At 36.8% G+C, this 72,089-nt stretch overlaps 1 long non-coding RNA gene across 1 annotated transcript; it reads left to right on the forward strand.

The window, feature by feature from the left end:
• Positions 1 to 24,114: 24,114 nt before the first annotated feature.
• Positions 24,115 to 49,806, forward strand: LOC143693322 (uncharacterized). Its single transcript, XR_013180865.1, has 3 exons — positions 24,115 to 24,276; positions 41,437 to 41,538; positions 43,364 to 49,806. It is a non-coding gene; the product is annotated as an uncharacterized LOC143693322 (long non-coding RNA).
• Positions 49,807 to 72,089: the final 22,283 nt, after the last annotated feature.

A 72,089-nucleotide genomic window follows, 5' to 3' on the forward strand; every position in this document is an offset into this window, starting at 1 on the left:
TTTTCAGTATATTGTACATAAGAATCAAAATAATTTATAAAAATTTCAGAAGTCATTTTAGAATATAGGCATGCGGTATCTAAGAAATCTTGTTCAGGTAAATTAAAGAATTTTCCTTTGGAGACCAAATCAAGGATACTCCAGTTTAAGTTTGTTGTTCATCACTTCCTTGCTTTTCAACATCAAACAATTATGTCAAAACATTTCACTGTGATTTTAAGGAAGAATCAGATCAAAAAGATGCTGCCATAACACAATTCCCTCCATCTCTAACAAATGTATTTATGACAGGGTTTTCTGGGTTTCAGATCATCAGATTCCTTGGTAAACACTGTGATATTCACTAATGTAAAATGAAGCAAACACTGGATACTGATGTGATCTATCATTCACCAGCATAGTATCTATGTACTAAAATCATACCTTTATATGTGCTATTTATCTTGTGCTTCATGGTTATAAATGAAAAGAGACACAATTCCAAAGAAAAAGGTTTCTAAAGTCAGTTATACTGTGAAGAGTATACAGTATTAAAAAAAAAAAATTTCTTCCTGACACATAGAAGTGACAGGAAAAGGGTGAGGCTCTGAAGGCATCAGCTTCATTCTGGAGTAACCCACTCTGAATGAGAAGCAATTAGTCATGAAAACTTTTCTTAAGCTGTGTATTTGGAAAATATTAACAATATTATTATTCAAAAATTACCTACAAACTTACAATTTTGAATATATTCATTGTAACAGAAATTTTTTTACAATTAACAATTAAGTGAAGGAAATAATATGATAATAGATAAAAATTATTCTTGGTATATCTTAAAATTTAAAAAGTTTTCTTCATAAAAGTAAGGATTCTATAGGATGCTCCTTCAAACTACAAAGAATATATGCTGGCACACCATGTAATCCAAATGGTAACATGTTTGTTTACTATTTCCTTTAGTAGAAAACCCCCAAATGCAAGCAAATTTCTGACACTATCCAGTTCATGTAAATGCAAAATCTTCCTAGAGTATCATTTTCCAAAGTGTTCTGGTATTTAATTCACTCTGCCAGTTTAGTCTTTTTTATAGAAATGTGTTGTAACTGGTTTTCACAGCATCCCTAAACTGTATTTTACTTTGAGTCTTAAATATCATTGAGTAAATATATTAAAAGGAATGTCTTGTACTTGATAATAGAGCAATCAAAAATTGAATAAATGGTGTGTCCAGTATTTCTTTGTTTTCTAATCCTTTTGTTTTGCTTCATTCTGTAAGTCCTCTGTGCAGCTGAATAGAAAATGTTATCAATAAAGGCAAGCCATTAATCCACCCATGACAAAAATTAAGATATATTTGTCCTTTAAGGCTGACTGCCTCTGTTCTGTTCAACTATGGAGGTCAATAACCTGTAAGTGTTTAATGAATATTGCTATAATGTTACTTTCATTATTGAATTAGAGATGGTTTTGAAGAAGACATAATGATTTGATCTGTTTTGTTTAATATTTATTAAACTTTCAAAATCTCTGGGTTATATTTCTTCAGTTAGCATTTTGAAAGAGAATGAATATTTACATGAGTTTTGCATAAGAAAAAACATTTAAAATTTTATAACAAATAAAATGAATGAATGAATACATTTATACTTTTGTGAATCCTAGCAAATCTGAAATAGATTTATTACTGTAGACTATTTCACAGTCCTGGGGTTAAATTATTACCATGTAATTTTATATAAATATTTTATATATTCATTATTTCATGTTAGTTAGTCTTTATTATCAGCAGATTAAGAAAATGGAAGGGCCAATTAAAATCACAAAGTTGTCACTGTTAGCAGAATAAAAAAGTTCAGATTCAAGGTCCATTCAGAAAAGGAACTTAAACACAGATGTAGCTGATCTGTTCTTTCTTAATGAAAGCTCATAAAGGCATAAAAAAGATTGTTTCACTTCTAGTAAATGTGCAGTGAACATGTCTGAGAACAGGTTTACCTCTAGCCATAACACTTTTACAGTGATCTACAGAAACTACCCTCATTAACACTTTTCTAAACATACCAGACAACATATTGAAGAATGTTTCTGGCCCTCAGCCACTCAAATTGTATGAAGAGACCAAACGCTGGTCTCTGAAATTGTCCTAGATATTTAGACTGCTACATATTTTGCAAGTTCCAGCAAGGAATGAAAAGGAGGAGTCTCCCTTTCTCCTGCCTCCAGTGGTATTTTGGTTTTGTTAAGTTACATAGTTGTATAGATGACAATTCCTTACAGGAAGTTTGATTACATAGGACTTTTCTACAGAAAGTCTGACATTCCAGTTTTCCAAAGAAAGCAGACTGGAACCTAAATTTTTTAGACACACCATCTCTACTGTTCAACTCTTTTCAAAAACCTTCCCATATATTGAAAATGAATAATCCTTAAACAAGCCATTAAATAGCAAACTGCACAATGAGGGCATTACAGAAATCTAAATTACATTTTAAGTCTTCCTCTACTGTCTTAAATTCATGTCCAAGACTGCTTAAAGCAGCCAACATCACAATACAGGACATTGAACATATATATAATAGAAGACTCTTTTTTGATTACATGTATTCCTAAAGTATGTACAACCTTCAATTCTTTTGTGTGTCACAAAATCTTGACATTCTCCTTTATCTCCTCTTTTTCCTCTATTCTACAACAATATATCAGATACAGGTTAACCCAACTCATGGAACAACACAGATGTATTGGAACTATTATTGTGTTAGGCTGCTCAGCAGTCCTGTTACTTTGCTTATATGACAATTTCATGGTTATGTTTGTGTTTAATAGCTTTTTTCCTTGACTTAAAGTTAAGCATGTGATAATGTTATTCTACTGTATGAGTCAAACTATCCTGAAATAAATATGCCTCTTATAAAACAGACATACATATTCTAATATTAGATTAGAAATATAAGTAAAGAGGAAAATTAAATCATGGGGGGGAAAAAAGAAAACACCCAACACAACGGAAGATTAAAATTAAAATTATCCTTCTAGTGTTCAGAAAGAGGTTACGTGTACTACTATTTCCTCCCTGCTCTCCAAATGATATTGCATTCACTTTGAAACGGGAAGGAATAGAAAGGACAAACGAGTGCCATGTCTTAGATGCTGTTACCAATATTCAACATTTCCATAACATTTCTTCTGTTGACCATCAGACATACGTAATTTGAATTTAAAAAATAGAGACACATAATTTTTTAAAAATTGGTCAAACTACCAATAAAATTAATGTGAAGTTCAAATTTTTGTGCATGTGTGTGAAAGGACAATAATTGCAATCCACTTCCTCAGCACAGTGACAGGTCACCAATCTACTCTTCTTGCAGAGCTGTCTTTTAGAAATTGCTGTTTTATTTAGTAGAATGTTTTCTAGCTGTTATAGTTGCAAAGAAAATATTTGTGATGTGAAAAGGGTATTAAATGGAGCAGTGTCCCATTTCCAGACATAACGCCAAGTGAGATCCATTCATCAAAGGAGGCTATTAACCTTTATACCGAGAGCCTCACTTGTCAATATCTTTACCTTTCATTCCAATGATCATTTTATCAGAAAATCTGATTCTTTTAGTCCCTCATTTCAGTCTGCCAATCACATCTGCCAAAATATCTAGCTTTCTTGATGGCCTTCTTAATGTAATATGTTGTAAACATAATGATCTTAAAAATATGAATCTGAGGAAGAATATAATTTAAACAGAACAAAATAAGATAAATAACAGTGCTTCTATTTTTGCTTGATACTGATATTACTATTTACACTGCTAGAAGCACATTCCATATGATTAGTCAAAATCTTCTGTTCTTCAGTTAATGCATTCTGTCACAGAAGTTTGAGTTTGTCATTTTATAATGCCATAAAACTCAAAATCTTCATCTTAAAAATAGATATATGTTTTATATCTAAACATGCAACTATATCTAAACATGCTACTATGTGAAAATATTGCTATTCTTTCATGTGTCTAGTCACATCTTTTACTGTCATATATTTCTTCAGTGCCTGAGCTTGTTTCCTCTTTAGATACAAGTTTCTCAGTAATTCCAATGTTCTTTCTAACACAATTTTTTTCAATCCTACAACTCCTTAACCTTCTCAATTCATGGGATGAAATCTACTTGCCCTGACTTAAGAAAAGGGATTTAGTTCCAGAATCAGATATCTAAATTTAGATGTCTAAATGCAGATATCTACAGGTAGTCATGTTTCCTTGTTAAGTCCCTGGAAAGCCGTATCTCAGTTTGACTGATCATGCATATATTTCTAAAGCCATTTAAATACCCTGTGGCAACCGAAGTATTTACATGTTAGGTATGATTAGAGACCTAGGTATATAATACAGTGATGTGAAAACTGATCCTCCTCTGGTGCTCAGCTCTAGGCCCTCACTACATGAAAAACTCTCGGAAGCATGTCCAGAGGAGGGCAACAGAGCTGGCGAAGGGTCTGGAGCACAAGTGTTATGAGGAGCAGCTAAGGGAGCTGGGCTGCTCAGCCTGGAGGAAAGGAGGCTCAGGGAGGGCTGTAGAATAGCCTTTTGGGCTGTTCTAGAGAGCAGCCTAGAATAGGCTCTCTACAGAGAGAGAGCCTATTCTAGGCTGCTCTCTAAAATAGCCCAAAAGGAGGCTGTAGCCAGGTGGGGGTCACCCTCTGTCCCAGGCAACCAGCAACAGGATGAGAGCACACAGCCTCAGGCTGTGCCAGAGGAGCTTCAGGTGGGACATTAGGAGGAATTTCTTGAAAGAAAGAATTATCAAGCACTGGAACTGGCTCCCTAGTGAAGTGGTCGAATCACCATCCCTTCAAGTTATTTGAAACACAGGTGGATGTGGCTCTTGGCGACATAATTTAGTGGTGAGCTTTGCAGTTCTGGACTCAATGATCTTTTTCAACCTTAAAAGAAATCTATGATTCTATGCCAGAAAGGATTTGCAAGAGTATCTCAAATACCATTCACATTTAGGTGACTGAGATTGGTTACTTTTGGACTTAAGCACTGGAGTCATAAAGCAGTTCAACTGAACAAAATCAGATATCTAGTATGAGGACATAAAAGCTCTTTATATCTTGCTGGCTGTATTGAACAGCTCTCCACTGCCTACAGTGGGTGCTTAAGATTCCTAGGGCACGTAATGATGACTATGGATAGACATACGCAGACAGAATCTTACCTGTGCTCTTTGTTTCTTTTTTCTTCAGATTTTTTTTTCATAACCTTTTCCATCCCTGGCATATAATCTTTTAATTCTATTTTCCCTCACATTAATTTACCATAAACCTAAACACTGATTTTCTTTGCTTTTCATCTGTTTTCATTTCCTCCTAGATTTCTGTTGTTTACATACTTCCCAAGCAAATTACCATAGTTGTGATCTTTTTGCTCAAAGTTCAATATTTTCAGTGTAGATATGAAGTCTAGAGGTCCATCTTTGTCTCACTTTATAGTCAGTGTAGGAAAGCAGACATTTTCAGAAAGGCATTCATGGATTTGCTTTAGGTAGTAACTATAAGATGATAATAATTATGACTCCAAGTGCCTATTTTATTTCACTGAAAATTTCTATTTAGGAAAATTATTTTTGAATACAACATGAGAGTGCAAGCTCAATAAATTCTGGAAAGTTAAGGATTTTCCATGTTTTGTCAATATTATTTATCACTTAAACCACAGATGAACAGTCCATTTCTAATTTAATGCAAATTATCTAATAACACATCCACTCATATTTTACTTTTTTACATACAGCCACCATGCTTGACTTACTAACCTCATATGTATTTTAAAACATTTAATAATAAAAATAAAAAAGAGAAGGACCCCTTGCATGCAGTTTATGTGTATCCGTCTGTTTGTTTTGGCATACTGAAAAATAGAAGAGCTCAGGGAAAGCTCACTCATCCTTTGCAAACTTGCCACTTAGCTGCCAATATTTGATCTCCAATCTTACATCTTGTTTATTTTGTTTGTAGTGAATTATCATTATGGCATTGTGCCTTTTGAACAGACTTCATTGATATAAAAATGTGCTCTGATCTGGCCAAATGAAAAATATGTAATGTCTTCTAGCAATGTTTCCAGTGAGAGTCCTTTTAGGACCCCTTTTAAAAATAGTTAGCTGGACATAACTCCAAACCAAAGAATATTCAGCAGCGTAGCCATTGTCAATCCAAAATAGCTTGCAAGTTAATAAGAATGAAAACCACTTCTTGATCAGCTTTTGATTGTGATACGAGCAACTCGTATACAAGACCAGACTTGTAATTTGCTTACTGGACTACAAATGGGCACACACATCTTGTGGCACATCCCACCTAATGGGACAGTGGAGAAACATATTTAACAGTGTAGAAAGCATAGAAAGTCATGAAAATTGTGTGCAGAAAAAAGAAATTATAACACCTTAAATGGACATTTTTCTATACAATTAGAAAGGTGTATCAATAATTCCACTTTACCTCCGTATAATGTATAATTATTCCACTTTACCGCTGTATAATGTATAATTGAGAATTCAACAGACAGTTTAGGAAAAAAAAACCTAAACCCACTTTAGTTTGTTTGAATGTGGATTATGAGTTTTAGTGCTGTGCTACTCTATTTCCACAATACACAGTAGGTAGATGTCAAGGAATATATTAATTTAGTTTTCAAAGGAACATAATAATTTCATTTTAAATTCAATGTAGTAATTCACTATTCTTACAGGTTCTAATGCTTCAGGAAGACTTTTCCAGAGTTTTGAGTTTGACCTAAACTGAGCACAATTGAGGTTGATCGTCATGTGCAAATACAACCACTGAACTTTGGTGCTGCATAATCTGGAAGCAGCCCTCGAGATAAGGGAAGGAAATGTCTCTATTGCTTTTCCTCTTAGTTACCTCATGATCCAGACTCTTTCATCTCCTTGGTGATGCATAATGGCAGGGAGATGTTCTGCCTGTGGTGAAAGGACTATTGCTGCAAACCCAAAAGAGGATGATGATACTGTGCACACCATATGGAAGGTGCCAATTCAGTCCAATCCTAAGTACTTTGGAGAGAGCGTGCGTCTAATTGTCACAGCTTGGTTACAGACAGCTGCAATGATTATAGAAAAAAATAAGTATATATTAAAAAAACCACAAACAAGCAACAAAGAAAAAACAACCCAAAAATAAACACAAGAAACAAAAGATTCCAATTTTTAAGGAAAAAACTCCCCACATTTATTTAGAATTAACTTTGTCTGCACCTCTGTGTAATTTGTGATTGGACATCACTGATTTACTGGTAAATTATGTGTTTATAGGATAGCAGGAAAGTCTGATTCTAGTAGCTTAATATAAAACAAATTATATGACTTTAAATTCCTGCTCTAGGATTTTGTCAAAGACTGTCAGCAATTACTTAGATACTGTAGGGGGATCAAATAATTTCATATTTACTACCTGTGAGTTGGGGGGGTTTGTATGTGTATTTTTGAACCATCTGGTGCCAAATGAACACAGAATAACCATTTCAGCCAGGTAGTAGAGGGTCTGGGCCAGGTATATGAACCCCTGGGGGTCTAAATTCTTAATTAATGACCAGGGTGATGGGCCACAGTGCATCCTCAGCAAATTTGCGGATGATATGAAGCTGAGAGGAGTGCTTCACATACCAGATGGCTGTTCTGCCATTCAGAAGGACCTCAAAAGGCTGGAGAAATGGGCTGACAGGAACTGGCTGACGTTTAGCAAAGGAAGATGACCGGCCTCCCTTCTGGGGATGAGTAACCTCGGGCATCAGTGCTTGCTGGGGTCTCACTGTCTGGAAAGCAGCTCTGCAGAAACAAAAAAGCCCAGCAATCTGTGTCCTTGTGGCAATGAAGGCCAGCTGGCTCCTGGGCTGGAGAAGTATCACCTGAGGGCTGAAAGAAGAGTCCTTTTCCCTCTTCTGAGCCCTGGTGAGGCACATCTGGATTGCTGGGTCAGAGTCTGGGCTTTGCAGTACAAGAGAGGCATAGACATGTCATAGCCTGTCCAGCAAAGTGCTGTGAAGATAATTAAGGGACTGGAGATTCTCTCCCTGAGAGCTGTGACCATTCACCCTGGAGAACAGATGGCTTAGAAGGATCTTACACATGTGTATAAATACCTGAAGGAGGAGTAAAGACAATGGAGGCAGGATTTTCTCAGTGGTGCTCAGTAGCAGGACGAGGGATGATGTGCACAAACTGAAATTCAGGAAATTCCACCTAAACATAAGGAAAAGCTTTTTTTACTATGAGAGTGATCAAAGACCAAACTGGATGCCTCAGCAAAGTTGCAGTCTTCATCCTTGGAGATATTCTAAACCAAACTGAGCATAGCCCTGAGCAACCGGCTATATCCTGAGTAGGGATCTTGGACCAGATGATCTCCAGAGGTTCCTTCCAAACTCAGATGTTTTTTGATTTTCTTATGATACTGATGGTCAATTTGAATTATAAAACTGATATATCTCATTATTATTGCTCTAACCGAAAAGAGAACCTAGTATAGAAAGCAACATGCATTGTATTTCTTTATCTGAAATACATGGGTTTTCTTCTGAAATTTTGATGCGAAAACTTCCAGTCAGTGCAAAGGATATTTTGTCTGGGAGATTTCTTAAATAATGACTGTAACAGAAATCATTGTAATGAGTCTGGTTGGGATAGATTTTTTTTTTCCTTCACAGTAACCTATATGGTTCTGGGTTTGGAGGCGGGGGGAAGGTTGTGATAAAACAATGGTGATATTACTTCAGTGTTTTAGTTTCACCGATTAGGCTGTCTTTATCACAATTCACAAGTTTTCCTTGGTTTTGCCTTTCAAGTCCCACCCCCACGCTGCTGGGGAAAGTGAAAGAGCAACTGTGTGGGAACTTATCTGCTGGCTGGGTCAACCCACCATCACAATAATTCAGGCCATTTAGATCAAATACAGATATGAGCTCACATACTAATCAAACTACAACTGAGGCTAAAAAAAACCTACTGTAAATACATTAGTATTTGAAATTCTGTTATGTTAAGCAAAGACAGAAATACCATAGAGATTTCATGACACATGGAGTTGTATTTTGTATCTGCTAGAGCAAGATTAGTGGTATAAATGACTCTCAGTCATCAAGATTATTTAGCTATCATTCACAAAATTGCAGCAACTCCAGACTTGTGCTGTTTGAATATCTTATGATACTATTCTATTTAATTGATTGTACACAGACTAAAAGTGACAGTTTTGCAATATTGCTTTTTATTTCACTTTGGCATCTGAGAGACCACAGAGACATAAGCAAAAGGGCAGTGAACAGGGCTTGAGGAAAATTGCAGGAGATAATCCTACCTCTGTTGTCATCTGAGTTTCTCCGATAGTGCCTGACACTCATGGGGGAAACAAATTCATTAAATAGGAATGGAACTTAAAATAGTATTTAGCACAAGCAATCTACTTGTAATGTAGGGCTGATTTCAGTTTTTTGATTCTTCAAGGAGTGCTTGCTCCTTGTATCCCCCCAAAATCACTTTTTCCCTAAATCAATGTGCAGCCCTGGTAGATGAACATTTGTTGTTCTTCACCTTGTGCCTAAAGTCAAAGGACTGAGTTGTGCTCTTCAATTATAGACAATTGAAAGTGAGAAGCAATGCCAATAGTCCATCAGTTTGGGAAAAAGGTGTCTTTGCAAAATGTGTTTCAGATTGAGTATCCCACTGCAGCATTTTCTCCATTTGCAACTTATATCAACATAGTAAAACAGAGTATCTCTTTGTTTTTAAAAGTCAAAATAAGAATATTTGAATATAAAAGTGTTCATTAATGTGAAGTACATTGCTGTTGTATATTGGCCAGATATGAGTGCAAAATATCCTTGTTTATTGAAAGGCTGGACCTGATGCCAGCTTTCTAGGCACTGCTAGAAATGAAGACAAAGGTCTCATTTTCAGAAATGACAGAACTTTTCTAACCAGATGCAGCTGGAGCAGCACTGATTTCCCAGAGGCTACTTTGCATCCTGTAGTTGATATTCAAGGCACACTTTTGAAAAATTTGGACTAGAGGATACTAACCCCATTTGTCCTTGTTTTTATATTTGAAAATATCAGTGAGCAACTGATGTCTCTAGCCTGTTGGGTAGGTGTAGAGCTGTTTCTTTATTCACACTGGTACTGTTTCCTAATCCAAGAGCAAGAGGCATGTGTGCATCAACTCCTGCACACCACTCCAAAAGTGCTAAGTATCCACCACCTTGAAAACTAGTTTGTGTTCTGCTCAGGATTTATGAAGCATTAGGTATGTTGCTTGGAATGAGCTTTTGGAGATTAATTTTCCCATTAAAATTAATTTAATATAAACACTTTGTAGTTTTGGGTAAATTCATTGCTTTTTCTAAATCTTCTGCCTTGATGGCTAGACTACATGAGACTATTTAAGAAAAGCTGTTGCATGGGAGAGCAAATTCACCCACAGGAATTTAATTCTTTTTAGTCACCTGTATGTTCACAAGACATTTTTAGACTTATGCAACTCTTTCTGTTAAATTTGAAAAACTCGGGACCAAAGAGCTATTTCTTGGCAAATGGTAAAGTTTTGTATTTCACCCTTATAGTCACTCCTACTGTGCTTCCCTTAGTGGTAATGCTGAAATAGTTCTGAACTAGTAAAATAAACCTTTAAAAAGTTTCAAGCAGATTTTCTTGATTTAAAAATGATGATTTATGATTATGCGAACTAGGTTTAATATGCATTAGGAATTCAAATGCTGTTGCAATAATTTTTTAGTAAAAGCTGCTTTTTAGAACTACCTTTGCACATTCTCTCCACAAGCAATAATTCTTCATCTATAGAGTAATTTATTTCTTCTGGTTTTAATATGTTACAGATGAATGGTTGTATGTCTTTCCTGTTAGAGCATTACAAGACAGGCCACTTTTGCATTAGGCTGGTACTACAACAGATACCTGTGGTGCTCTTCATGGTTCATGTGGTACTAATTTAAATGGGAAGTTGCACATATTTCATTGAAACACTTGGTAAAGCCAGCTTTCACAGAAGGGTGCAAATGATGGACTGTTCTCTGTGTGCAGCTGAACTGCTCTAAATGTGTCAGTGAGGGTTATGGATCATTTCATTCACCCATCAGCTCTGGTCCGCTGTGTGTACAAATCACAGTATAGTGTCATCCAACAGAACATTCCTGACAATACTAGAACATTTATAGTACTGCCATTTTTAATAGGAGTTCTGCAACCCTGTTTAAATAGTATTACTTCTTTAACTCTTTAAACTCTGAATTTAAAGTGATTTTTGGTTTCCTTCTCTGTTAGCTACAGTGCCCCCAGTTTGCATTTTTTCTCATTTTTCTTGACTTCATGGCTAGTGAGAAAGGAAATAAGAGACACTCAAGGTTAAGGGTAAGTTAGATCTAGGACCTACATGCATGAAGCTTTCTGTCTCCATAAATGGTATGTTATTTTCTGGGCTTTTTTCTGTTTTTTGTTTTTGGTTTTTTTTTTTTCCTTAGAAGTGATCTTTGGATAATTCAATATCCTCTGAGCATACAGTACCTTTAAATATCAAACAGTCCACCTTCATTCCCTGTCAGGAATTGATTGAATTGATGATAAACATTTCATCATTAGTGAACCTTTTGTCTTTCCATTGTAAGGATGAAAAACATTTTTGGCAGTTGCACTACTGTATTTTCCCACTACCTAAACTTTACAGCTGAGAAAAGAAAGAAATGCAAATGAAACCTTGTCAGTGGCTTCTTCTCATGGATGCAAGAAACTGCACCAAGAAATCCAGTATAATTACAACTGTCATAAAAGGAAAGGCAAGTATTATGTTTAGGGAATGGTCAAGTATTTTGGTGCTTAATTTTTTTCTCTTACTTTTCCTGTGTTAGAACTGATCCCTTCTATTCCAATAAAAGGGTTGTGAATATTCATCTTCTCCTGATGATGAACTTATCCAGGTGCAAGGGAGATTTTCACACTGGTGAAGTTAAGGTGGCTTCTTACTCTTTGTACTAAAATTTTAAACTCTTTTTAAACCAAAGCTGACCATGACTGGACATTGCCAGGCTCCTAACTCATCCTCTCAGGTTACTCTGTGGTCTATAGGAGGACTCATTTTCTATGTTAGGGACCAAAATTAGGCTTTTGAACCCACACCATATGAAAATCTCCTGGCTGGACAATTATAGATTTAGAAGCTTATATTTAAGAAATAGGGTTTGAGAAGTTTTAGTTCAAATTTTGACAATTGGTATTGTCCCAAATCAGTTTATTATACTTTAGCCTTTGAGAGTGGCTAATTTTTGGTAAATGATTCTTTGTATACCTAATTTCTGAGTCAATACATCACAATGCTCTGCATATCTCCTAGATAACACAAGAATTGCTCTGAAAGCACGACTCATCAGCAAAACAAGGCAGAAAACAGCATTATTTTTTAATTGGACAAAATAATTATTTTTCTGAGTGTGACTAAGCCTGCAAATCTGTCCTGGCTGACATTAACAATACCAGAAACATTTCTAACACCACTTACCATTTTCTTTACTTGAAAGTAAGATCCTGGCTCATCACAAGCAAACACTGTAAATGTAAGAATATTAGCCACTGAATATGGGTTACCTATTCCCTTCTAGCTGTGGTAGAAAATACTCCCCCATGAAAAATACAGCAAGTGCCAACAATGCTTTATTTTTACTGTTTCAAACAAAACCCCATGCTCATGCTGTGTACACACATTAACAATGGACCCACAAATATGACCATTATGTCTCATGTATTTTTTCATTATTAATTTAAATGTATCATGGTTAAAATTTCTCTTAGGTTCTTCACAGAAACTGATTTTTTTCAGTGCTTTTAGGTACCAGTATAGAGGCAATTTGGGAAGGTCATTCTCCAAAGCCACATAATGATATCTTCCTTTTGTCTTGTCATTCTGTGACAGTGTTCACAGGGGTTTTCAGATGAGGGAAGAGACGAGGATTTGACTCTATGTTTCAGAAGGCTTGATTTATTATTTTATGATATATATTACATTAAAACTATACTAAAAGAATAGAAGAAAAAGTTCTCATCAGAAGGCTAGCTAAGAATAGAAAAGAATGAATAACAAAGTTTGTGGCTTGGACAGAGAGCCGAGCTAGCTGAGCTGTGATTGGCCATAAATTATAAACATCTAAGATGGGCCAATCAAAGATCCACCTGATGCATTCCACAACAGCAGATAACCATTCTTTACATTTTGTTCCTGAGGCCTCTCAGCTTCTCAAGAAGAAAAAATCCTTTCCAAAAAAGTTGTCTGCGACATCATTCCTTCCTATTGACAGGATGCAATGGCAGCTCAAGAGGTTAAAGAAGTAGGAAGATTAATAGGAATATCTTACAGTGTAATTTTTCCTGTTGCAAGAACTACTTATTTTATTCTCATATTTCATGTCAGTGTAAGGGCCAAGTTCTCCAAGACTGGAACAAAATTCTTGTCATAATTTTTAATTTAGTGATAATTAACATGCACTTTATTTGACTTGGGAGTATGGCATAATTACTTTGTGCATACTCTTACTCCAGCACTAGCTTTTGCTTCTAAGCTTTTGATTTTTCTGTAATTTTCAACACATATTTGCGAACATATTTGAAAAAAAAAATCACACTGTAAAAAAAGAAAGTTATTAAGTTGACTGTGAGGATAGTTTTGAACTTAGTTTTCCTCCTATGTGTGTGATCGAAAGTTTTCTACCATTGACTTCATTGAGAGTAATGTGAATCACTATTTCTGCCTATGTAAATTAATGAAACGCCATACTGGTGTCAGTAAGCCTGTCAACATACAATAACTAGAGGATTTGGTCATATATATGTCTTTTACCCTGTGAGATTATTACCGCTTCTTTTTTTTTTAATTTATCTTTGTTGGCAACATCTCTCCTCTCAGAGCTAGAGGGCAAGGGCCCATTCTTGGCTTCTGCAGATATGCACGCTGTGTTATGGAGACACTCCAGCTTCTCCTTAAATAAACCCTAACAATACCATTTTTCCATCCTGTAAATGAAAAGAAAAGCCATTATACTTTCCAATTTCTGAAATTAAAGTTGACAGACAATGGCGATATGCTCTGAATATATGATTGAAATTATTTGCAAGATTAAAACACATAAATTACTCCATTTCACACCATGTGTAAATAATGTTTCTTTCTGCCCCTTCATACAAGACTGTTTGGGAACAGTCACTTTTTCTTTAAAAAAATCTATTTGTTAAAAGTGAGACATGATTTCCTGCCAGGGAAGCTGACAGAGGGAAAAAAATGGTGATGGAGAAGATTCTTTTCATCTGCCTCTGAATGATCACTGTGTGATGCTTCTTCCTAAATTCCCTAGCTAAAAGCCAGCCTTACTACAGAAAAATTACTCATATCCATTTCCCAAATTGAGTAATGGCAAGCAGAGACTCTTGGAATATGTCTGTGCTTCACAATGAAAGGCTGTGTTGGACGTACTCTGGCGCGCTCGGAGCAAGCTGCTGAGTCTGTATAGCGCGGATCCGAGCATGTGACGCAGGAGCCATAAAACCACATTAAAGTGGCATAGCCCTGACAGACAGGACTAATAAGCCCATATGCAGTACCTCCTGCTCCAAAGATAACCCACTCCCAAATTGCTTGGGTACTGCAGTGTGGGACTTCACACACAGACAGTCTTGTCAAATGCCACACAGGAATTCTATTCTCTTCCCTGATTTCTGCAAGGGGAGGCTTATGGCTTCATCTTTAGATCAGTGTAGCTGGGTGTTTGAAAGACTGTACAGAGATGGGGCAAATCAAGAAAAGCATAAAAGAAAATTTTGCTGAAGGGGGAAGTTGAGCATGGCTCACTGTTGCTACTGCTTCTAAATTGCAATATTTTCCATGGGGAGTTCCTATTTAGGAGGATTGAAAATTGGTGATAACTATGATTTTTTTCAAAAGTGGGGGGTTTTTTGGTTTTCTTTTTTTTTTCCTACACAATGTGTATCTATGTGCTGTGCACCAAGCAATTTTCTTACATAAACCTATAGAGAAACATGCTTGCCAGTGAAACATGGTTGTAAGAAGCTCAACATTATCTTGAATATATGGTAGTGATTGTTTGACAAAGTGTTAGTAATGCAGGTTGTGTTTGACAAAAGCAATAATGATGAAAAATGTGATTAAAACTTTAAGAAGCCACATTTCACAAATACTGATTGCGTAATCACTTACCCATTGACCAATATGACTCTAACAATGAACATTTGTTTTCAAGGAAACATAGCAAGTTAAACTGATTAACAAAACATTAAATGAGTTTTTCCTTTCCCATTCCTGTGTTCATTTCTGAGCCCCAGTACATCGTATTCCTACATCTCACACAGTTATGCAATGTGCAGGTTAGAATTAGTGGAATTCCTAACCCATGAGAGAATTGCAAACTCTTTTCCCATTGATATCCACAAAGGAAGTTAACTTGGAAACCAATGTGGTTTTGGGGGAAAACCTGAATAGAGGTCTTAGTGGTGTTCAGTTTTCAGGAGTTGGCATGTTGTTCAGTTTTGTCCAATTATCAATAAATAAGAGGGATTAGCTGCTGGTAATGGTGCAGTGGACAAAAGATGCAGGTCACATGCAGTGAATTCAGAAAAGTGAGAGTGTACTTAGGAAAAAAAGCTTTTCTAAATTAGTAATAAAAAGAGATGATTAGGTTAACTGTTTAGTTTCTAAAGTAGATAAATCCTGATGATATGAATTCACTGCTGAATTATACCCTGAGTGATATGTCAAGGTTCATCTAACTTTCATCTTCTTACTACAAAATAATCATTTAGCTCTTCATCTAACTTGCTGCAAAAAAAAAGCCAAGCCTTTGGAAACTGATGAATATGACCTTGAGAACTGAAACTAAAAAGAAGACAAACAGAAAAGAAGTGAAACTTCAACTGGTTAAAATGTAGATTAATGATTTTAGAAGTTTATATGTCACTCTATTTGCCTAAATTTGTCCTGAAAGGAAGACTAGAAATACTTAAAACTCTAAGTACAGAATGTGAGCTTTAACAGAAGGTGTTCAGTAAAGAAAGTATGTTGATTTATGTTATGAACAGCTCCCTAGCTTTTATATTCCCTCTTTCAGTATCAACTTAAGCAGTGCGGTAATCAAAGCTAATTAAGAAAAGTTTGGTATTTAGAGTTTAGAGATGCAGATGCTCTGAGACTGATATTTTACACTGTCCAGAAATCTGAGAAACAGTAGATCAGGAGTGATTCATACTTGCAAATTAGTTTGGAGGCTTGGAGCAGGGGGTAGAAAAGCACCTTCTACTGAGCACATAATCTAGGTATCCAGTAAATCTTTACCTCACTAGTCCTTCAAGTGAACAGCAGAGAAGGACACAGTAAGAAATGTAAGCATTCAGCATCAGAAATTTAAACCAGTAGAACATTATCTAAAATATGACATTACATACTATGCCATCAGCTGATAAATCCTACTGGACAGCACATTCCCCATAGAACATCATACACAAGTAGTTTCTATCCAATTCATTGTATGTATGAATGAATAATTTGTGGAAGAAGTGAAAAGAGAGCTTATAGCATTTGCAACATATTTTAATTTTAAAACCCTAATTTTTCTGAAAGCTGGAATGACGTACACTCTCAGTTTCTCTTCAGTACATGGAAATTGGTATTTCAAGTTAGTTTAAAGCCCTAGGTAACATGACAGGCACAGAAATGTCCACTTGTAGTTCTGTTGTTTAAAATAACTGTCTTAGTCAGATGCCTCTTAAACATCCTTTCATCATGCTTGTGCTGAGAGTGCCAGAAATAAAGATACCTCTGTCTGCTTTGTGTATTAGTTTTTGTCAACAAGCATCAAAAGAAGAAAAAAAGACATGGCTGGGCAGCTTGCTCCATGAAAAAATAAGCCACCAACATCTTATAGATATTCTTTACATGCCTTCTGTGTTCCCAGCACAAACATTCAAAGTTTGAGGATACAGAGGAGATGAAGGGCTGGGAGTACCAGAGCAGAGCTCCCTTGTTTTATCCCATGGAGCTGACCAGGGGCTGTGCTGATGAAATTCCAGAAGTTTACCTCTTTTTCAATCAACTACCATATGGTATTAAACCCAATGCACATAGCAAGGGATGTTGTTGCGTTTTGATTAGAGGAGGTTGGAGACACATATTCCATTTTATGAACTAAAATACCTGCTGCACTTGGCTTGTGGATTGTACTTTTCTCAGGTATATGGCCTGGAAAATGGCTGATCTGTGCCAAGTAAGTGATGTTTATCAACTTGCAGCTTTTTATGAACGCAGGGGAGAAAAACGTGTATAACAGGATTATAAAGACTTGAATCAAATCCAGACAAACTGTTCTTGTTTTCTAATCTGCAAACATAAATACTGTTATAGCTGGGAAGGTAGAAAAAAAGTGTAACTTTCAAAATAAAATGCTATTAAACTCTGCAAAGTTAATTAATGTAATAAATATGCCTGTGCTATATTAGGTGGCAAACCTAACACTATTATCTCTTTCTATTTTCTTCCTGGGTAACTCAGTACCATCAGTATTCTAAGGCCTTTAACTATATACCATGCACTCACCTAACTATCACCACCCAAAGCCAAGTATTTCAGGAACACACAGCAGCAAATTATAAACAAAAAGTGGCTATGATTATATTGAGTAAAGTTTGGAGCCAGGATTTTCTATTGCAGTTTTATTGTAGAATGTTGTATACATTCTTTATTAAGAGGCTATAACTGCTGGAATGGGATAGAATATTTGTTTTATGATACTATGATTCTATAATAAATGTGGCAGGAAAGGAGATGACTGACAGAAGTCAATGACACAAATATTTAAGAACTTCATTCTCTACAATTTGCAGACCATGTCTTGTGATGTCAACTAATCTTGTCACTTTTTATTCAGGCTCTGCTGATAACTAACTGATTCACTAACTTGGACTACCTTACAATAACGGATATTCCATGAATCAAGTTGCCCATGCAACACTTATTATATCGGTTCTGGAAGTATAAATTGCTTTTTATGTGAATTTCAAAAATTCAAAGATTGATCTCATTTCTCACCATCTCTCATATTAAGGATATTCATATTTTATGAACTGTCATGCTTGAGATTGCAGAAAGTCATAAATATGAGTAGTCCTTTTGTAGGGGGATACAGTATGGGTAAATGAAGGTGGTATAGAATGTAATCTTATCCCCCAACAAGTTGCAGCTGGACCAATTACTAAAGATTATGAGCAGGCCTGATCTTAACAGGACACGCCTGTAGCCAATAAGAACAAGTGGTATAAAAGAGTGGATTGGGGGGAACAGGAGTCAGATGCCTACTGCAAGGACCAGGAACTGTCAGTGCTTAGGGGAGCTGCCTACAAGAAACATTGATGAGGTATGAAACTCTGGTGATATGGAATCCTTGCACTATAATGATAATAGAATTCTTGATATATAAGATGACATCCTTTGTGCTCTCCTTTTGAGGAACAAAAATACACTCATCGTCTTTGCTACAATTTTCTCGTGCTTTTGTCAACAATGCCAGTAAATGGTCCATTCTAATGAATTGTCATTGTGCAGCATTTCCTTCCACCAATCCTGTAGGACTCTCTTGAGAAAGGCATTCAGAGCCAAGCTTGCTACCAAAATCTCTCTACTCGCTGGCTGATGGAGTCACTGGGAGGCTGTCTCTGTGATCAGAGAAATGAGGGAAAGGGAAGCAGTGCCAGTCTGCAAATGCCAATCTGTTAGGAGGGTTCAGGGCACAGTTTAGTGACTTACAGATACAAAAGAGAAAAGAAATCAGGGAGTATTTAAAGAAAGGTGTTTATAATTTAGTTCATGTTTGTGTTTTCTGATGGAGGATTTCTTCATATCCAAGTATGTCACAAATCTAAGTTTGTGTGTCCTTTGGCTCCTAGTCTCAATAAATTAGTAAGCTCTGAATTCAGTGCTTCCACAAAGTTTCCCAAACATTATCCACACTAATGGGATTCACTTCATGCAGTAGTTTATTCACTTTCTGATATTCCCTGTTCCAAGATGTGCTAAACCTGACCCATGCTTTTACTAGGCTTGCTGTTCCAAAAGTCACATTGTTTTTGTGAATTTCATTTCGACTGGCACCATAAGTAGCAAAAAATGTGGTTCTATATTAAATAACTAGTACACTGACAATATTTTAGTTATATTGGGATATAGTGACATCAGTAATGCAAAGCTAGATATTTACCTTGTTCTTGGCAGGGGATGCTGGATTATATGTCCAAGAGGAAGATGGTCCTTTTCTCAGCCTGAGATACTGCTAGCTATCTCTGCTGTGGGGAAAAGAAATAGAAATGGAATTTCTTCCTTTTTATTGTGGCTAATGTTGTATTTGAGAGGTTATTAGAGGCTTTTTGGGGCTCTCCTCCTTTTTTTTCTTTTTTTTTTCCCATTTACTACAGTGGTTGACACTCCAGTATCAATGCCTAGGTTTTGCCATATTAAGAAATCATACATATGCAAGTAGGGGAATAAATTTACACACTTAATTCTTCACGACAGTTTTGGCAAGGAGTACTTACATTTTATCTTTCCTGTATAGACATTGTTTTTAATACACTAAATTTCTATTTACTTCTGAAATCTCCTCTAAAAGCTGGGTTGAATGGAGGGCAAAACCAACCTCTTCTTCAAAAAGTGTTTGAAAGAAGAATGAGCAGATAAATAAATATAAAACAAAAAGAAAGGTAACAGGGACACACTTATGTTTGCTTCCATGTGCAACACTGTGATATGGATATGCTTTTCTGCTCATTTGTTTAGACAAAAAAATAGTCTTTCAGGCCAGCCTTTTTGTTTTGCACTGATGATAATGGCACCCAAGTATATGTGGGGTCTAATGGAACAGTTAATCTATCTTTGAGGTAATACATTAATTATTGTAAGTAAAAGTGCAAAATTTAGTGCTCTGGGCTTTCATTTATTGTTCATTATTCTCGTTCCCTTTTAACAGTTCTGTCTGTGCTTAGGGATATGCACATGCATTGTCTGACATTTCACTGTATATTAACTAACCACTATCTTACAGCCATGTAAGGTGTAAAGAGCCAAGCTTAGAGAGCGTGGCAGAACCAACTCAAACAAAGTTCATTCTCCAAGGGCTAAAGATAAAAGTTATTGGGTTAAAATAATAATTTTCTAAGGAGATTTTATTTTTTTAAAATATAAAACTGTTTTCAAAAATTAAAGTCAAAATTCAATTTTTTGAGTTTTCATTAAAGCTTCAGTAAAAACAATTAGGCATTGTAGGTACCTGAGCAGCAGCCTATGACTTCACTGCACTTCATGCATCACCTCACAAATCCTCTGATCCTCAAACCCTTGCATCACTCCTCACAAACACATTTCAACATGTGCATTTCATTTGTTCCCTAAAAACATCCCCTAAGCCCACCACGCTGCATCTATGTGAAAGATTTGCAAGCTGTGGATAAGCATGCTGTGATTGCTGACACTTGTGAGGCTGGAGGGGTATATGGAAGAGCAGAAATGTTCAGAAACCTTTAGGTGGGAGAACTTCCCTCGCCAGTTAATCAAGCAGAACACAGAGGACTGGTTCTGTGTGACTGTAAGACAGCTCTAAGTCCCTTCTGCAGCAATAGGGACTGAGGCATGACTGCACAAGACAAAATATAAAAATGGGGTGAAAATGTCAAAAAATATGAGAAAAGGTTCAGTCCTGAAAGTGCTCACTTCACTCTTGTATATGTACATAGGATATTTCTCAGCAACTTGATTGAAATCCATGGGTTTATATATCCAAGAAAAGTAAACCTTTCTGCACCAGAAGAGTCCTTATCCCACACTTTCTGAGCAACTGATGGTGCAAATAGGAGCTCTAGTACAAAAAGAGGCTTGGGTGTCAGACAGCTTCCTATACATTGGGCACAATTCCCTGGCAAAGTGCACATCTCCCCAGCCCCAAGAGAATTATGGAAGTCCATGAAGAGTTGGTGCTCTGTACTGAGAGAAAACCTTCAGCTCTGCGACCACACCAGCTTTTGTACCATTATCCTCAAGGACATGAGGAAAACAGTCTCTTTTTATACTTGTGGTGTCCTTCTTTCATCTACAGGGTCATGTTTCAGCTCACTGTCATGCATGGGCCCCCTTGTACCTGCCTCCTGGAGTACTGTCTCTTCCCTCCCTGCACAGATAGCTCCCAGCCTCCTTGTTGAAAAGTTCCTCCAGTCTGTGGCAAGGGTTCTTGTAAATAAGGAATGGAGGACATGGAGAACATGAGTGGTAGAACATGGATCACACTGCCTAGTGAGGCATATGCCTTTGGGGACAGGAACTTCACAGCTGTGATCTGTCCAGACTCCATGTGTATGCACCCTCCAGCACACTCACAAACTAAAGGTTTTTCCTTATTGTCCCAAATGGGACGGGCTACCTGCAGCCCAGAGGCTGTTTTAAACTGTGTGAGCAATCAGGGAATGCCCAAAAGTACATTTGTCCTGATAGTCTGTGAGATATGGGGTTTACTTGGTGTAATGCATGTACATGAAGGCCTAAGGATTCTTTGATAAAAGAGATGGAGTTATGCATGTTTCTAAGGGATGATGGAGGTTTAAATGTGCACTTTTCCCACCTCTTTCTTACTGTTTTCTGAGCTTCCCCCCCGCCCTCCGATCCACTGATATGTGAACAAGTATATGTATACTGACACATATGTGTATATTCATATATAAACATTTTTTTATGTATGTGTATAAATGAACTTCAACTTCTCTGATCTGCACATGAACAAATTGTGGGTAAGTTATACCCCTTAAAATTGCTGAACTTGTCCCAGGTAGACATGGATAAAAGGATCACTAGCTATACCAATTGATCAGAGAATCCTGTTCTTGCTAAATAGATATTAAAACAATGTCAAGATTCAGTATGCTAATCTGAATGGTTTCAACTAAAAAGATATCCTAATGTTGGAAGCATAAATAAGAAAAAACCCTTCAGAAAGGCCCATCGTGGTAAATGGATCTGCACCTGTGGGAAACATCAAAGTCAGCATGTCTTTTCCTTTGAACTGAATTCTCTTTTATCATCCATTTTTCTTCTATGTGTTTATCTATAAAAATACAATATTATTAGCACTCTGTCATCTTTTCACCAATATCATGAGTTAATACAAGTCAAAGCAATAGATAAATTGCATTTTCTTTGGAGATATTAGTGCAAGCAGAGGGAATTTATATACCCGTTCCTATCCAAGAACATGAGGGCAAAATTTTCAAGCGCTTCCTGCAGGGGTCTGCTTCCACTAAAATCAGTATTGCTTCAGAAATTCATACAAACTCTGCTGCTTCCAAAAATCACATGAATTTTCTATTAGTGGAACTTCCTTCTATGTTGTCTTAAGACTGACCAAGATATAGATACTGTAAATAGATACAATAGAAATTGAATTCAGATTTTTTTTCTGTTCTTTGACTAACTGTGGGTGGAAAAAGGTTGGGTCACATGCATGGTACAAATACATTCAGTGATACCAATTTCCTGTAGTGTTTGCCCAATAGATTGCTCATAAATATTAATGTTTTTTCAGCTGGATTTTTCTTTCCATGTTAGTGGTACCATTTTAGGGAATAGTCATAGATTAAAGGCCAGATTTTGACAATCTAGCAAGAAAATTATTCTAAAGACTTTCAAATATTAAGATCCTTAAAATGAAGCTAAATATGCATTCCTTATCCATAACCCCATTATTAATTAAACAGTATTGTTAGTGTTCCTTTTCAGAGTCTAAGAAAGTAAATTGTATCAACTTTAGGCTAAATTCTTCACGAAAGGTAGCAATGTATCATGAAGGGTTACTATTCATTTCAAGAAATCTGCTAAAACCCCTTGTACTCTTTTTTCCTCTAGGCATATATATACTGTTAAAAATAGGAACAAAATATCCAACAGAAGATAAAATTGAAGCAAGAATTGCCCATAATGAATAAAGAGAATACAACTTATGAAATCAGTAGTACTGAAAGCATCTAGGAATAGCGTTAACAATATCAAATATATGAATTTTGAAGACATTGTCGGAGTTCACCTGCTATCTTCATATACCTTAGTCTTAGCAGGAAGCTTACAGTTAAAAAAAAGCCAAAATCATAAAATTCTCTGCATAGCAGTGATAAAGATGAGAGGCACAGAAAAAGTCAGGAAAAAGAGGTTATATGGGTTTCCCCTTGTACTTTGCTCTGCAAATCTCTTTTCCCTTGAAAGGGAGTGTTTAGGACATGCCAATTTAGAATAATCTTTGTAAGTCGTTCTGTTGGGAAGTTACACTTTCATTCCATGTTTGGTTGTGAGCAATTTACCTGTCCAGATCTTGCAGGGAGTAATTAGTGGAAGCATACAGAGCATGCAGGGCAGTCTATCGCCTCAAGTGGAGATTTTGAGCCTAGAGAAAATAGTATCCATTTTTTTTCACAGTATACACTATACTGCATCCTGTAGTCACGTTATCTCTCTCAGCTAGAGAATGAGCAGGAGCTCACACACCCTGCACACTCCTCTTAGGAGTTGTAATGCACATCTTTAGGAACTCTGTGTGACAACATGATGAGAGTGGTGTCTTTGATGTTATCACAAGCCTGACCATGGTCACAAGAGAACGTATCCTTCACCATTGCCTGTAAAACTGCAGTATCTTATCCATAGTGAATACTCCCAGTGCTTGCAGGTAGGTTGGAAGTATTAAAAGATCCTTCTTACCCTTATTTGTTTCATGACTCCTTCCCTTCTGTAGTATTACACGCAAATTATCCATGGAGACACAACCTGTAAGGGCGGTTTTTCTAATGAACTCTTACTGAGACTTCCTCTGCACTCTCGTCAAAGAAAAAAAATTACGAATGTAGAAATTCCTTGCACATAGAGTTACCTGCTCTGTCTTTATTTTTGTTCCTCCAAGCTTTAAACAGCCTCAGTTTGTGATTCTGAGCTCTCTAATTACAGATACATCTCATTAGTTGACTGGCAACATTTTCTTCAGCTAAATCCAAAAAACATTGACCAGAAAAGCCTCACTCCTCTAGCAGACTGAATACTGCTCACTTATTTGCAGGCTTTCACTTGGGGCTCCTGAGGGTGTGAGCGTTGTGCCCGGTTGAGCTATTAAATGACCAGCATTTCCCAAAAGAACGTGAAAGGTATTTATGATATTTGCCTTACACACTTGCACGTGTACAACTGCATGTTTTTGTTAACTAGAGCCATGAGCTTCTCCTTTGTTGCTATCCTTCTGTAATATTTACTGCACTGTTGGCACTCCATGCTGAGCTCTTTGATATAAAGCATCTTTCTACTTTTAGTTTTACTGATGCGTATTTATTTATTTTAGATATAGTTTGTGCTAGAGCACATACACACATATGAAATAAATATGTGCACTTTAAAGGAGCTTAAAGAATCAAATCCAAATGTCAAGAATTAATCTGCATGTTGTGAAAAGAGGCAGTAATTCAGACTGAAAAGATGACCATAGAAATCTTTGTAAAATGCTTTTTTCTTTCTTATGAAGATATGAAAAAGAAGATATATATTTATGGGAATGTTTCTCAGTAAGGGTAATAATATAACAAGGAAGAAAAGAGGAGGATCAGTGATTCATTAGAAACTATTTTTCATTCTTCTGAAGTATGAAAAGAGAAAATGAAAGAAAACACAGTAAAATCTCATTTACTCCAGAGAAGCACAGACTTGTCAAGAATATTATCATCAGGATTTGAATTTTCTTCCACAGTTAACAGGATTTCTTTTTGGCTAAAAAGGAATTTCAAAGCATCATTAAAATAAAACACCATCTTATTTAAAAAAGAAAAAAAATAACCTTAATTATTCTAAAATTATTTTGACAATTAGAAAACACTTCTGGAGGGCAAGGTCAGCAGCTTCCTTGTTTATTTTGTCTGGTCTAAAGGAAGAAAAGAGTAAAATAAGTGCACATCATTATGCTTTAGTAACAATGAATTGTTATTATTTAATTTTCTTGTACTTTAAGAATTCTCACTGTAGGAATATCTTTAACTAGGAGTAAACACTCTGGAAGGTTATGAGACAGATACGTGTTTTGCATACTTTAAGCAGATTGCAAAGATTTGAAAAGTTTTGTTTAGTGTTAATTTTTGATGTTGGACTTAATTCTGAAATAAGATCATGCTTTCTCAGATCTGAGAAACTACCTAAAAATGTTGAGAAGGACAGAAGAAAAAGTTGATTTTATGAGTAATCTTCCAAAATATAAAATATGAGGGCTTTTCTAATGGAATCTTTTCTACTGGAAACTATCATGGTACAGATAGCTGAGTAGAACAGATATTACCTCAACAATACAAATTTCCAATGTCTGGTTTCTCTCAGGATTAAGGAACTTATGCAAACTGATGGACTGCAGGAAAAAATATGGTTGAGTAAAATACCATGTATAATTCCACGTATAATGTAATTTTAGGGTTTAGTTCTTTATAAGCAATTCTTAGTCAGCACATAATGGAGGATTATTTTGACCTGCAGTCAACCTTGGAAATTTTTATTTAAAATGTCAAATTGGGATATTTGACCACTTAAAAATTCTTCGTCTATAAGACTTCTGAATCAGAAAGTTATTCCAAACCACTTTTTTCCAAAACACAGCTTAATTTTAAACAAATTGACATTTTCTAATGAAAAAACTATTATCGTTAAAGAGGGGTTTTGAATGCAGAATTCCTTAAATCAAGAAATATAAGTTACTTCAGACACTCCTTTATGGTTTCCACCTTGTTTCTTGAAGAGATCTTGATGGGATATCCACTTCCAGTGTTTACAAGCCTGCACTACGACTCATTTATCTTTCACTCCTATTTAAGGGTTGTGCTGTGACCTGCAAGCAGGACTCTTCATGGACATCAACAGAGGATCCATTCTGGCACTTGTATTGACAACTGAAAGCAAGCAGTCTCTCATTTGAGCTTGGGCTCAGCACCTGGTTAGATGTTAGGGCAGCATTGCAGAATGACCGCTTTCCTCAAAAGGACAAATATTTTAAGGATGCTGAACACTGCTGTAGATGTTAGGTCACTGGAGTAAGCATTCTAGGGCCTTCAACAGCAATGTCTGAGCAGGTAGCAGTCCCAGCATCTTTAGTCTTTCCTCCCTGCAGTGTTATTGTTGTGGATATTGTATCTGTTAAACCTTTGGAGTATAGTTAAATCAAGAGTAAGACATATCCAAATGGGGAAAAAAAAAAGAGGGTTTATATGCCGTTAAATGTTGGGGTTGAATTTTCTTAATCCCTCTGAGAAGTACCTTTCTGTGGGTAACAGCTCTGTCTAGAAAATGTGTGAAGTACTGCATGATCAAGATAATCTGGGCAATGTTAGAAACATATATGAATGTGTATATAAAATTAGGTGTTTTAAATGGACATTTTATATTTTAAAGATACGATCACTGGTTAATGTCCTACCAAATTAAATTGTACCATTATTAAGGCAGAATACACTTATCCTGCCCACCAAAACACTCAGCTACTGGGACTTTATTTACTGCTTTTGCAGTGTATTCAATCAGTTCTCATATCCCCCCTCCCCTCTGCCTCACCTGTCACTTCCACCTAGCAGACACAAAGCTCTGCACACACACACAGAAAAATTCAGCATTTTCTGCAATCAACCAAATAGCCTGAAGTGAAAGACAAACACAATGCCTGAAGCAATATTGCTTGATTAACAATGAATAGTTCTTTAAAGTGATCACATGAACTTTAATCTGAAAGATTGCTTTGAATTGTTAAGGGTGGAATCTGTTGCTATGAGAGTTGTCAAACAACTGCGGTGAATTTAATGTGTAATAGATGATAACCTTTGTCGGTTTTAATATTGAATTCCGTGTTACTGATCCTAGTAAATAATCCTTACCTTCCCCTAGTGAATACCTGCTACATCCCAAAGCTCTACACAGTACGCAAAGACATTTTAGTAGAGCGTTTTTCATGTAAAGCGCACATACTGTATAGATCTGACCTCATCACTGGTTGCCTCAGGCTATCTCCTGTATACCGTCTGTTTTCTTGATTTTCTCCTGAGGTTGTCATTATCTAAGGTTTGTAAATATTTCAGAAATTTGAGACTTGTGCAGCAATTGAAAATGCCGTATTGCTGTTATACTGAACTTTCAGTAGCATCCAGACATTCATTTTTCTATATTTTATCTATTTTAGTTCTGGATAATATAAATTCTGTGATGCATGATTTGGCTGTAATTGAATTTGCAATCTATTTACAGTCATTTTAACCAAAAGACTCCAGATAAGCATAATTTTGATCTTAGTTAACAAAGAAACAATATATGTTGTTACTGTATATTGTGCTATTTTCTGTTTGTCAAAGTGCTATATAGATTTTATGGATATTTTATGCAAGTTTATGCATGAAACTCAGCTGTTTGGAGAAACTGCTGACCCCTCCATTGAAGGGAAAAAAACCACAGAACAAAAACTGAAAACCCTTTTGTCCTTTAAAAACCCGTAGGAATGTAGTATGTATCATAAAGGACACGTGTACTTAAAACAGATTAAAAGAATTACAGAACTGGTTCCTTCCCAGAATCTTAGTATATATGAATTTCTTTGTATTAAAGCAGCCATCATTACTGAATATTTTTGCTTTCATGTAATTATGTACATATACTTAGCAAAGTATCTTGTATAAAGCAGAAAGCTACAGAAGCCCTTTAAAATCTGCTTTGAAAATCATGTGTGGCATGAATTTTGGCAGCATTATCATCTTATTCATTTTTGGAAGTATACTCCAATTTTTATATCAGCTCCTGTATCGTAGCAATAATTTACTCTGATATTAACATTAGTATCCAATTTTCATATCAGATTCTTCATTCCAGTATAATTTACTTCAATATTACATTGCTAGCCATACCTGCCTACATTGTTCTACTTTTGTAGGTGCCTTCAATACTCTTCTTTTTAACATTCATTGTGCTAAGACTGTGATGATACATCACCAAATGGGATAGAGGGGAGACAGTGTATAGTGTAAAAATGATTTATTGTGATTATAGGAAGGCTTAAGAGTGTTGATGGATTTTTAAGATCGTGCTAAATTTTTTTATAATTATTTAATTATCTCATTTATATCACAACCAGAAAGTTCATTTGCTTTGCACCAATATGAGCTTTACAGGTAAGAGGGAATTCCTTGAAATTTTGCTTAGCCTGTTCTTATATTGAGTCATGTGGATTTCTATACCTTATATGAAACATTCGAAGTGGAGGCAATAATTTGTAAATGACATGAGAAAAAGAAATCACAGTATATTTTCTTTTCAAAATATTTAGTGTCTACAATTCATCTGTGAACCAAGTAAATCACGGCTTCTTCAAGTGCAAGGATCGAAACCAATTACCATTAGTGACCATCGGGTGCAGCCGATCCTTTCTGTCCTGTTGCCTGAATCTCAATGATCTCCCAAGTGTGCCCATGCAATTTAACAGGAAGATCAATACACCACGGCAGTTAGCAGCAGCTCTCTTGAAGTGCTTCACAAAACATGCTACATTTCTCTACCGAATAAATGTCAAAACATTCCAACAGCTACAATTCTTGGGAGAAATTGTTCTTGTGAAACATTATTGACATACTTTAACCCACATTTCCCGCTGCTCTCCAGCTTCCTACAGGCCAGTCAATTCTGATTTGGCAAGGGCCACATCGACACATGTCCCCTGCTGACTTTGTCTGTAGGCATGAAAGATATCACGATGCAGTGCAGAAGTCCTGGGTGTCAGGGGTCAGTGGTCCAGCTCTGACCCAAGGTCAAGGTGACAACAACCTCTCTCCTGGGACTTGTCTTCATCTCTAATATGGCCTTGGAAGCAATCAATATCATTACAGAGCTTACTTTTCTAACAGAGAGTGCCACCTGATCTAAGCATTTCAAGACGATGACTTGCAAGCCTTGCTGCTGGAAAATGTCTTCATTTTCCCACTATATTGCAAAACATCTATATTACTTCTGCCATTGTTTTTTTTCCATTTGTTTAATGTGATAAATTAAATTTATTCTTTTACTTTTTAATGGATTCCTGCAGCCTGGACTTTCTTGATCTTTTCTTGTATATTTTGAAGTTATTATACATGGCTCAGTACTTTCTCCCAGCATCCAATCTCTAAAAAATTTTTTTCTTTTCTTTGTTATTCTTGCTCCCTCTTATTTTTGTTCCTTTTGTCTATTAGTTACCATTTTCTTCATTTCTTTCTTGCTTTCAGGAAAGGAAAACTCAGTGCTGTATCAGTATTCTGGATTTGATTTGACACACACACACACAAAATCAATCTTCTAAAATATATGAATAAAGTGAAACATCCTTACTGTTTTTGTGAGGCCATAGGGGGGTAGTGCATTGTAAGAAGTAATTATGCACGTGAGCAAGCTGATAACCACTGAGACAGACACTTTTATCACCTGTTTGAAAGAGCTACTTTAATTTCCAATACAACAAAATGTTGATTTCCTCAGAAATCTCAATCATGATGCCTCAGCACAAAATTCTGTATAGCTGAGGTTTTTACCTCTCTTAATGTTTTGGGGTTGGTTTTTTTTTTTCCCTGGGAATTAAAAAAGCCTCCAACAAACACAGACCCCAAACTAAGGCAAAATATGGCAAATTTAAGTATTTTTAAAGAAATGCTTCTATTAATTGAGCTATGTGAACAGAATTTTCGGTGACTTACAACCAAACTATTAGAAGAGGAATAGAACCTACCTATATTTTGTAACTAATACTATTTGGCTTTCTCATCACACAAAAAAATTGGGCTTCAGATTCCCCCCAATAATGGACAGCTGATAGTGAAGCCTGAAAGCAAATATTTAATTTGAGAAGATCAAGGTATACTTACATCCTGCTGCTATAGAGACCTCTTGTGTCCTATACAGACTGGTAGATAAAACTGAAACAAAACAAAGTAAAACAAAGTCCAAAGCCATAAATATTGCTTTAGATATGAGGCACAGCAGTCTAGTATATCTGTAATGTATCTAGCATACTTTGAGGTCTTTCAAAACAATAGCATCTTCAAAGAGAGAGAGAGATATTTTCTTTTTTTACTCAAAAGGTTATTCATAAACTTCACTCTCAGTTTTATGTATACTAAATGAACCCTGAGATCCAATTTGGAGAGTAATTCCCTTTTAGAGAATGCAGATTCTACATTAGCTGTTCTAGCTGCAGAAAGGAGTTAAGGCAGAAGCTGGAAGGATGGGCTTCCCCCTCTTCCCTCCTCTGTCTCCTTCTGTTTATCCTTTTGTACCCAATTCTCTCCTTGGATTTATGAGGCTGATGAGGCAGTTTCATTCAAGATGCAGTTGAATGACAACACTCCCAGCTTACAGCCCTGTGAAGAAGAGGGGAATCAGGCTCTTTCTCTACCCACAGCAGTTTACAAAGATGTTACAATCTCCAGGTCCCCCTGATGCTCCTAGAGGGCTTTCAAGAGAAACAAAAGGGCTGGCAGGATCTTAGGTGACTGTGCGTGAGAGCTGGCACAAGACACCCCTGAAGCTGAGTATATACCTGTAAAGAAAACAAGATAATCTTTTAGAGAAAAACCTCTAGAGTAAAAAGAAAATCTCTCTCTCTCTTTGAAGATTCTATTGTTTTGAAACACCTCAAAGTGTGCTAGGTACAATATTAGACTGCTGTGACCCACTTCTGAAACAATATTTATGGCTTTGGACTTTGTTTTACTTTTTGTTTCAGTTTTATCTAGCAGTCTGTGTAGGACACTAGAGGTATCCATAGCAGCATGATGTAAGGATACCTTGACCTTCTTGAATTAAATATTTGCTTTCAGATTTTCTAGATTTTTTGCACTTTCATTCCTGCACAAATGCCATTACAGAAACTTCCAGCGTATGATAGGTAAGGTATGTTACTGAATTATTTTTCTTCTCTGAAGTTAGGGCAGCTGTTCTCTTTATTCTTCAAATCTATTTTTCTATCTATTGACCAAGGAAACTACACAGATCTGTCAGGACAGAAACTGACAACCCAGAAAAAAAAATTTAAAAAAACAAACACCAAAACCAATTTTGTGAAAGAGAATCACAAGTTTTCTTTGTTTCTTCCTAATTTCAGATGAAAAAGAATTTATCTTTCTATTGAAATAAATTGCAGGATATTTCTTTTTGGAAACAACAAAATATCTTTAATAGGGAATTGTTGGTGGGTTCAAGTGCAATTGTAGGACATATATAAGGAGACTCCAGTGTGCAGTAAAATCAGCCAGAAGAAGATTCATGTTATTAAAGAAATCTGGATGGTCAAGTAGTAATGGATGGTCTGTAATGTTAGTTCTATGTTATGAGAATAAACTTTTAGAGAGGTAGAGAAATGTAACAGTGGAAAGTCTGAAAAAACCAAAACTTTAATCAAGATCTCTTTCTTTTTTCAAAGGGACATTTGTGGCTGACATAGAAGTAAGGTATTTTACACTGCATCTTCGAATATAATGTGTTGAGGGGATCTTTGCATTCTCTCCACATGTTGCCACATAACCAAAAAAGCAAAATATATGCAGATATGAGAGCTCAGTATTTTTTTAAATATATTTGTATTTAAATCTCAGCGATTAAACAAAATGCAGTTAAACAAAATGCAGCAAGCACTCTCAGTGCAAACATCCTCTCCTTCTCCTCTGCCTTGAAGAACTGCAGAAAATAGGGAATTTGTCTGTGGTAAGGAACAGACATCTTTTTCAGCATTATTTGAAAGAAAGTTGTCATCTGTTTTAACATTCTTGTCATATATTTCACTCTCAAGTCTGCTCGGGAATATGTCTTCTTATTAGGACCATCATCATTTGTATTTTAAGACTAAAGTAGTTTAGTTTTAGAATCTAAGAAGTTACTGAGACATCCAGAGCTAAGCTCCATTAAACTCTTTGACCTAAACCCTATGAAGAGCCATTAGTTCAGCAGGAAGAACATTATTGTGCCAGCACACAGTGTGAGTACAAATCCTCTTCCGCCTCTGTCTGCCAGCTTCCCTCCCCCTAAAGTATTATGTTTTATATGAAAAAGCAGAGAACTATGTGAGGCCCTAATGGATTATCAAATGAAATATGATCACCAATGGATATGTATTATAGTTAATGTTTCATTAGCTGTAGTAGGAGCAGAGAAAAAGGTTGGCTTTACTCTATGTTTTTCTGACTTCAGCTCAGTTCTGCAGAAATTCATTGTTAAATTATTTACCTCCCTAATTTTCAGTGTCAAATTGTTTTTGTCTTTCCATGTTCTCTTGTCTTTTATAGCATTACAGCATCCATCATTATAGAAACAGAATTTTTTGTGGGAACTGTTGGATGGAAGATGGAATTATTTAAATGGTTCATGAGAAGGCAATTGCAGTTCTTCTGATAGTGGGTGACATAGAACAGAATGACTCCATATCAGGAATATTGCTTAGGAAAGGAAATGGTGTTTACCTGTGATTTTACTCTGATGTCAATCAAGGGCTTTGATACTCTTTGTGGGGATCAAGTGCGAAAGTTTAGTTTAGGTGCCCTATTACTTTTAATAAATCCTTATTGTAGAATGGAGGGCTTTGGTTTATTTCACAGCTGAATTAAGCACCACAGTGTTTTGTTTGGCTGTTTACCCAAAGACCTATCTTTCATATCTACCTTTTCTAATCCACATTATTTCTCCTGAAAGCACTAGCCATATTTCTCCATATTTTGGAGAAAAAAATGCAGACTTCACCATTCAGACAGAACCTATATCCATTCCAAGGGAATGGGTATGACACTTCTTAGTCTGGTGACTCTCTGCAGGAAAGATCAACAGCTGCAACCTGATGATCCCCAAGGCTGATGTGTTTTTCATTCACTGTTTACAGCCTGAAAACTGGACAATTCAGTACTAATGACACCAAGAGGTGTTTGCACTTATGTGATCTGCTGCTCAAGCAGAATATTCTTCAGGAAATCATCAAACTTCATAGAATCACAGATTCATACAATGGTTTGGGTTGGAAGGAACCATAAAGATTGCCTAGTTCCAACCCCCCTGCCATGGGCAGGGACACCTTCTGCTAGACCAGGCTGCTCAGAGCTCCATCCAACCTGGCCTTGAGCACTGCCAGGGATGGGGGGCACACAGTGTCTCTGGGCACCCTGTGCCAGTGCCTCAACACCTGCACAGTAAAGAATTTCTTCCTTTTACCTAAACCTGCTCTCTTTTAGTTTACAGCTATTGCTTTTTGTCCTATCACTATGTGACCTCCAAAAAGCACCTCCCCATGTCTCTTCTAGTCCCCTTTGGATACTGGAATGTGCTGTAAGCTCTCCCTGAAGTCTGCTCTTTTCCAAGCTGAATAGGACAAGTTCTCCAGCGCTCTAAACATCTTCATGGCCCTCCTTTGGTCTCACTCCAGCACCTGCTTCTTATGTTGGGTGCCTCAGAGATGGACTCCAGGTGGAATATCTTATATTATTTCTCTACCCTGTATTACAATGGCATTATACAATTATTTCAATGGTGATGCTGCAGCTTTATTACTTGTGTAAAACAGATTTCAGTTACAAGAATTTTCTTCTGTCACTCTCAAGTAAGGCTGAGGCCTGATTTTAGTGTAATCTTCTCTAACACTACTACCAGCAGGTGTTTCTTATTCTGTAAAGTGAAGAAGCCACAGAGAAGCCCAAGAAAAGTAATTTGCACTCTGCCCTGGAGCCCTCTGGCTCTAATCAAGTCTAGAGCACTGGGAACTTTGTTCATTTGTGCTTGGCAATTTCTTATAAACTTATTTTTGAAGTCAGCAGTTGTGCTTCTCTATAAAATGCAGAATTTCAGAATTTGAGACTTATCACCTGCAAGCTCAATAACAGTCTGGCCTTTGAAATATCACCTTGTTCTGGATACTAAAATTTAATACTTTACTTCAATCACAAGGGACATTGGCCTATGATGTTGTCAAGACCCATGATATAACAGATGCAGAAAGGCTGACAACAGAACAGCTTATAAAATGTTGCTTATAAAATCAAGCAAAGCACTTTTTTGTTTGGAAAGAACTAAGACAGCAGGTTTTTCTCCTCTTCTCTTTTAACAGTTTTCAAAGAATACTCAAATACTGTTTGAGAAATTGCGTAACTCTGTAAACACATAGCTTTCTTCACTGTGAAAAACCCTCTAGAAATGCTTTCCATGTCATTTTTCCTCAAATAAATCTTAATTTCAAGTGTTTGATGATTTTTAGAGCATCCAACAGCTCAGCACTGAGCAGTAGGTAGAATAACAGGTGAGTAAAATGATGTTTAACAAATGATTATTTGAAGCAATTGTCCAGTGAAATGCTCTTTTCAGTATCTCCTTTTATACAGTAATGGTCTTGGTTACCAAAGACTGAATGCATTTCAGCATTTTTATGAGCACTTTTCTTAACCCATTCAGTTAGCAATGTTCCACTCCAGTGCTGGTGACAATACAGTTGCTTCAGCAAACAATGAGGTCAGAGACACTTGCTACTGACCTCAGCAAAATAATCAGATAATCAATTGAAAGGAGAAAAAACCAGTTCTATGCTCATCACCATAGTATTTAGCTGTCATATATAAAATGAAAGTCATACCAATTAGCTTTGTCTGCTATCTTTCTCCCCTCATCCTAAAGACTGAATTTCCCTGAAGTTCCCTTCAGGTACACTTTTTCTTGTGGGTTGAATCTTTCATGTTAGTCTGAGGCAGTCACTCCATATTGTCCTGAGCATGAGGCAAACTTTATTTAACAATTGTATTTACCAAACAGAGTTATCCAAGAATAATCCACAGTCTGTGCATAGTTTTGGGTTCTTAGCCACATACTCACAGGGAAAGGATGCCAGTCCCTTAGTCAAGCTGCAAGCTGCACTGAGAATGGAGAAAGGAGACATAACTTTTTGAGATCCTAGATTTGAAAGTAGGAACCTTTTTGCAGCTCCAAATATGGAGTTCATTGCTTTCTGCTGCAACTCTTAATTACAGAATTAATAAATTATAGACTAATTTAGGTTTGAAAACACCTTCAAGCTCATGGAGTCCAACCACTAATGAAGAAACACAGCTCAAAAAATGTCATGGGGAATAGGCAGAACTAAAACCTGCCTGAGAGAGTCTGTCCTTTCCCAGTAAATTTTTTTCTGACCTTATTGATGAAGTAACCAGTAGACTAACCAACTTATTCTGCTCAGCACACACACAGCTTCTAGATTTTAGTGAGCCCCCATTTGTGCTGGATTATAAAGTCAGATAAGAGGACTAAAAAGAAGGTCAAGCAACTTGCCTGCAGTCACACAGCAAGTGAGTGGCTTAACTTCTATCTGATGACAATTAAATGGGCACTGAAAATACAAGAAATTGGGATTGACTAAAAAAATAACATAAATGCTTGAAAGTACAAAAAGGACTGCTAAGGAACCTAAACAGTTTTTGTTTTGCCCCTGAGATGCTAACCATTTCCAGTTTCAATTCTTTGTTCTTTTATACCCAAATCACAGATGGTATTATTTTCAGATCAGGGTCTTTTTCACAGGCCTTTCAGAGGTCTTCAGTCCCTGGCTATTGAAACCTGAAGAAACAGGTATGCACATACAAACCACAGGTGGAATGCTAAAAATGTGCATGGGATATTGTATTTTTGATCACTTTAATGCTTATATATGTATATTGATGTATGTGATGCTTCTTCAACATGCTCACCTTTGCTGTTTTCTAGTAAGAGCTATAATTTGATGATGTGGTTTTAGAGGTTAGGAAGTTTGTGTATCTAAGTACTCTAACTCTGTGTTTAATGACACTTGTATAAATGGTAGCACCTGGAGTCTCTGTCTCAGTTTCAGCAAGGTACTTAAGCACATGCCTGGCTTAAAGCAAGCAAGCAGTCCCATTGAAGTTAATTAGACTTCCCTTGTACTTAAAGTTAGGCATGTGCTTAAGTACCTTGCTGCATTAAGACCTTAATGAAGATTGGGGTATAACTGCCTTTGTTGCAGTGTGTGTAATGTGAGTCATTTAGTGCATTCAGTGTGGAGCTGGGAGTACAGTAAAGCAAAGCTGAGTGAGTACAAACACAGGAAGGTTAGGATATAGTTTTGTAGCTGTTGTGGTCGCTGCTCAGACTCAGCTGCTTATTTTAGGTAGTGATATCTCCCAAGGGCTTGTTTTCTATTTTTTCCTCTGCATCTGGTAGGACTCACAAGAAGTGTCTTTGTTGTGTTTTAGGGGTTTTAGGTACCAATATTGATAGAGAGATATTGATTTCGAGAAGTTCTCCTGGCTGGTTTAAGGGATGCACGGGTGTTAACATCTTTTCCCTGGGGGACTTGATCTGAGGGCTTCTGAAGTCAATGGGAAGGCTCTCATCAGTGTTAATGGGCTTCAGATAAGGTCTTTAGGAGGTGAGAGAATGTTTTTGAGATCTGTGTTGTGTATCTCAGCCAGAAGTCAGCATTGCACTGGCTCTCAGCACTAGGGCAGCAAACTGGATGAAGATGGGGGAGGAGAAGAGGATGAAGATTCACCCTGGACTGAACAGTGGCTTGAATTGCCACCACTCATGCTGTAGCACCTATCAACAAATTAATATGAGGACAATACTCACTGAAGAACTGACTCAGTCCCATGCTAATTTACAAGGACTGTGTGGATTACAGCACAAGGTGATATAGCATCAGGCCTAAGCTGGAAACTTTGCTCTTTGTCATTTCCTGTAAAACATGCAGAGATACTCACTGGTTTTTTGTTAAACAAATTTTACAGGATACAAGGATAGAAAGAGTAAAAGCAAAACTTAATGCAGTAGTAGGTTGTTTTTTTTTATCATTCATGTTCCTGTTACTGAGATGCACCATAAATGGCAGTTTCCAAGAGGTTTACAAAGAAGAATCCTGGTGCCAATCCTTTAGTTGCTATTGGTGAGAGAAATAAATCCCATGCTTTCTATAGCCATACTCTTTAACTACTGCTTATTATTGGTGTGGTGCAAGGTGGTAGAATTTATTTCCAAATGAACATTGCAAACACACCCTGATACCAGTAAAAAACTAACCAGTAAGAAAATTACATCTGTACAGCCAATTCTCATTGGCTTCATATGAGCGTGGCTTTTGGACACATCGCTTCTAAACTAATTTAAAAAAGTCTGGAAGGGAAAAAATGCCAATATTTGCTTGAGATATTTTAAAAATTCTGTAGTTTTGAGGAGGATGAGGCTTAAGGATGGCAGGAGAGAACATTATGTACAGGTCATGAATGCTGTGATTTGAACAAAGGAAGAGAGGCAGTTTGAAAGCATTAAACATATATAGAGCAGCATACATTAGACCCCATCAGACAGAACCTTTAAGATCCTGAATTTATCAAATGACAACATTCATTTTGTACTATGTAGAAGACAACAAGAAAGTCAGCAACTTCATGTGCTGACATTGCAGTAAAACATGATTTTAATTAGCTCACACAGAGGACACATTGAGGAAAAAGTGACATTTCATTGAGGAATATACTATTAAACACAACCCTCCTTGACCTGCCATTTATCAGGGTGCAACACAAAAGTCACATGACTCATCCTGTCTTTCTCGTTGTCCTTTGAACCCTGGAAATTCATGGTTCATTTGCAGTGGCATGGGATCCTCCTGGTTTCTTGACACACAGAAGTATCTGCTGCTTTTCCTTACAGTGATGGAGAGCAAGAGGCACAACTCTTTATAGCAGAGGCCAGTTTGAACACCAGAATAGCTGCACAACAGGCAGTTTAATTCTTGAAGTTCTCAACTGAGAGGAGTTGACAAAAAAAATGGAATGAAAAAAGAATCTTCAGAGAAGCACCAGATTGTCCTCAAATTAGAAAAATTAACTACAAACAGAAGCAAAAAAAAATGAAAATAAACATAGAGCAACTAATTTAGGATTAGTGTCATGCCAAAAATGTGTTAGACTTTGGTTACATGGAAGTCTAAAGTATATCAGTTGCTCTTATTATAAACGCTAATGAAAAAGGTGTGCTGTATTGATACCCCTATTTAGACCTCAGAGATGAAAAATGTAAATAGAATTTTACCTTTTGTTCTATGTACTGAACAGTTGCTAGACTCAACAGTGTAGAAAAATAAAAAAATCAGGAGTCAAACATATCCATGATGATGTTCAGCTTTCTGTATTTCATCAGTCTCATTAATAACCCTGGAGGGAAATTTCAGTGGTTAAAGTTCAGGAATGGAACTCAGGGGCTTGTCCAGTCTCTAATTCTGCCAGATTCTCCTTCTGAAACCGAGCAAGTTAGTGACCTATTAGTTCTGTATCTATAAAATGGAGATAATAATTTTGTATCTCAAAGAGGGGTTGAGAGGGTAGGTCTACTAATACCTCTAAGATGCTTAGATATGAGGGTGATGAGTGCCATAGAAAATCCTATAAATAAATAAAATAAACTGTGAGAGCCTGAGGCACTGGAAGCTGCTGCCAAGGCTGTGCATTTCCACACTCCCCTTACTGCGGGAGATGTGGCTCAGAGCCAATATGCAGTCTGAGAGCAGCTCCTGCATTAGTGGAGTGTGTGCGTTTGTTTATTTGGTTTTCACAAAGGCTACCCACTACATAACCAAGGTAACCACAGTCTGTTTAAAATGAGATGGTGCTGTGATGTGCTGAGTCTGATATGCCTAGCTTTGGTTGCTGTCTGTGTTTTTTTCTTTCTTTTTTTGAGTGACAAATACATTTCCTAAAACCCTTCAGGAATCTTTTATCAGTGTGGGCTGGTTCAGTTGCTGTTATTTTCTTTGGGATTTCTGTTTGTTTATTTGCCTGTTGGGCTGTGCTGGCAGGTCTGAGGGGCTAGCCCTGCCACCCTGCAGGGCTTCCACAGCACAGGGCCTGAGGACAGGGCCAGCAGCGCGAAACATTTTGCCAGTTTCTTTGGCAGGTTTTTGGGACTAAGGTCCTGGCACCAGTGTGGCAGTGCAAACACAGAGAGGGGAGCTCCCACAAAGGAGATGACATTTTCTACAGCAGCTACTAAGGGACCTAAAGAACCTCCGCTGTTGTTGGGCAGCTTTACCCCCTGAATGCTCCTTGCTAACTGGTGAATGGCCACCATATCACAGCTATTATGAGCAGCCAAGAGACTGCATACATGTGTGGTCTTTGATTTTCTTGGTTTCAGGATTCCCAGCTTGCAACCTCCAATGGACTGTGCAGAGGTGACAGGCTGCAGTAAGGAGAGCACTGTGTTGTTCACACATACCCAGAGAGGAGCAATCTTTCAGGACCAGTTAAAGCAGCTCCTGGCACCAGCTGGCAAGTGAAAGCCCTTGTGAGGAGGGGCAGGGGAGCAGCAATGCAGTCAGGGCATTATCACAGAGTCTCAGTGGAGACATCAGAGAAAGGTCTGCAATATCCAATCCTGTATGCTTGAAGAGGAAATGCTGTTAGGAGTCGAGGACCTGCCCCAACAGAGTGTGATGAGTGCTTGTGATATCTGTGAGTTTGCACATAAACTACTGTACAACCAATATCAGTTATGAAACAGGAAAAGAAGAAACAGCTCTGCTAAGATAGGGCTTTCCTGTAGTCTAATCAGCAGGACCTGTGCTTTGTCCCAGGGGATGAGACCATCACAGGAGCTCTGCAGAATCACACTTTAGACTAAGCCAAGACTAGGAGGAATTGATAAACTAAAGAGGAGAAGAAAAATATTCTCCCTCTCCCCCCTCCGAAACAAAAGGTTTTCTCCAAAAATGCCTTAAAAGGCAAATATTGTTCCCTTGCAGTACTGCTGAGAGGCTGAAGGTTGAAATCAAGTTCTTTGCCCTGAGGTAGTAAAGGGGATGAGATCCAGCAGGAGTGAAAATAAGCATAGTCTAGGTTCCCCAGTAATAATCCAAACTGTGACCCCCATGCTAGAGCAGAAAGAGGCTGTCCACAGCAGCAGCTGGGGCTTGATGAGCTCTTTGAGCTCCCCTTAGCAGCAGATCCTGCTGCTCTGTGGCTCCTTCCACTTTGCCCACCTTGCAACCCAAGAACTGGGAAAACACAGCAGGTCTGACCCCTTGCATTCTATCTCTAAAACCCCAGAAGAGAAATAGCTGCCTGTGGGAGTCTCCAGCTTCAGGCTTTTCCTCTCTTTTTCCTTGAAAGACAGGATAGGACAAGAAGGAGAAAGCTAAAGTACGAGAAGGCAGAAATCAGCCAAGAGAGAAGGGAAAGAGATGCACTGTGTCTGAGGAGACACAGAAAGACTGGATGTCTTTGAGTGGGGGCAAATAACTGTACAAAGAAGAAAAGCAAGAGAGCAAGATTAGAATCAGGATCATGGGAAAGAGAATGGAGACCCTCTTGTTTATAAAAAAAGGAATAAGGTGAATGACATGTTGTGGACATTTGAAGTAAATGCAGTGAAATAAGACATTGGAGCAGACTGTTCTATGTTCAAGTCTTCTTGTTAACCTTGTCCTTCCATGAGTCCCTATATCCACCAACCTGTCTCTCCGTGAACTAAAACAGCTTGCCTGTAAAAAATTCTGATCCCAGAAAAACCCTTCTTGTTGGATTTTGCATCCAGACCTTCTTTTCAAGTTGAGCAAGAATATGAGTATCAGGCTTTTCCTTTCTTCTCAGAAAAACATACCGTAACTCCCTCATTTATCATCTTTACAGGAACTAAATGCATCCACTCTATTTGAAGGTCTTCATAGGCTTCTGATCATCCTTGTCAAAAAGAGACATGTCAGTTCTGAAGCGTGATATTCAGATACTTTTACTAATGCCTTCACAACACAAAATAAACAGAAAGAATTATTTTGTTTTAAATATTATGTATATTTTTCTCTTGCATTTCCACCTCAGAATATTTTTTTTTCCTTCAGAAATTTGATGCTTGTCGCACATCAAGCCTGCAGTAGGGATATCCCATATAGCTAGTAGTTTCTAAGAAAAAATTCTGTCCATCAGCTACACTCTATCCCATATTTATTGAACATTTATCTTTTAAGTAGTGCCTTGCACTTGTCCTTTACGAATTTCATAGTCCCTCCCTGTATTCTTTTCCAGACCATTTTGCAAATCTGTCAAGGTCATTTTGAATTCTCAGCCTTTCTTGCTGTGTGCTGTGGTTCTATGTTCCTAGCTTCCTGCCATTTGCATGGCCAGTAAGGCTATTTCCCCATTTCATCACTCTTCATGCCTGTTGTTATCCATGTACCTGTATGAAAAAAATAAATGGGAAGAGTGTAACTTTTGTGTATCTGATGTTGGTTTATGTGTTAGAAATAGAATGAGATGACAGATGCCATCTAAATGACAATGCTGCTCTGCACCAATTTTTTCACTCACTGAAATGGATAATACTTGAGGAAACCAGCTCACTGATTATTGGTAAGTGTTGGTAATCTTAAAACCTACCACCCTACTTCAAGTTACCTTGGTAAAATGAAACTAGGGTAAAGAGTAATACATACATATTTACATGCATTCTTATATATAACTATACCAAAGTGTGCATGCATGTGTATGTATATACATATCTATTTGTTGCTTCAACTGTTCCTAATACAAATAAATAATAAATAAGGGAGCCAAATAAACTAATAAAATAAAATGAACTCTTTGGAGGGACTCCTATATTTCAATGGAAAATTCCCATAATTTCTGACACATCCATAGGACATCATCTTTCAAAATCACACGGTGTGTTTTTGTTCTGCACAGAGCTGAGACCTGAAAATGAATATACTGAGGCCTATTTCCGTTGCTTTTGAGCACAGGCTTTTTCATTTACTTCTCAGTATAACAGTTGGACTGCACAGAAGCACTGGAGCTTAACAAAAAAGACTCTCATCTCAGACAAAAACTGTAATTATCACAGGGGAACAAATTAAACAGAAAACCCCGCTGGAATGAGATTTCCACATATTTAGAGTGTGTTAATACCAATAATATGGTACATACTAACAATAGAATCTTTCTGTAGCTTTTGTAGTATCAGATATGAATAAAAATATGTATGATTACACTGCCTCAAAAGAAACAAGATGCTCAAAATCTTGTGTGGATTATTTTTTTAAATGTTTAGGAGGTGGGGAAGTTAATTTGAGAAAATTTGCTGTACTTTATTTATAAATGCTTCCATTTTAATCAGTACTGATCACAATGGTATTGATCTAGGCAATAAAAGGGAATTAATTTCAAATACATTTGCTAAAGTACAGCATGCACTGTACAAATATACACTTTTTTACATTTAATTTACCTTTATTTTTTATATTTTTGTTATTTACAATTATTTTTCCCCACTTCTGTCATCTGCCTATCACATATATTAGGTGCCCATTAAAATGGGAATCTGTGAAAGAAGCAGACTCAGTATATCCATTTTTCAGTTTAGTCTATTTTCCTAAGGGAGAAAAAAAATCCAACACCACTACGATTGCAGATAAACATATATGTTTGTGCATATATATATGTGTGTGTGTGTGTGTGTGTGTGTAAAAGATCAAGGTGCTAATGATGGAAACTACAGAAGGGAGTGGTCAGCAGATTTATTCATGCCATAGGTCTTATAGACAATAATCATTGTTTCGTAATATTATCAGTCTATGTACTGATATGTACATAAACTGTGATAAGATTTAGTTTTGCTTCAAAGTCCAATGATCCTTCCCCTAACAATGAATTTCATGTGCATCTCTCTTGAATTTGAAACTATATCATGTGTTAAGCCTGCCTACAAGTGTGCACACATATTTGTGTATATAAATCTCTTTTGTGTACACATAGATGAATGTTACAGTGTCTTCATCTGTTTTCAGACTGCAGTCAGTCCCTGAAAGATTGACTTTCAATCATAGTGTTAGATAATATCATTCAATTTTAAAGTAGTCGTGATAATTTTTTTCCTTTTCTATCTTTTCCTTTATTTTAAAATTATCCTACAAGAACTAGACTGAATCTTGCATTTTCATTGAAATAAATAAATTGTAAAGCTCTATAAACAGCAAATATTTTTACGGTGTGGTGAAAACATCCTGTTTCAATTTGCACAGAAAATATTTATGTTATTTTCTTTTTTAAGGATTTATCTCTGTGACATTATTGACACATTTGGATCAATACTTTTAAAGGTTTCTCTTTTTTTTTTTTAATATCAAATGCTGGAATGATTTGTATGTTTACCTTGATAATATACACTTGTCTCTTTAAGGTGACAGCAGATGGTCCAATAAGAAGTGGCAGAACTAAGTGCTGAAAATATAGGAGCCCATCTCAAGCTCCCTTAACCATAAAATCTATGAATTTATGCTCAACTGAGCGGTAAGACACAGTCATGAAATGTCCAAGGGTGAATCAGGGTGGTTGGAAGTGTACCTATTTCCCCTGCACAATGAGAAACCATTCAATGCACTGTCTAAATGCACAGACAATATTTAGTAGCTTTATTTATCAATTAACTGCTTCCATCACGCTCAGCCTGTGTACATCATAGTGTGCTGCTGAGAATTGCTGTACTGCTGTGCCTTCCAGGTTTCTGTGGGCTGTTTTGTTAATGCATGTTTTGTAGCTCTCCAAGGTTAGTTTAGTACTGGCATTCCAGCGTGAACAGTTTGATAGTCTGGGGATTAAATCTTCAGAGGATGTAAGTCAGTGTATATCCACATGGCATCACAGTTTGCATCACAACACCATCAGGTTCACTACTTAACACATAATTTCAGGTTATGTGTGATTTCCCAGACAGGACTTTATCCTTCTTTTTGTCTGTATATGTCTGTCATTCTCTACACCTCCCATCGTAGGTTATATTCTCTGCTCCACCTCTTCTGCAACACCCAGCCAAACAGAGTACCAATGCTCTGCTGTGTTAATCAGATGAAGAAACTACACCAGAAAAAATATTCTAAAGCATGGATTTTCTTCTGAACCATGCTATGTCAGCTCCATGTCCTCATCCTCAAATGACTTCTGGTATTGAACAAGCCAATTGCAGATCTGCTCCTCTACAGAGAAACATCAAAACCATTTACCTGATTGGCCATTAGCCTCTGCTGTATCTGTTTTCACTATCCTTAAGCTTACTGGAATGCAAAACCATTGCCAGCATCATCCAGATCTTTGGACACACAAATGAATAAATTGTGTATTTTGAAAAAAATCGGTGTATTTTCTAAGGAAGCTCAAGCTAAGTGAATGTACCATTCACTGTGTGAATAAAGCAGGCAGGCAGACACAGCAGATCAGCATCCAGAGAAAGGGAAAGATGCCATCAGAGAAAAGGGACTACTTATCATCCTTTTCTGTCAAGACATTATGGGCCTGGCTGTGATGTAGCATGGCCATTTTCTGCATAAAGTTAATTTAAGCAGCCCAGGACAGATTATTCCCCTGCAAGAAATAATTCCTGCTTATTCTCCAAGCTGCCAGTGTAACAGAGGAAAAGAGCAGAAGCAAAGGGAGGAGGTGGGGGCTGTTGTACCTAATGCACTGTGTCAGTCCTCAGTCCAGGAATCTGAAGTAGCTGCATAGTTGAGATTGTTACAGTTATTTTACACGTGGATGGTTTGGGAAACAAAAAAGTTCGAAGGCTTGAACAAACCAAAAAGCAATCACAGACAGGGAACACTGGATCTCCATTCTCTGCTTTCTGAAGGTAGGAGTTGGAGACAGGGAGAGAGAATATGCATAATGTATTTTATATGCAAAACACAGTACTGTATAAAAACAAAGATCACTCACAGTTTTGCCATACATATATATAGCATAACATTAAAGAAATTGCTCATCAAAAAAGCGCAGTGATTACACAATAAAACATTTTGAGCAACAGAGATATAGCCTGGGCCATTCTCCAATGAAGAATTTTAAATTAACTAATGCAATTATTTTGACAACTGTAATTTCAGTAAAATTAAAATTGTTGATGTTGTATTTCATCATTAACACATGGTTACAAGAGCCATATATGTCTTCCTTTATATTTGTCAATAGATTGTTCCAGAATGATACAAAAATATCCTTACTTCCCGTAGTTGCAATTTACTCTGTATTTTGCTCATTTGCCAGCGTGTAAAAGAACTAGTTTTGAGTCTGCCTTTGTGATTTAGAGTCAAATGTAGTATTGTACAGGGTCAAAGTGTTGTAAGTTTGGTAGTTGTGGTAGACAAAAATACATCAGAAAAAACCTGTGTATCTGCTTGAGCTACTCAAAAAGAGTATTGTCTATTATAGCATCCAGCCTCTAAGTGGCCAGCCCTGGGTGTGTGTCACATTGCTGGGCTGCCACATCAGTTGTGTCCAGTCCTTGCACACCCCAGTACCAAAAGAGAGGCTCCATCCCTCCCAGTGCCCCATTGCCCCAAGAAGTCATTCTGACAGAACGAGTGCTGCAGAAGCAGGTTGTGCAGCTGCTTTTTACCTCTTTGCACATCCATTCCCTTACCCTTTTCCAGGTCTGTGACTATTTCTAGTGCAAGTCCTAAATGAAGGTTTTTTCAAATGTTCTAAAATTGGTGTAAAGCCATATTCTGCTAGATAAGGAGGAAATAAAGTTTTAGCTGGCAATCTTTCACTTTTAATGAACTTTTAAATGAGCCAAATATTCTCAGCCAAGTGACCACCAGCCTGTGGAGGGAGTAAAGTAAGCTAGTTCCATTCCCCTTCAAGGTCCACCTTGCAAGTTTCAGAATTGCAGCTCCAAATTTCAAAGAAGGAGCAACTCAGGATAGAAATCTTGGGAAAAAACAGCCAGAGGCTAGAGGAAGAGCCTGTGCATAAACAAGGGGGATGAGGGACAATCCTTCCCATATGTCAGCAAAGAAGTTTCCTTTCAGAATACCACAGGTACCAACAGATAATCCATCCTACACATCCTTTTCTTGTGTGGCTTGGGGCAGAGACTGGGAATGTCTGTAGGATGTCTCTTCTGGTGGGTCACAATTTAAAAATACCACTTCAAGAAAAACATCTGTGATCCCAACAGAAGCAATCTTCCTACTCAAGTGTCCTTATGACATTACAGTGCATATATTTAAATCACTGAAGGTGTGATTCTATCCTCCCAGTTTAAGTAAATATCTATTCTCCCGGAGTCAAGCTCATTATTAATTGCATCTTCATTCTATGCAACAACAGACAGCAGAAACTGCTAGGATAATCTGCTGCTGTCTGGTATGTAACAACACTGTTTTTTCAGACCTGATTAATAAATGGAAGCCGAGTGATTAAATTAACTTCAATACTTTCACAGAGCACCTGAAAATAGTTTTGAAAGTTGCAATAGGTATTTTTAAAATAATATATCTCTTTATTGTGAAGAATATAAGAGAAATCATGTAACTATTAGAGACCAAAATTCCTGCTTTAACAATCTGGAAGGCAATCTGTGCAACTTCTTTTCATGAAATGAAGTGATGGTCCTTGGAGGAACAACAGGAGGATGCAAGAGATCTACTCACTTAAATTCTTATATTAAATAAGCTTAAGAATAGAAGTTTGCAAAACTACATATCTTTTATAGTCCAATTATAAATTAAAAGCTGATGTGGAACAAGCAAAATGAAAACCCAATTTTAGTCTTTGCTTTGTTCTCTTCTTTCAACATTTTTAGAGGCACTTAAAGCTTAGGATACCAGTGATAATAAAAGCTTTCGAGGAGCTTCAGACTCCTAACAAAACCATAGCTTTTACTATGTAAGAGATACGGAGGAAAAATTCTTGTGAACTGAGTTGAACTGAGTTTCTCTTTCCAGTTCCCATTTACTAACAAATAAATTGTACAATGTAATACATTTGCAATTCCACCTTGCCATGTAAACTTTTGTTCTTTGCAGTTGCAGGGTTTGGGGTCCATTGATCCCTGCAAGTTGTTTTCATCTCTTGCTGATATCTTTTCCCCTCCATGTTTTAGTTGCTTGCAAGGATTAGCCCCTTTTGCTGCCCAGTCATTACCACAAGTATTAAGTTGGTGCTTCAGTATTTTCCTAGGTGTCATTTTTGCTTGAGAGCACTGACTTCCTGACCCTCAGCACCTGCACACTTGGGTAGTCCTAAGCTCTCTGATTACCAGCCATGGCCACTGCCAGTGGTGGGGGTGTCCCTCAAGAATTCTACTTTGGGAAAATGAAACCATGTAATTCTGGACATACTCACAGCATCTTTGGAGAAAACTGCTGGTTTCCTCTGTGATATGCATCAGAAAGAGAAAATCCCATCTGATTTTACATTGTGAATTTCCTAAGTGTTTCTTCACTGACCCTTTCTTCCCACCAGGTTCCCTTCCAGCTCTGAAGGATAAGAACAGCACCCACTTCTTCCACAACCTAACACAATGCAGGCTGAGCTCCTTGGCAATGCAAACCAGCTCCTAGCATCTTTTTAAGTGTGGAGATCCAAGCCTTCTTTGCGAGTTCAACCTTGTAAACAATGAATGGGATAATGTTGATGATTACTTCTGATTGCTGGTCTCTCCTTTTTGTCAAACATAACTGATTTGAGCTGAATACTGCCATCCTTTCTGCCTCTGTTTTTTTGTTTGGTTTTTTCTTTTTTTTTAATTTTTTTTTATTTTTAACCACACTGGCTGAACCTTGCCTTTTTAAAGATAGGCATGTAAGATAGGCCATAATATTCTTTTCTGAACAGTGTTTCACTTTCAATAGTGACCACCTTTAGCAATTTACAGCCCTATACTGCTGTGTAAAAGGACGCAACAGTGTCCTTCATGTTGTCAGCAGGTTCCTAATGTAAAGATATTCTTTCTCTCTGGTTTCACATAAACTCTGGTAATACAGATTTAGTCCTCCCTTCATCATCTGAGACCTCTTGACTCCAGTACTGAAGCATGCCCCAGGTCTCACTCACAGCCTGCTGCAGTGACACACACATATGCAGAGACCAGAGCAACTTTCTTCTGGAGGCAGAGGTCAGCCCAGACAGCATTTGGCTTATGAACAGCTGTGCTTTGTGAAGAAGCTGACAATGTAAAGCTTCTTTCTGTTCAGGATGGTGATGGAGTGAAACACAAGCTGAGGCTCCATTGAAGTCACAAGTTCAGCTTGCCTGTTAATATAGAAGAATTTTTGTATATGCTTAAGTGCTTCCCTCAGCTGAGCCAAAGAACATCATTCTCCTTTATTTTCCTCTAATAAATAAGTTTATTTCTACTGTTCATCTGTCTGTCTCTCTATTTTATCTTCTTTATTGTTTGTATTCATCTCAAGTACTGTTCACGCTGGCTTTTATTATTAATTTTTCTATCACTTTATCACATGTTAGAGGGGTATATGAGTGGATGATGAACTAATCTGGTATTGGCTTTAAGGGTAGGTCATAAAATAATGTAATGCCTTGTAGAGACTCAGGACATGTCTTCAATTGAAGATAAAGTGTTTTTTACCTCTATCATGCCAACAAAATTAATGTAGCTTCTACTTGCCCCTCTCCACCTTGGCATCCCTTATTAAACTTAGGGCAATTATGATCTGAACATTTGTAGGATGAAAAACGTCAGGGATCACCTGAGGTTAATGTCAATTAATAGGTTGTGTCAGTTATGGAGTAACTGGCAATTTGGATGAGAAAATGAAAGAAACAAAGAAGCAGAAAAAGGTAGAAGGAGATAATATTGTATGGCTTAGAAACCAAATATAAAAGTTCAGTAAATACTGACACTGATAAAGAATCACTGGAAGTTAAATTCCATAGCATCTGTCAGTCCATGCTGTTATGTCACACTGATAACTGCAGCACGTGAATGACGGAGTCTCTGTAGCCTATATTTTGTCAAGGAGTTTCACTGGGCACGTGGGAGCTGTCAAGGCCTGGAGAGGTGATCTGTCAGAAGGATGTCTGCAGCATTAAGTGTTTGATGCCATTTTAATAAGACCTGGAGCAACTGTTTTGCAATTCCTGTATGTACCTGTGAATGGCTGTGTAATGTTTTAAAACATTTCTTCCATTTTATCTTCAGGTACGGCATGCCAGATCCTGTACAGGCATAATTTGTTATGGTTCTTTTGATTTCACCAAGATTGTGCCATCTGAAGCTGAGACCCAAGAGATTTTATATCCTCTGAGTACCATATATCCTGGAGAAAACTGATTTATGTAGAAAATGGTTTTCACCTAGCATAACATTCTGTGAAGGAAAAATGAGAGACAAGAAAACAAACTGTCTGCTTTCCTAAGTTGGAGCTTTTTCCATTCCAGTTAAGGAAGTAAATAATAAGACATTATCTATTATTGTATTTCTCTATTATTGAGTCAGCTTTAAATAAAAGTCTTGATTAATGCACATAGATGTATTTATGCATTTTTATACATATGAGATATAAAAAAATGCATGTTGAATTTGATTTTTCAATTAGACACACATTAGAATGTAACAAAAAGTAAGTGTGACACTGTCAAATTTATATAAATTTGCCATGATTTCATATCTCATGGGAGATCACGAGCTGTTTCCAAATCTTACTAAGTAATAGAAACAAAATATGATTTCATGAACAAGGTGTTATCACCAGTTTCACAGTAACTGCACCCACAAATCAGGCACACAACTGAGCATAAAATATGTGTTAGTAATAAATTTGGGTTTCAAACAATTATGTCTTGCACCTAGCTATCTTGTAATTTCCGTATTATTTTTATCTGATAATAAAGGCCATAATTTCATGATATTTTGAAGATGTCCAGTGTCATTTTTAGCTTCCTAATGCACCCACATTTGGATATATAAAATGCAAGGTATGTTATGAAGAAAGAGTAAGAAGAAATTATGGATATACAAAGTAATTGTGGGTATACAAAAAATACGAAATTCTCTTGGATTGCACCAGTTGTATTTCAAAGACTTTTTCTTTCTCTTTTTTGAAATTCCTTCTTTCATCTCAGACAATATTCAGGTGCTGCCTAATAGCCACTATTCAGTATCATTGCAATGTTCAGTGGCGAGGTTTTTGTTTCATTGAACTATTACTACTTTCTTTTTTATTTGACTTCATGAATTTAAAGCTTGCAATTTATCTTAAAAGCATGTAATGAGAATCACGGAACCATGGAATATCCTGAGATGGAAGGGACCTGCAATGATCATTGAGTTTTATTCCTTACCCTGCACAGGGCAATCCTGAGGGTCACACCCTGTGCCTGAGAGCACTGTCCAAATATTTCTTGACCTCTGTCAGGGTTGGTGCTGTGACCACTTCCCTGGTGAGCCTGTTCCAGTGTCCAGCCACCCTCTGGGTGAAGAACTTTTCCTCATGTTAATGAAGTAATTTTCCTAATATGTCTCCCCTGACAGTTTCAGGGTGTTCCCTTGCGTGCTGTCACTGGCCACCACAGAGAAGAGATCAGTGCCTGCCCCTGCACTGACCCTCATGAGGAACCTCTAGGCTGCCATGAACTCTCCTCCAGGCTGAAAAGTCCAAGTGACCTCAGCTGCTTTTGCTATGGCCTCTCCTCTAGACCTGCGTCTAAGAATGAGCTTGTTTGCAACATCTTCCATGGGCACATTTCTATGGAAAATCAACTAACTTGGTACCTTATATCCATAGGATTTCAGAAAAATAAGATCCTCTCCCTAGCCAGAGCAAGAGTATTTGTAAATAGAAACAGAGAATCATGTTGTACTTCCATGGCTGCTTAGTAAATTAATCTGCAGCTATCTCTGAGACAGATTTTAAGGCTGGGGAATATGGTAAATACCATTAAAAAAATGCCCTGAACACAGCTCCAACATATTCCTGTGTGTTTGAACCTCAGTGGTGTGTGTCTGTTCTTTGTGTTTGAAACCACTATTTTAAAAGGAAAAAAAAAAAAAGGAAATTTTGAAAGACCAAAAAAATTCAATTTAATCTTACCCAAGATGTAACAATTTTTAATGCCCACGTGGTAGTGAAAAGCAGGGAGATAATATGTGGATTATTTAAAATTATTGCATATATTCTTGCTTAGAACATAAGTAATTACATTAGTACAGTCAGTTGGCTACAAAAACATGAAATAAATTCACATTAGTTTGTTGAATCTGTGTTAGTGGACATCCTGGGTGTGTAATTCAGATTAATATTTATAGCTCTGCATGAATTTCTCATACTTGGCTCTGCAAATTTAGCTTGGAGGACACCAACAACTGTGCTTAGTTTGTGATGCAATGAAAAAAGTCTATGCTGATTGAAGCCCAAAATTAATTCCAAATATAAATGTGTATTTGTGCTTCTGTCTTTCCAAAGAGACTGAACTTAAAAAAACATTCCAAGTTTTTTCTTTTTCAAAAAAGCCTCTCAGCTTCAAGATATGACGTTCCTACATTATAATGTGAAAGATGAACTTCCTCATGTATGTACGTAATTTTTTCAAAGCAAAAAAGCCTCTTTGAACTCTCATCTTAAAATCTAAGTCATGGCTGAATCTCTTAGAAAGATTCCTCATCTGTTCATTAGAATTCTGCCTCTGCATTCATAGTTTTCCGCATCTTTTTAAATGCAGTTCTAAATATTTTTCTTTCTTTCAAGATTAATATTTTGAATTAGTAAGAGAAGTCTACGTTGTCTACTTTTTCCACACTTTTCTGCATTCAGAAGTTCTAAGGTCCCTCCAAACGAACCAAATTGGCAGTGTATTGGGGGGGCTGCTTGCTGAAGCAAAAGGCAGCAGTACTGGTCACAAAGACCACCACGTTAGCACCTGAAATACTCTTTAGAAAAATTGCATCCAAAAAAAAATAATCTCATATGAGGGAAGATAGGCTCTTGAGGCAACTAGCAAATTATCCTAGTAGGTAGCTAGAATTGATGAAGAGAAACATGTCCTTTTAAATAAGAAATAGCTGTTAGGGTCTAAGGAAACATATTAAACTAATAAATACTCAGATTGATGCATGAATCGCAATGCTCATGTATTACCAGATATTAACGTAAAAGATATGGCCCAGATTAAGCAAAGGCAGGGTTTGTGCCTAATTTAAGTAGACCTCCAAAAATATTTGAAACATTATTCCACTGTCAATAGATAACACATTTTAAATCCATTGTCTGTATTCCCATTTGAATCCATCCAAGATGTTTGTCTGTCCAGGATATGACAATGAAAAAAATCACAATACATCAAAATTTTACTAAGTTCATCAGAGAGGTTTTTTGCTTTCCTTTTATTTTTTGTTTGTTTTTTTTTATTTTATTTTGCTTGCTTTTGTGAGTAGTAATATCTAGAGTAGAGACAAATCATAGATTTTAGCAGTGTTTTAACAATAGTTCCTGTCTTTATTTTCGTAAACTGAACATAGATGGTTTTTGGCTTTACTGCCATTATGTGCTGGTTTTCTGACATTAATTTGAGATGACGTAGATAAGAGAAGCAATTCCATTCATGAAATCAAATTCTGCTTGTAAGTATGCCTTTCAAGAAAAAGGAAGATATGTATTTCTTCTAAGTGTTTGCAGGTCGTGCATCTGTGTTAACTCAAATAACGAAAGCCAGGATTGATGATTGGCTGATTCAGTGAAGCTCTTGCCAACAATTTTCAGAGATTAGGAGGATGTTGGAAAGATATCAATGAAGGTTTAGGGATCACTGTCTGAAGTATTCTAAATTAACAGCTAATGGATGTTTTTAATAGCTCTTTTATAGATGAGTGCAGCTGAATGAAAACCGACAAGAAAGCTCAGCTTTGCTTGGTATGAGCTTTAACTTTTTTTCACACATGATGACCTGCCTCTGCACTAGCTTTCTCACTTTGTTTCTGCACAGGGTAAAAATTCATTTATTTTATAGTTAATAAACATATCCACACACACTTTAATCTTTTTGGGGGTTTTTTGCTTGGTTTTTTTTGTTGTTGTTTTTTTAAGTAGTAGAGAATGTTTTTTTTCCTAAAATGCTGCATATACCCAGTGCTGAACTACTCTTTTCCAAAGATTTGTTCATCCATCCTGCTATTTCTGGCAAAGTTCAGTTCTTGCAGAAATGGTGAGCAGACATGAAAAAAATGAATACTCTTTGATTATAGCTGGTGTAATCAAGTTGTCTGACCTTCCTGGTGCACAAAGAGACATGACTTGGGTATTCAATATTCAATTTCAGTGGCCCAAAGAGATGAATAAATATAAGGGAGACAGAGTTCATATGAAAGTATACCATTGGGACAGAAAATAAATGTCTTGAGGTTGTTTTTTGCACTAGAGCTCATGTGATTCTGATCATCTCTGTTGATGCCAAAGGGCTGTCAAAAGACTATTTTTGTCATAGAACAGGGAGAGATGTGACATCATTGCTTCTGCATAGTTCACAGGTGCTTAAAATTATCTAAATGTTTTAACTCTCAAAATTCTGCCAAGAGGGATTCAGTGACAATCTCTTTCAATAAAAAACTATTTGTGCTTATACATATGCTCTTTTCCCTTCTGCACTATGAGCATATCAGATGAATAAAAAATATAGTTTAAAATTTTGCATTTATCTTAAGGTAGACAAAATATTCAGCAAAGAAACATCTTTTCTACATACTGAGGCTTTTCTGTTAATATAGAAGCAAATTTTTTAAAATATCCAAATGAAAAACAACACATATTCTTAAAATTGACCTGACATCAAAGAGATACCAGTTAAACATCATTTTAGAACTATTTGTCAAATTTCTGTTTCTACTCACAGACAAGCTGTGTGAGGAAAACATGATGTTACTGGATGTTTATGGGTGGATGGCGAAGTCAAACTATATATTTCCAGTGACTGTAATTGTAGCTTAGACATCTAGGACCAATGTGAAAAATACATTTAGAGAATATGTTTTGGTGTCTGAAACTGGAGTGAAAACTCGATATAAAAATCTTTAGATTATGTATCAATAAAATAACAGTTATTTCATTGTGTTTTATCTTGTACTATTGTAGTACATTCTGTAATGATTAATTCTGAGAACTAGATCCTATTGATTGATATCACCCCACAAGGACATAAACTCACTACTTTCATTTTTAATAAATGCTATGAGAAGCAAGAAATTTCAAACTTTTTACAAGCCTTCTAGATTAAACATCTTTATGTGAATCTGAGTAACATCTTGAACAGGGGTATAGGTAAAGTATATAAGGAAGCTTTACAAAAGATTTCAGTCTTTATTATCAAGACTAATTGGCCTGTTAGGATACTTTATTTGTAAGAAACCATTAACTTCTTAATGCATTGTGGGCAGTAAGATTCTCATCAACATATTCTCTAGTATATTTAAATCTTCCTTTGATTCAATCAGGGAAAAAAAAGGAAAAACAGGATTGGCTGATTTTGAAAACAAAGAATATAATGTGGGTTTTTCCCTGATACTATCACAACAAAAAAGAATTGAAAAATACAATCTTATTGAAGGAATATTTTTTTTTTTAATTTTCTAAAATACCTCAGTAATTTCATACAATATCTGTAAGGATATGTCAGTAGCATGTGCAAGTGATTCCTACCCCAAGAAACCATCACACAGACAAAGAGAAAGAAACAGCATTAGTACAGTTTGCATCTTCAAATCTAACTCTTCATTTTTCTTTCATTTTGCTTTTTTCTTTTAATATTTATGCCCATTATGGTCAAGTTTTTATATCATGATGGTGCTTTCTAAGGCAAAAAGGCTGATTTCAGTGACAGAGATCTATCACCAAAGCACCAGTCTGTCTTGGAAAAAAATGTATATGTAGTATGATTGAAAAAAAAGTACTAGCTAAGTACAGATACAGCTTCCTGCCATCTAGGGAAAGCTAACTCCTCACAACTGTATTCTTAAGCTAGCACCAAATATTTTAAAGGAAAGAATCTCAGGGAGAAAAGCAGCATCAACATTTTTAACAGATTCAAGGTCCCCATCAAAACAAGCATTCAGGAAATTTGTTATTTCAGATTGGAGAAGAGTGCAGCAAAGCATGATTTAACACATAACTAGGGAAGATATGCATGAATTCTCATCTTAAATTCTGTGACTGAGTGGCATCTTTGGAAGAATGTATGTAATGTCTTAGCAGCTACACTTACTACCTCTGAAACCAGGCTTACCAGCCTCTCCAGGTCTTACACCTTTTCTCATATTATTTTCCTATCCCTTTTTTACTAGTTCAGTTGCTCTTCATTAATGACTCAAAATAATCTTTTACTGAAAATGGAGAATTTACTGGTACTTTACTCAAGTGAACTGTTCAAACAAGCTATTAAGTGATCTGAAGCTTCTAGGAGCTAGTGGTAGTTGACAAGAGAACTTCTAAAATTTAAACAAAGGGCAGAAAAACAGGGCCTTGATTTTTATGTGTAAGGCAATGGGAAAAACACAGCTGGTGCTGGCACCAATCCAGATGGGGAGCACTCACAGTCCTTTAGGCAAGCTAGATAACCAACACTGTGCAAAAGACCACTGCCCACTTGGTGACAATATTTTAGACCTTTAACTGAAGCATCTGAACCTCCTAATTAATTTCTCATTTAACCTTGAACCTGGGCTGCTGCAGATGATATTGCCTAAGTTTGGAACAGATATTCTGGGATGCCACCTGGCTGTGCCAACCTGAGTCACTCACATAAGGACCTATGAAGTCAGGAATGAATCTCCTGCAGACAAATCCCGTGCAGGACAGGTGTTGGCAAGCTTTAGGGGGCTGTGTGACAATGCATCCCCTCAGGAGGAAACACAGCTTGACTGAAGGAGTCCAGAGACCATGAAACACCTGCAAATGTGGCTCCAGATGAAGCATGCTGGCTGAAGCAGTCATCAAAAACAATCTAACAGAGCATTGTGGGCATTGTCATCACTATCACTGGGAGTTGTAAGAACAGATCGAGGACATTTGTATTATCCAATTTGTACCATCATATTAAAATACTGCTGTGCATAGTACTGGAAAATGGTATCTGGGAGTCATTAATAAATACTTGGCCCAGAATGAGGCAAGGTTATCACCTTTTTGTCAAAGTAATAGAGATACTTCTACTAATGAATGACCCCAATCACCATTGGACAATAAATATAAAAGCATACAGATGAAAAGGTTTTTCAGGCTATAGAATAATAGCAAGATATTACAAGTTGGTTTCACAGGTCCAGACAAAGTTAATTATTAGTAAAGATTCTTTTTGTCATAAGAATTGCAATAATATTGAATAGAAAAGAATATATCTGCAAGAGCATTTTAATTTCTTAGACTCTCCTTCCAGATATGGGAGAAATATATGGAAGTGAGTCTGTATTTCCTGACCTTGGCAAATCAAAATGCAAAAGGTTTTGCCCTCAAATGTCACCAGTGGTTTAGAGTGAAGAACCTTTTATTAACATTTTCAGAGTTTCTGGGTATATTCCCTTTCAGAATTTCCTTTCTAAAATCTGCATGCTAAATTATTCTGCAGCCCTGTCAGATCACCTATGTTCCATTGAAGCAGGACACATTTTTGCTTAACTTATGCAGAGGAACAAATCCTCAGTTTTTAGCCTTCAGCTGGACTCTGAAAAAGTCAGGGTGGAAAAAAGAAATTTTCTGTAATGTTCAATGTACAGAAAACAAAAGCAACCAAAACCCTCTTCATACTAAATGAAACAATCTAGGCAGAAAAAATATATCAAAATAAGTACTACACAACTGCAGGCAAAACATCTGTATTTCAAAACTTATTGGAATATTGTGGTGAATTGAAGAAAGCTTAAAAATTCTTGGCCTATATTTTAAAGAAACAGGTGCAATCCTAATTTAAATATTATCAAGTAACTAGTCCTCTTGGTCTGAGAAATATTGAGTTCTAATCTATTTAAAAAATTAAACTTTCAAAATTCTTAAAAAGACCCATGATATCTATTAATAGAACTTGACCATACAATTAGTGGGGTTTATGCTTTATCTTACTATTGTGTTTTGACTAAGGAAGCAAAGAAATGTTCCTTAAAATGATTATGTAATAGCCTGATTAATTTCTTTAATCTTAAAGTAAAATCTGAAATGGGTTAAATGCATTTTATGCAAATACCTCTCTCTTATTGCAATGTGAACTGGACAAGCAGATACCATTTTGGCAGATGGTTAAACTTCATCAGTGTCAGGGAAAGGTAAAAATACCTTGGTCATAAGAATGAAAGAGTTTAACCTGATTTAAAAATGCCAGCCAAACTTGTATGTTTCTCTGTATCTCATCATCTTCTAGATTTTTTTAGCAGAAATTGTTTATTTCAGATATCAAATAATTGGTTTGATTGACTTTTCCTGTTGGAATAGATCAACCTAGGTAAATACATGCAAGTATTTAGTGATGGTCTATATATATAATATGGAAATAGTCCATTAAAGAAAAAAAGCTACATGCAACTGCTAGAAAACATGTAAAACAGCAAAAATGCAAAATTAAATACGTTACAGGTGTTAAATGCAGTCCTGTTTTAAACAGAGTCTGTTTGTAGGTGATGCTTTCCATGCTGATAGCTTTCAGTGGCCTTTTAAGCTTGCGGGTACACACATTTTTATTTAGGTATCTGTTTAAAAACAGTCTGTCTTTAGGAAATGTCATTTGTATAAGAATTAATGTAATTTTTATTCATGTTGAGTGATTGCTATTGTATGCATAAAATGTGGAAAAACAGCCATACAGCTGGCTGTTGATCTGTACTTACCTCTGATTTTTGCCTTGTGGATGAAAATACAAAAGCTTAAACAATATAGGAATATAGGAATGTTTGTATTTTTTTACTTTCATATATGTAACACAAAATTTGGGAGCATTTATACCTATTTTTTATATACTCTCTAGGAAATCTATATATAATGACTGAATTTAGTAGTATCATGATGTCATGCATATCTTTCATAGTTTAACATAAAATTTTGGGAAGGAAAATAGAATTTTCTGTAGGATGACTTCTTGAATCCCAATAATAAAAATTCCCACAATAAATGCAAACCTGATTACAGTATCAGTGTCAAAAATAAAGAGAAAAAAAAAGGATGGTTTGCATCATTGCTGGTCCCTTGTCTTTATTTCCCTTGCCTTGTCTCACATCCACTTCATTCCCTTTCCTCCCCTCCCCTTCCTTTTGCTTCTAAGGAATTTTAAGAACAAACTATTGACTTACCTGCAAAACCCATTAAGCCTTCAACTCAAATATGTTATGACAGAGTTTGTAGGCAATTTATCCCTTGGGAAAAGCAGAGATCAAAATTCCTCTAAGGAAATTATAGGTTTACTGGTTAAGAAAATCTCAAAAGGCTTCATCTCATCTGCTGTTAAATTTGAGGGATTCACTTTTGGTTCAGCTTTTGTCTCCAATGCACTCCATTCCTTCATCCAGAAAAGAACCCCAGATGTTTGGATGGGGCTCTTGAGTAGCCAAATAAGGATTGAAGTTATTTTTGGTTTCATCCAACTGACCAAAGTAAGTGGAAGGAAACCAAAGCCAACAACACAGCCTTCTGAGACGTATAGGACATTTAAAATCTGTCCACTAAGAATGCTGATCTTAATGCAATTTTCAGTCTATGCAAAGCCAAAATGGAAGAAAAGCAGCCCAGGAGCAAGAAGTTGTAGAGCGGCTCAAGATATTAATTTTAAGATGCTTTTGAGAAAGACAGAAACAGTAAAGGTGTATAGGAGTGAGCTGGAGTTCCTTTTCACCACAGGGGCCCTCACAGTGCTGTGCTCTGCACTGGTAGCTGGAAGGGCGTTGGAAGCACATCAGTGTTTTGGCTTCTTCTGAGCAGAACTGTCACAGGATCAGCACTGTCTCTCTAATATCCTCCCCATCAAGGGACTGGGAGAGGACAAGATACTGGATACACAACTTGGCCATCACACCCAAATTAACCAAAGGGATATTCCATACTAAATGATGTCAGCTCAGATATAAAAGCTAATTTAGGGAGAAGGAAGAGGGGGGCATTGTCATTTCCAGTGTTTGCTTTCCAGAGCAGCTGCTATGCCTGCTGAAACTCTTCTTCCCAGGAGGTGGGTGCCATTGCTTGCCAATGGGAAGTATAAAATGCACCTTTTTTTTTCTTTGCTTGTGCACATGCAAGTATTCACTTTTCCTTTAGTAAAATGGCTTATCTCAACCTCTGAGTCCTTTCCATTTTATTTTCCCTTCCCTGTTCAGCTGGGCAGGGAAGTGATGGAGTGGCTTGGTGGCACTTGGTGGATGGTGGGCACCTGGCATCCAGCCAAGGTTAACCTACCACAGATGGGAACAGGGTTAATTAACCAATAAGTCCAAACTCAGGAGATACAGCAATAAAGAAAACATTTCCCATGATAGAAGAGGTATTTTCTATGATATACCATTTGGGAGGTATCACCACGGAGATAATGTTCAGCTGTACTCAGAGGGTGGCTAACTGACATCAAGCCTTTTTCTTATAAACTCAGAAAGAATGTGTATTTGAAAGTACTTAAATAACATTTTTAACAAATAAATAAAATAATAAAAGAAGTGCAATGCAAGCAAACAAACAAATAAAACCCCAAATGCTTGAAACAATTGATAGTTTGCATGGCATATGAAGGGAAATCCATGCTCTGCTGTTTGTTAGGCTGGAGCCTTTTACCACCTGCTTGTAGACCAGAGAAAGGCTCCCAGCTCTAGGCATTGCCCATGTTGGGTGCCCACAGCCTCAAAACAAACCAAACTGTCTGCCAAGGAGACATTCTTGACTTTTCCTACATGACAGCTCTATGTACACGTGGATCTGATAGCTTAGTTGCTTTATTTGTATTTTTTAAAAGCACCACAAACACCTCTGGTAGAAAAATTTCCCTAGAGTATAATTTTGGTGGACACATTTTGCATACATGCAGACTTAAGGTATGTCTACCATACAGTCGCCTCTAGTTTTACTCAATCTTTCTTCTTTTCCCTTCTGTTGCCAAAAATAAAGCATTCTTTAAGTTTACCAAGCATTAAGTTTACCAAGCATCTTTAAGTCCACTCAAGCATTGTTTTGCTGGCCTTGTGATGTGCCTAGTCACCACAGGATCAAGACCAAAGACCAAACATTTGCAAAAATTCAACTCATTGCAGTGAGATTTTCTATGGGAAGATCAAGGAATCCCAGGAAACAGAGCTCCCTAACATGAGAATTGACATTACAAAACTGTCAACATATATTAGATATGACCTTAAGACTGAAATAAATTTTTAGTATTAATTATTAATTTAGAAATATAATTTTAAAGCTAATACCTTTAAAGGTACCATAACAAGGTGATTTTTAATCAGAAGCTTATTTATCACAAACAGGTTGGCTCAGTCACTCACAAGACTTATTCACCTACCCACTTCTTCACCAGTATCCACAATTCTGAGAGACATCCCATGACATTGTGCCAGATGGAAAAACCTCAAAGTGCCTAAATTCAGCCTGGATCTGACCCTAAATATACTGGCAGGCTTAAAAATTAATGCTTTTATTAAAATTATGCTAAATTACAATGGCCTTCCTATAGAATTTTGCATTATATATGCCTGAATACCAAAAGAATTTATCATGATTAAAATTATTGCAAGAAATACCAAAGGAAATAAGAATGATTTGCCACTTATTATAAAGTGTTGCCCATTTTGCAATAAGGGGCCTATCATTATTAATTCATTTGATATTTTTTATAACATTAATCATGGCTAATTCATTTTGTATTATTAATGTAGATATAACATGAAATTCCATTGCAATTTAGGTATTTATTTAAATGTATCATTAATTTAAAGAGTTATCAATCCAAACTGTCAGCAGTTTTACTCAAAGGCTGCATATAAGGTACCTTCCTTTATTTTTACTTAGGAATTTTCTCCTTTTTTTTTTTATGGTATCAAATGATACAGCATGTATTAGATTTTTTTTCTATTACCTGAAAAAGGCAGAAGCAGAGTTATCTACAGTCTAGAATTCCAGTCTTTCACAACAGTTCCCTATGAAACATCCTGCTTTACATGACCTGCTAACATACTTAAGCTGAGCACATGTTTAAGGACTTTTTTCAGATAAAAGGTTTATTTCATCTCCATCTGGGAAATCTTTAGTCTGCCAAAGTAGCTTTCACGTTTGGAAAAATTGTAGGGAAGAGACCATTTTGATGGCCTGAAGAGTTTATAAGTCCTATGGAACTTCTCACAAGTTTGGAAACTTTAGACAGTACCAATTCCAAAGTTCTCATGAGAGAAACAAGAAAAGTACAGATAAGCAGAAGGGAAACAAAAAGACCAACTAACAATGTTTAAAAAAATTAAATAAATAAATTTTTTTAAAAAGTAAAAATTTATCTGCAGCTTCTCAGATTACTGTAGGGAAAATTGTGAAGGGTTTTTTGTGTTTTAGGCAGCATTAGTCTACTAGACATGTATATAAGGGTTTTTTATGAGATTTTTTTTATATTGCTGGTTTCCTTGTAAGAAAACTACAGCACTCACATGACTAGAAAAGCCTTACATAAGTTCAAACAATCTTCTCTGGCTCTCTAAACACTCAATGCCAGCACCAAAAGTCAAATATTCACGGATATCTGGGACTATAAATGTTACTGGATGAAGTATAAAGAATTAGCTAAACCTCATACCTGTATTAAAATTCCTCATTTACTGCAATTTTAGTTGCTTTTCTTATTTCAGCCACTGAAACCATTAGTCAAAGCTTGGAACTGCAACCATGTAACTCACCAGTGATGCACTTCTTACTCTCACAATGTGCTTTTATAGGTTTTGCTTTAAATATTGGAATACCACAAAGGGAAACTGTTGTCTCCAAATCATCAGCAGGAATTTTGTCCAGAATCATGAATCCCTGCGGAGAGGCAAGGTAGTATAGGTTGACTACAATCTCTCTTCTCTAAATCCACTCCAGTGACTCTTCTGGTAACCCCTGCCAGCAGACAGCACTAGAAGATGTAGTTTAACATGAGCCTTGAGGCTTTCCTTAGGGAAGATGTGTCCCACTTCAATAGTGTAAGCAGGGGTTACTTCTGTAATTATAATAGTTTTTATCACTGCCATCTTAATTTCAAAATCTATAGCTGGTGTTATTTAATAAATCTGGACAAGACTGAAAAAAATTTGGACAATTTTCAAGTTGTGGTTCAGTGCACTTCTGTGAGGGAGAGATTCTTCTGTGGGTGCCTGCTTATCACAATACGATATGAAAAAGAAATATATATAAAACTGACATCCACTTCAACTTTGCTATAGAATATTCAACACCTTCCACTTTCATTTGTATATTCAACGATAACATTTAAAATTACTGTGGTCACCCTAAAGGATGTTAATTACAATGCGACTCAGCAGCCTTTATACAACATAATTGCAGGTTACTAATGTTCATAGTATCCATTGAGGTTGTAATGGGGAGCAGAATTTAGCTCATGGATTTTGTGATGAAGGTCTTACAGCCATTTCTTGTTATTAATCCTCTTTAACACTCCCCATGCATCATCTTTTGTTTGTTCCCTTAATTCAGAGTGAGTTTTATTTTTTATACATAAAGGATATCTTTCTTATAGGCCTGTCAGGTTCAGATTTACATATTGTAGATTTAATTGCTTCACATTTCACTTTTTGATAAGGTTCTCAGATGTTAGGCTATATTAAAAGGGGATGGAGACTAATACAGGAATTATTATAATGTCATTCTATAAATGGAGGTTTCATACTCATGTTGAATACTCTACTGGGTTTCAGTCACATTTCAGAATGATACAGTAGAAGAAGAAAGGTCTGAAAAAGGGCAGAAAATACATATTAGTTGGATAGGGAGTATTCATATGAAAAGAAATTGAAAAGATTATTTAGTGTGAAGCAAAAAGAATAGGAGATGACATATATAATAATGAGTGGTACAGAGAAAAGCAGTGAGTAGTCCTCACTACTCTCTTCTACAGTGAGACACAGAGGGCATTAAGTGAAAGGAAAAGGCAACAAATGTAGAAGTGATAAAATGAAATACTTTTTATGGCATTGCTTCTTATAATTAGCCTGTTGAACCGACCACTGTATGTTATTATTGAATAATAATTGATGGCTGCTTGGAAAGTTTCAGGAAAGATAAAGCAATTATGTTAATAAAAATAGCATCTGCAGTGGAACTAGGTAGAACAAGCTGGTAAAGGATACAAGCTCTTGCAAACCAGGCGAGAATGTAATCAGGGCCAGAGGCTGTTTATGCTACTTGCTATCATTTTACTAGGAACTGTTCAACTACAGAAGGCCTTCCCTTCATGTTTTCCACCTAAATCCCTGATTTGAAAGAAAAACAATCCTAAAAGGCACTGGGTCCCATCTGGGTCCCACAACATTCTATAGATAATTACCTGGTTGGATTTATTGATGGACAGGAGGCAACAAGAATGGGTGGACACGTTGCATGAGGTGGCCACAACAAACACATAGTGTGTAATGCTGCTTGTGTTACAGGTAATAGCATCAAAGGGATACCAACAGAATTTGATTTAATGGTGGAAAAGGCTGTGTGGAACCATTAAACACAGGTTGCAAATGCAATCTCTCAGACAGGAGATGCCCATAACACAAGCTGCGGTATGTGTGAAGATTTAGGAGCAGAAGTATCATTTGCTGAATTTTCCTGTTGGATCTGCTATTGGCCACCAGCCAAGGCAAGACTACACAGAATTTTCATGTAACCAGCAACCCTGAATCTCATCTTTTGTGTGGTTTTTGCATCAGTGCATGCTGGTTGTCTTCAGCAGGAGTAGAAAAAAATACAACTCCTTTATGTCCCTGAGGTCCATGTCATTACATGCCAGTGTCAGGACCATTGCTGGCAACCAAGAGCCCCATTTGCTTTGTATGTCAGATGGCCTTGCTATCTTTCACTGTTGACAGAGGATAAAATCTGTGAAGTTTGTGCATGATTTTCAGTTTCAGGGATATCATCTTTAGAACAGGTGCCTCAGATGAAGATAAACAGAATATCCTATTGATAGATGATGGAGGATTTGAGGTTTTCATTCAATAAAAGATGGACTGACTATAATTACCTTAGTTTCTTTTGCAAATGTCATCAGTCATATGACAGCTTTGGGTTAATTTGACAGGGTGTTCAGTATTCATCAATATTGATAAAAACTTTGCAATTTATGTAATGCCTTCATTGTCCAGTAATTTGTCTTAGAAATTTTCCATTTCATATTCAATATAATATTAAATACAGTTCTTGATCTAAACTAGTTTATTTTCTTCAATACAATCCCATTATTCTGAACAGATAATGCAGTATTAATACTGAGTTCTGAATTTTTATTTGTTAGAAATATGTTTTTCACTCTTCTTTGCTGTGAATGCATGAGTGGCATAAAGCTGTGTTATTGTCTTAATTTGATTTTGGTTGTTGTCTTTAAAATATTTCCCTTATTGTTAGTGACATATGAGAAGTTCGAAAACAAAATGTTTTTTTCTTTAAATAACAAAAAGCAACCTGCTGTTCCAACAACAGGCAATTTTCCATGGCAAGGCAGCTGATGCTTTGTCATTAAGGACTTGGACTTGTTGAACTCATATGACATACAGACTCATTTAAGTTTCAATGTACATTTCCTCTTGTGTGGGATGATCCCTGCTCCTGTATTTCAGAGCTAAAAAAAAAAAAAAGAAAAAGCATGTAGGAACAAAAGGAAGACTCAAGGTTAGGTGCCTTTCAGCACACTTCTATTTTTTCTAATTTTTCTCCTAAGAAAAAAAAAGACTTGTTAAAGTTTACTTTTTAGGTTTTATTTTAGTAAGCGAAAAGAAAAAAAGGAATGAATGAATATGAAAATGTCCTAAGTACTGAGATGAAAGCGCAAAGTTTTATGGCAAAATATTTCTCTGAATCTTCATGATATTCATCCTGTACCTCAAAAAGTTTTTTCTGGTGTGAGCAACACTTCTTGTCTCCCTCATGACTACTCCCAATACACATTTCTACCAGCCCACATCCAACAGTCTTGCCAATCTGTACCACCTGCCCTCCACCCCTTCAACAGGCTCTCTGTACATTCCTAGCTACAGTCTTCATCCACACCCCCCTGCTTCAGCTATTCAATCTGTTTTTCAGTAAGGGAAATGCTCTTTCTTGCATTTTAAATTCTGTTTTCATCATAAAAAGAAATGTCCTTCAGAAAATGCCCCGGTGTCATTCCCAACAGAATTTTCTTTGTGGAGATTTTTTTTAAGATTCCCTATTTTGCTACAGAGTACTTCAGGTACATATTATAAAAAGCAAAGCAAAAGGACACATTTCCTGAGCATTACAAAGGAAAAGAAAAAAACAGGCCACCTTTTATTTTGGATTATGACTGTGCTTTACATTTTTCAATTGGAGGGATTTTGAAGAAATCCTTACATTAGTTTTCATTTATATTTCACTTATATTTGTTGTTTGCTGGCATTAGAAAACACATGCATTACTGTTTTGGTCTAAATTACTGATGTAGTCTGGAAGAACATCTATATTCTCTGGGAGAACATCTATATCCTCTGGGAGAGCACAGATGGGTGCAGGGCCTGCATGGAGAACAGGGGAGAGCATTCAGCATCCCCCAACAAACCCTAGACAAGCAAGTCAACATGGACCAAGGAAGTACTAAAACATCCTGTGGTGTTTACAGCATTATTGCTTCAAAAGTTTCCCATTTTCTTCATTACCACCCAAGCTTAATGGGCCCATTTATTACTTGCTTCTTAATGTTATGTCATGAGCTGCTCTTCCTAACTCCAAGTGCAGCCCCTGACCCAGTGACAATCCGCAAGAGGAGCCATGTTTCCCCTCTTTTCATATCCCATAACTTCTCAAGGGGCACACAGTTATTCTAGCTGTGGGGGATGTTCAGGCAGAAAGCACTTGCCCCTCACCCCTGCCTAGCCCCCATGCTTTCCCTGGGCAAGTGATAATAACAATGTGAAGGTTACTGCAGGCACTGCACTAACTGCCAGATGCTGTGAGTGCTGGAGTTGGGAAGCCAGGGTAGCAGAAGCAGAGACACCCTTAGCCCTGTTACAGTCTGTGCCTAGTCTTACAGGCAAACCCTAATAAATGTAAAGGACTTTAGAACCTACTGCTTTGGTACTTATAGGGGCAAAAGGCTCCTATCTCTAAGTTACCAGTCCTAGCCTCAAGTCAATGAATAATCAGGAGCAGAAATAATAAAGTAGAAAGTGTATTAGGCACTAAGTATTTTAAAATATGAATAGTTGTATGTTAAAATCCTTAAATTATAGTAATATGAATATTCTAGAAATACTCATTGCATGGGAGTGGAGGAAAATTATTCTCTCTTTTAACTGTAGTGTCTTTGCAGGTGAAAATAAGACTGATTCTGGCTTGAGTAACATCTGACTCCCTGACAGCTTTCCTGCAGCCCACTGGAAAGATTCAATGAACAAGGTCTCCCATTTCCTGGGCAAGTCTTAAGGAAAAATGAGATTATTGCTCAAAAGTCTATGTAACTTTTAGAGCCTTCTTCACATCCTGATGATTTTTGATTGATGTCACTGTGTGTCACAGAGAAAAAGTGTATGTACAGCAGCCTGGGTAGAAAAGTTTACAGTATTCACTTGTGTTATACCAGTGCAGAGAAAAAGAAATCACTTGATGCCCTTGAAATGAGGTCATTTTCACATTCACTAATCAACAACAAAAGAGTGCCCAAATTGTCTCATTGATCTAGTAGAGTCTGCATCTCCTCCATCTAAGTTATTAACTGAGGAATTAAAATGAGCTTCCCTGCATATTTACTCCTCCTGCTATGTTTTATGGATGCAATATTATGTGGGTTATATTTTTTTAAAAAATATATCAGCTTCATTGCAATAATAGTTGTTTTAATTTTTTTGTTTATTTGGTACCTGCTGTTGGGGAAATTTTGTGGGTTTCCTTAAAGTCTAAATGTATTGCATTAAATTGCTTAGAGGGAAAAAACAAGGATGGGTTCTAGCCTGCTGAGTAAACATAAATTTCACAGTTAAATACATAAAATAATGATTACATCCAATGGTCATGAGGGACATGTTTTTAGGAGTATACTAATTAAACTACATCCTTCAGACAACATGTTTCTACTCTTACTAGCAATGAACCATATCTGATTTGTCATTAAGTAATTATGAATGCTAATGCAAATAAAGCACCTTTCAAACAAGGCTTCAGAATAGAAATTAATCATATATTATTCTTCCTTATCCTACCACACAAGGGTCATTTAAACAAAAAAAAAAAGCCAAGGATATGAGACGCACACAACAGAAGTTGCTAGTTTTGCTCAGGCTTCAGTTCATACCTTTGTGGAGTTGTTTATGTATGCATGCATATACTTCTAAAAGGAGAGAGAGTGAGAAAAAAACTTTAAAGTATACTCAGTAATTCAAGCCTTGATCCAAAAACTGCTAAAGCTTATTTGCAATCTTCCATCAGTAACAATAATAATTAGCAGTTCTTGCTCCTTTTGCAGATCTCAAAGAACTCTACTAAAGCCCAGGATAAAAAAAGCCCACAAACACAAGGGAGTAAGTGGAATGAAATTAATAAGCACACTGAGTGTTAGCTCCAGAACATATCAATATACACTACAATTTCCCATCCTTTTTTCAGCTGGGAGATCTCAGAAATCTTCTGATGGCAAAACCAACATGATTTTTGACCAGACAGGTACGACTTCCAGAATGGAGGCTATTGCTTCACACCTCATTTGCCACCCTGCATATGCCCATAGAAAGCTGGTATTGTTTCCTCTCTCCCATTAAGGAATTAGGATACAAAACTGTGGTATGTACAACTCCAGGTACATTAGCAGATGGTCTGCACAGTTTTTCAAGCTCCAAACTAAGTTTCTAGTGGTGGAGACTTTTGCAGCTCTAGGAGAAATTCATGTCAGGTTCATTCCCTATGCTATTTTTTTTCCAGTTTCTAACATTTGCCCAGAGATAGAGGTTTCTAAATTCTGGGCTCATCAACGTTATCAAAAACACCACATAAAGTTCTGTATTATACTTTAAAGAGGACCAATAAAAGCACTTAATCTTCACAGCTAGAAGGGAACATTAGTGGTATTTTCCATCAACCTATTTGCAGAAAATCTGAGTTAATTTACCTTCTCATTGTGTTGTAAATGTTTTCCTTCCTCTTGACTTGTCTTTGTCCTCCCCTTTGTACAGCTAGTGAAGTCATAAGTCCTTTGAAACAACTGCCTGCTCATTATAATCCTTCATTGCATAAGCAAGTAAGAAGTTGAGTTATGAACATAGTTCTCATTGCACAGGCTTCTATAATCCTTAATTCTGGGAAAGAAAATGGCCAATAACTTGTGAAAGGTACTGTGAATAGATGTGTTTAGGGCAGAATAATATGCTTTTAGATTGTGACTGTCTGTTTAGCACCTTTTTTAAGGCAAGGGGCCATTAATATCCGATAATCTATGTGAGACCAATTATTGAGTAGGGTACACTGAAAAATCATGCAGCACATCTTATTCATATAACCTATGTTAAGAGGTGCTATTCAAACCCACTGATGTCAGCTTGTAAATAAGAAAGTTCTCTGTTGCATGGAAGAGAGAAAATGCAAGCGAGACAATGACAAAATAAAATGCAAAACTACTACAAATAAGAAAAGCATAAAAACTGAGAATTATGAAGAAATGCAATGACCACTAGATCCTTCTGACTTCAGATCATTAGGTTAAGCTAACTTCTGTGGCCACTACTTACATGTGTTACACAGGTTAAACTCACATGTGTTACACAGGTTAATAATAACCTTGATCAGGTTATTTTAATGAAAATGACTAGGTTTGTACACAGTAGGGTAAAAAAATAACTTTTTTCAGCACATGGCGCTTCATTTTAAATGAGAAAATAGCTCCAAGGGGCAATATCATTTTCTATGGGAATCCTTTGTCTTCTAAGATTTTTGAGAGGTCATCAGCATTCCTGCAGTGGAATTCATCCTCTCTGACTCAGGCCTCTGATTTGTGGCCAGCTGCAGGCACCAGCTGAAGTGACTATCCAAGCCCCTTTTACTGTCAATGACATGAAGGCAATTTATCCCATATCAAGGTGGTTTTCTAGGATAACAAATCAAGTACTAAAAGTCTCTTTATAGATGGAGGAGGATAGAGCTGCTACACATCGAGTCTGTGTAAACTCTAGATGGCTACAGATGGGCATATGAATCCTACCTGAAACTCTAAAGATGTATTTGTCTAAAGCAGGAGATTTAATCCACTCTGGCTGAATACAGGCATTGTCACATAGTTACCAGATATAACTAAAGTAACTGGGCACTCATTAAGCAGAAACTGAGGCTTAAGACACTGAAATTACTAGTCAGCCAGCAGTTTTCAGGAGTGTTGCCAACACTACTAGTTATTTCCTAGCCAGTGGGTGTAAGAAAGGAAATAAAAGACATAGATCTGGTAACTTCGAACTTTCTAATACTGATTGCTCCCAAGGCAGCAGATTCCTTATACCTCATATAAGGTCCTTCCCCTTTTAGCTATCTGTTGGAAACTCCATGTACAAAGTTCTCCTGGTACCTGTTGCACTGAGGATGTTTGACCATAAATGATGATTAGACATTTGAAGTGCAGGTGCAGAGAACCTGCAGAGTGATGAAGGGAGAAAAATGTAGAGGTTATTATTTGTACTGTAGGCTGATTTGCACAGTGGTGAGGTGAGCCCCCATGGACATGGCAGTTCTCCATGGCCATGCATACCAAATGTTCTCACCTGTTAACCAACTGGGGCAGAAATCCCTGTTGAATTGATCTGGCTACCCAGACTACAGATAGGTGTGGTGAGTCCTCTGACCTGTTATAGATGTCTGCTTTGGGACTAGATGAATTGCATATCTTGGATTCCTAGTTCTGTGTAATGTGCTTAAAGAGAGCCTATGTTGAGCTTCTATAGTGCTCAGTTAAATAAATTCCCCCATAAGAAAATGCATGTCTGGGTTGATGAATGATAAAAATAATCATCTAGGAAAAGCTATCTATAAGGATAATATTTCAAAATTTTTTTTAAAAACAGTTTTTTCCATTGTTTGCCTTTAAACCTTTTTCTAATAATTAGCAGCCCAGTGTTGTGACAAAATTTTTTAGTCTTCCATACTTTCACTATGCTGTGATAAATGGTCTGCATATTTGCCAGAATTTTTTTTTCCTCGTACCCTGGCAGTAATCATGAAATTTGTTCCTGTGCAAAGCCATAAGACTGAATATGACACTTCTAATGGAATCCAGTGTAAAATATTTAGTATGGAGGTATTATTGAGCTGCTACATTTCCGGATCATTTTCTCACTTCCTTTGACTTGAAAGCACTTTATCACTTTCAGTATTAATATGCTGCAGCAAACAGCAAGACAGTTACCCAAGAGAGCACACAAACCAGGGATAAGAGCTGGGCTTCTGCAGCTTCTGATTCATGGCTCTCTATCCACAGCAGCATTTGTATTTTGGGGAGGGAGGTTTAAAATCAAACCATCTGTTTCTGGCCACCTCAAGTGAAATCTAGATTATTAATTATGAACACAATTGTACAGAATATTTTGCAGTAACACACCTAAGGTACTGAAGATGATCAAATTGCTCTTCTTAGAATTATAGCAGCAGTTAAAACAATCTAAACTGTGTTAAGGAATATGGGGATAAAAATTGAGGTGAAAAATAAGGGGAGATGGTGAGATGTGAAGAAACTGTCCGTACATGTAGCAGCCCTTGAGAAAACACAGATTTCTTACCAGAGGACTCAGAGATGTTTTTCTGTTGCCTGCAGTGTTTGCAATGTCCAACCATGCTTCAGTCTTCCAAAAACTCCAGGTTCCTCATGCAGATTTGCAGTGCTGAGCTTTAGGGTTGGACTTCACTGTAGACTCCATTAACAGGAGGTGCATTTGTTTATATCAGCTTTTACTCACTTGTATTTTTCAAAGGTGAGAACTGCACATCAGACAACACATTGCATTTTGTAAATAGACTAAAATGCAATTTCTTTGTTGATTGGAGCACCTAGTGGAAAACAATAACAAGGAAATTGCTTAGACAAATTGTGAGTGGAAGATGACACATTTGAAACATGTAGTTTATTTGTTCCTCTATCCCTCTTGGTGAAGTGAAAAGCATGTCATACATTACATTTTTGGATGTGGCATGCCTTTCACTTCACTGACAGGTATGTTATTTGTAACAAAACCCAACAACCCTTCCTCTTTTCTATTACTCATCCAAGTCATGACAGTAATCATGGTTTGATAGGGGTCCAGCATAGGAGAAGTTGTATATATTTGAGCTGTAACTGTAATTTCTGACAGTTTCAGTGTATGAAGCTAGGGTGATCCAACATGAAACATGTCAGATTAGCCAGAGGGATTCTTACTTTTCTATAGAAACACACTTTTATTTCAGTTTATGTTGTTTCTGGCTACTGAGATGAACAAAATGGGTCTAGCAGCAGAGGAGAAAGCAATTTAAGATGGCTGTGTAGAGTGAAACAACTTAAACTAAACAAGCTATATACCATACAAAAGTGATACTCTTGGGAACTCTACAAGCCAAAGGGATTGTTAATATCTAGGAAAAAGTTCTGAGATAAGGGTCAGGTTGAAAGCACACTGTTAAGAGTCAAATGCTGTTACTAGGTGACACGGTAGGCTGTTTATACAGAACATACATGATGGTTTCACTCCAGTTAACATCTGCATAATGGGGCCAGATGTTCACATTAAATAGGGCTTTTAGAGTTGACATTAACTGTGTTGGTGGTGTCAGCAAAGATGCCAATATTTATCTAAGTTACACTGCCTTCAAATATTTTCAAAGACCCTTATGCTCATTTTCTGTCTGTATGTCGACAGCTAGAGGACCTGTCCACAAGGTCTAAAGTGGAAATATTAGCTAACCTTTGGTGAATGCCCATATATTGATAGGTTTAGAGGTCAGCTCAATGCTCTTATAGGC

Source organism: Agelaius phoeniceus, chromosome 2 (genome assembly GCF_051311805.1).
Source record: "Agelaius phoeniceus isolate bAgePho1 chromosome 2, bAgePho1.hap1, whole genome shotgun sequence".
Lineage (NCBI taxonomy): Eukaryota > Metazoa > Chordata > Aves > Passeriformes > Icteridae > Agelaius > Agelaius phoeniceus.